This window comes from Hibiscus syriacus, unplaced genomic scaffold (genome assembly GCF_006381635.1).
Source record: "Hibiscus syriacus cultivar Baekdansim isolate YM2019G1 unplaced genomic scaffold, ASM638163v2 tig00113145_pilon, whole genome shotgun sequence".
NCBI lineage: Eukaryota > Viridiplantae > Streptophyta > Magnoliopsida > Malvales > Malvaceae > Hibiscus > Hibiscus syriacus.
The window spans coordinates 596056-668144 of NW_024063445.1; the positions used below are offsets into that span (position 1 = coordinate 596056).

The following is a 72089-nucleotide window of genomic DNA, read 5'->3' on the forward strand; positions in this document are numbered from 1 at the left end:
GAACCCTCTGACATTCCAAAAACAAGCTATCATTGAGCAGGAATAACCTCCCCCCAACATCACCTACAACAACTCCCACATACTCTTTCTTTTTACTTTTCATTTCATTCAAGAGGTCAGCAACTCCCATAGAAGCAGCTCGAGGTTTTCTAGTACCTTCCATACCAGTAGCAGCTACTAGAACCTCAAAACGATTGAATGAACCAACTAATTGCTTTTTGTCCTTACCCCTCCCATTTGTCTTCTTCTTCTGAGAAGAAGCCTGCAGAATAGGTAAGTCGACAACAGCAAAGAAGGAAGAGACACCTTTAGCAACATCAGCTAGGACAGCGCTAATGGCCTGAACTCCATCCACAAGGTCCTCAACCAGCTCCCCAACTTGGGAACTCACCCAGCTATCTAGCCCTACCTTGGCAGGGTGAACAGGCTCCTATAGAACCTCAATACCACCATCAACAGCACCTTCGGGCCTTTTATCCTCTTCTTTCTTTCTCCAGACCTGAACCACAGGAGGCTGGGACTTAAGCATCTCGGTACAAGATTTCTCACTATGCCCAAAAGTATTGCATCTTAGGCAGCAAGCACGCATCCAAGGAGCCACAACTCGAATCGATGTAGCCAACCCATCCTGCAATACAACATCAATATACTTAGGATGCTTATTTAATATGGGTTTGGAATAAAGAAAAAGAAAAGAAGACTCCGTAATGACAATAATGTCGAATTAGTAACGTAATTACAATAAACATAGGATTAAACACTGGCCAACGCCGTTTTAACATTATTGTATCATATATAATTCTTTAAAATATTGTTAGTTGAAGGTCAAGAATTCTAATTTTTACGTTTGTGAATGAAACAAATTGAGTTAAGAAGGTTATTCCAAAATGAGGTTTTGTAAAACCCGATCTAAAATAATTGATAAATAGATCGAATACCAGTAGTTAAACAAAATATATATATATTGGTTAGTGACACTGGATGTGGATATTATTTGCAATGGAAATAAGAAACAATGAGTTTTGGATCGCTTTCAAGTGTCGGTTGGATCTGCAATTCCCATGGAAGAACTAAAGTGGATGTGGTGACCTATTGTTTTCTCTTTGTCCACGGAATACTTTCTTTTTCAGCTATTAAAGTAGAACACAAGCATCTAACTTAACACATGAATTACACCAAGGATTCTCCATGTCTTTAAAAATCAAAATATAACCTCAATAATCTTCAAAACTTTAGAGCTCATGTGTTGTTTACCTTCTTCAAATTTCCTCTAGGAATTACATTCTCACTGTTAGTTTTCCGCTTATCCAGCGTAAAAATTTCTAGAATTCTTCAAAGTCTCCGAAATCTCATATCTTCCATAATTTCTCAAAATCTTCAGAACTTCTTATCCTTAGGATTTTTTAAAGTCTTTTAAATTTCATGTCTTTCGAACAACTAAAACCCCTTTGGCATGATCTTTTGTGGGCGCACGTGATATACAATATAATTAGGACAGCTTATCTATTTTACTTGTCAACCTACTAATAGCCATCAACATCGTAGAGGTTTAACACCAACCCTAAGGATCAGTATATAAGTCATCATATAATGCTAATGAAAGAGCTCTCTCTCTCCCTACATCTTTCTCTCAATGATTGTTCATCATCATCTTCAATCCGACTATTTTTTTATTTTATTTTATGAAATAATCGGGTACAGTTCTCCTCCCAAAATAAAAGAAGTGAACCATCAACAACCACCACAATCTCACTTTTTCCTTTCCATCAACATGTATGATCACGGGTTATAGATTGGAATGATTATCGGATTTTCTTAAAGGCGTCCCTTGCTGTCTTTGTTCAAACACAACAAAGTAAGCATAATAGACCCCTGGTAGATCAAGTGATAAAGAGTTGGATGATCTTTAAAAGTGAGGAGAACTGGCTTCCCCTATAGACGTTCGACTCGACTATATATATAATTGAGACCCGTTTTAGACAGAAAAAGAACATAGTACACATTATCAAATTTCGAACCCTACTAATGAGATTTTCGGGGTTAGGCAAATATTCGACTCGTCCTTGTTGAACAAACACCAAAGGGAAAAGGGAATGAAAGGTTCTCTTCAGTGCATAAAGCTGAATATTTCTATTAAAAACCAACAGAAATGCCAAGAAAGTGGAGATGATGGGCGAGTTAGACACCGCATGCATTTGGTTTCAATGCAAAAGCAGCTCTGTAAATGGAATGCCACATGTTTATCTCTTTCAGACACCACCTAGCATGTGTCTCTTTCAGGCTTTGAATCTTGGATAGATTGAAAAGGATATTTAGGGACTGAAAGGGTGACGTGCTTCTTTCACAAGCATTGACCATTCATTATTAGAGAAACCAGATGTCTTCCACATTTATGTTAGCTCACCCTCACCAGCTTTTAAACCTTTCGCTCTTATTTGCTATCAAAGGAAATAAAAATATCAAGGGAGACACAGTTTTATTGTTCTGAATTAAACACATGAAACCTATTTTAAGCTTTGTCCAATAGCGCATGTTACTCTTTGGCATCAAAGGTCATTCAAGCATTAAACATGACCAATTCACCCACGGTCCATGTTTACTCTTTGGCATCAAAGGTCACTAAACAGATCCAATTCACCTACATCCAATGTTACTCTTTGGTATCAAAGGTCAACCACTAATTCACCTACAACCCATGTTCTCATCAACTTTCTGCAATCCTAAATACCAACGAGTTCTACTTCAATATGGATCACAATTAGAGGGTTTTCCCCAGTATATTTCATTGTAGGATAAACCATGTCTTTGCCACATACTGGTACTGGCATTGCAGCAAAGTATTTGCGTTGATATCAAATCTTTAGTTGACACTTCGGCTCTGTTTGGTATGGCATGGATGATGAAAATTTTGTTCATTAAATGGTTATGATTCATAACCATTAGATTAACAGATTTTCCATCCTCTATACCATGCAGAACCTTAATCTTGGGTTCAAACCTTGGATAATCCCTTCTCCTTCCCTTCCTCTATAGTATAAATGCCTTGTTAACAGGCAGATGATACCACTTACTGTTATTATAGATAAAAAGAAAATGAGATTGTTTTGAGGCTATCTAAACAAACTATACTAGATCTAAAATCAGTCCCAACAAAGAGTGATAAATGAATACTTTTCAAGAAGAAAATGGTAGAACAGAAACTAAGGCCAATATGGATACTAAGAAAGTAATTTTAGATGCGAACAAAGTTAAGGAAAATGTCAGCAGAAAATATAAATAAATATAGAGGAGAAGAAAAAGATTAGTAATTAGATTGTAAATCGATATTTCCAAACTTTGTCATTGATTCATGCTGGTACAAGGATGTTAATAGGCGTTGCTTATAAAATGAATACGTAAACAAGATCCCCTGTATCGAACTTAACAACTGCTATGCACATTTAAGCATGCAGGCAAGCATTGCAATGAACATGAAACAGGTGAAGCATTTCTTATGATTCAGTATCATATGGCTTTTACCTTGAAGGCGATAAATCAGGATCCCCTTCCAGCATTACTCCCAAGCTGATTCAAACAAAAAGAGTACCATTCTTCATCATTTTTCTGACCACATTCTCTCAATTTATAAGGACAATCGCCTCATTCTATGTTGACAGCAGGTTGATCATAGTACACATTAACTGGCTGTTTCTCTCTTCAATACTTAAACAATCACTCATTCGGCTCTCCTCAAAATGTCCCATTTGCGCTAGAGATCTATGAGGTGTTGTACTAGGAACCAGGGGCGTGGCTGAGCAAACACATAGTGCGCAACGGCGCAGGACCTCAAAAAACAGGGTCCCAAAATAGAGTATATCTATCAGTTGTTGTCATTAAGAAGCAGAAAAATAGATATAGAGCAGTGGTTAGATCATTGGGCTCATGACTTTGTTGATTTTAAGTTTGAATCTCGTTAACAAATAAATTTATTTTTGGGAAAAACAAGTTCAAATTTGCACAAGGGCCCGAAAATAAAGTATATTATCAGTTTTTTAAGTTAATGAAATTAGTCATTTATTATTTCAGAAAAATAAGTTCGAGATCTAAGGGCCCCATTACAAAAATTTGCAGAGGGCCTCAAACGACCTAGCCATGGCCCTGCCAATAGCTGCATCATCCATTGCTCCGACGCTGTTATTTTCCAATCCGCTTTTTAGCCAAGCAAGGTTACTTATATCGGTGGCTATCGCAGCCAACTCATAGTCTGGAAAAGATGGAGTTTCTGAAAATTCCACGAATTCTGACCCCAGCAAAGACTTACTTTGACCATTTTGAGTTCCACAACATCCATGACCACATTGCAGAGGCACTAGACGATCGGTATGTCATAACGTCTCCTTTAGAGATTTGTTAGACTTACAAAATTTAATTCGGGGAAGACAATAAAATATAATTTTGAAAACAATTTGATTTTGGAGTCGCTACCAACCTTTAAATTAGGTAGGTTAGAAACCTTAAACATCATTTTAGTGAGTTCAGAAAAATCATTAAAAGACGAAAAAAAATGGTATACGTTTTACCAAAAATTCCTTTTTAAGCGTTCGGGAGTCGATTACGTGTGTGGAATGATGAGCACCCCACAATGCCCAAGTTTGGTACCTAAACAATTATATGATGTTTAAATATTAGGAATTACAAACTTGAAAACATATTAAATTATGATTCTTCTATTTATTTGAATTTATTTAAAAAGTGTCAATTTCAAAAAACAACTAAAATAATAAATGCAATGGGTCAAAAAGATTAAACAACCCAAAATATATTTTTATAGAATAAAGCTATTTATTTAACCCCAAAAATTATAATTATTTTTATAAGATAAATCACATCATTTTGTACGAACAATCTTTGAAAATAAATTTCCTTTATAGTTAGGAGACTTTTTCATGTATTCCTCTCACAAAATTACGTGTCCTTAATTATATAGATATTATAGTTTAAAAATAATAGTATTATATTGAATTTTAGGAATATTCATATAAAATAATGCCTTTATGTGCGAACAATCCTTGGGAATCCACTTCCTTTATAGCTAGGAGACTTTCCCATAGATCCCCCTCACAAAAAGAGATACCTTACATTTTCCTCATATCAAAATAAAATAAAACTAAATAATACAAAACGAGGTGAATAATAATCAGAATCAAAATGCAAAGTAAAGAAAACTATCGAATGCAAAACAAAACTTTTGTGCGAAAAATCCTCGAAAAGACACATTCCCTTGTAGTCGGGGATATCTTCATAGATTTCCCTCACAATAAAATTTTCTTATTTACATATATTAGAAAACAATGATGGTTTATATAAAAATAAGGTCTAAATATACACATAAATAAAGGACCAACATAAAACAACAACAACAACAAAACCCTATTCTCATATGCAATAGTGGAGGGGGAGATAGGATAGTAGGCTGCCCCCAACGCCAGGATTGAGAGCAACTTCCGTGAAAGACCTCCGACAGTCAGAAAATTAAAAATAAAGATAAAATGAAAAATGCATGTACAAATAAATAAATAAATAAATACATAGTTGAACAGTCTTCATAAGCAGTCTTCATATGCGCGTCTGTAATGGGAAGTAATCCCTGCATAAAAATCTTTACATATAGACAGAAACGTAAGACCTGACTAAATTTAAAAAGAGGAAACCTAAAGAGAAGGATACACAGAAGTCAATGATAGCAAGCTACGAGAAGGAATAAAGTCAAATTGGTTAAAACCTAAACTAAGGCAACACTACTTTGCTACCCTAGTTCTAAGCCTTCATAAATTCTAATGAAAGAAACGTATATAAAGTAGAAGTCATGGAAATTATTATAAAGACATTAAAACGAAGACAGAGATGTTACACCCTATGTCTGTGACCCGCACTACTCGGCTACCCTGGTCTTAAGTCTCCATACTTTCCTATCAGAGGTCATGTCCTCGGTAAGGTCTAAATCCTTCAAATCAGATCTCAAGAAGTCTTCCACTTCCGCCTTGGTCGTCCTCTTCTTCTGGAACCGTCGACTGTAATCGACTCTACCCTCCTGACCGCATCATACGGTTGTCGCCTAAGGACATGCCCAAACCATCGTATTCTTCCCTCCCTCAATTTTTCAGATACAGACACCACCCCCAAGGACATCGTAATAGTAGAGTTTGGTATCATGTCCAACAGAGTACTACCACAAGCCCATCAAAGCATTCTCATTTCTGCGGCCTCCATCCTCCTTACGTGATCCTTCTTGATTTCCCAACATTCTGATCCATACAACAGGGCTGGTCTTATTGTCATTCTATAAAATTTTCCCTTAAGTTTTATAGGCACCTTCTTGTCACACAAAACTCCAGTAGCAGCCCTCCACTTTAGCCATCTCGCCTTTATACGGTGTGTAACATCATCATCTACACCCCCATATTTATGTATCATAGACCCTAGGTGCTTGAAACATTCCTTTGAGGGGATAACGCGTCCTTCTATGCATATTTCTACATCTACAATGTTTTGGTTCCCACTTAAGTTTGAACATAAATACTCTGTCTTTTCAATATTGATCCTTAGACCTTTTTCTTCCAAAGAAGTCTTCCAGGCAGCCAGTCTACTAATAGGACAATGTCCTTAGCGAAAAGCATACACCATGGTACATCGTCTGGTGTCGCACAATAGATGCCGTCCATAATTATAAATATCATACATATAAGAGGGTAAATAAATAAAACTAAAACATAAATATAAATATCCCGCAAGCAAGATCGATTACTAAAATAAAATGAAATAATAAGTTAAGATGCCTAAATGCAAATACTGAAAACTAAGTGTTGGAAATAAAAAAGGTGTAACACCCCCAACCCGTACCCGACCCGGATACGAATCCAAGGTGTGACATTGACTTTTCAAAACTTTGACTCTTATAAAAATATGAAAATTTTAAACTTTCATTAAAATAATATTTGTTAATTTACAGAAGTTGGACCAAAATATTACAAAATCGAACAGAGCATTCGTAATTCACAACTTTTTTACATGGCAACACACTAGATACAATAAAATACATACTTTACAAATTACTTCTGATCTGATTTGTTAGTAGGGTATACTGTCCTTGTAACTCCTAATTTTGATCTCCTTATTTCTTAATACCTACGTGTAAACCACTTAAACGCTAAGTCACAAACTTAGTGAGGCATAATAGAATATGTACAATGAATTCATGAAACATGCCCTACTATCATTCCATCATGACATTACAGTTGCATGTAACTATTATACTATAACATATATGATCATGCCATGCACAGATAAAATCTGAATTCTTATAAAAGTTTTAATTCAATTTATATTTAGATGCCCATGTACATTATTGAGAACAAGAGGTACGTGAGTACACTAAGGTTGTGCACAAATGCTGTCACCACAGCTCGAATAAATTCCCATTAGGGGAACTTAAAATTTGTCCTGAAGGACCACTTATAACCCTCGACTCTTGGCATGCCAATTATACCTACAGCTCTCATATCATATAACATGGGCTTAATTATGACTACATGTTACATTTTCAAATCACTTCTATCATTCTCATATAAACACATCACATGCACATATATGATCCTTTATCTTTTCATACATAACTTAGAATTATCCTCTTATGGTCACATTCATGACTTAATATATCCTATTAAAGCATGTATGAATTATGCATGTACTCACTATAACCATAATATATATGCATGCACATGAATATGAAATCATGAACTCAACTATAGGAAATAGACTTATCACAAGTCTTATTTCCATACAACAATATCTAGGGTATGAACTATCCTTAGCCTTGCTTAATCCCAAATCCACTTCTATAATTCTATCTCTTAGGATCAATCCTGACTCTGCAGTCATTCCGAAACTTGTTTGTGCTCAATATCTACATGAATATAATCTAATAAATATTAGGATTTAAAATACTCGAAAAGGATTCTTACTACTTTAAACTAGATAAGATAATAATATCCCAAATACTTCTATTATTGGGTACTAATACTGTAATGTCCCAAATACTGATTAAGGAACTACATTAAAATGATTCAAAAATATGAGGATTTATTCTATTAAATAATGAAAGATGAGAATGATTAAGATTAATGGTTATGGTCAAATTGTGACTATAGATTAGTAAGAGGGTATTTTGGTCCTTTATAAGAAAGAGAATTTGAAGTATATTTTAAATTGGAATTAAAGATAAGGGAAAAGACGATTAGGTTGGATAAAAGTATCTTTCTCTTTTCTTTCTCTTTTTCCCGTAAACAAGTTTCTCCTAAGCCTAAAGGTAAGTTTTCAATTTATTGGTTTATTCCTTCAAATATTGTTGGTTATTGAAGCTTTATATATGATGGAAACTTAAGGAAAGTTTAGATGAGATTAAAACTAAGTTATCAATGAGATATTAGAGATTGAAGAAAATGGGTTTTTGAATGATATGTTGAAATAGGAGGGTTTATGAATGATTATTAGTAAAATTGACTTGTCAAATAAGTAAAAGAAAGATTAGAAGCCTAAAATGAGTTTAACAAAAACTTGGAAATTTTGGTATGATCCTAAGAATCAGTTGTATTTGAGAGATTCTAGATGTTATAAGTATCTAAATGAAGGAAAGTTAGTAGGGTTAAGTACAAAAGTGATACATAGCATTGTTAGGGGTAAATGAGAGGAAAATTAGCCATAGTTGAGTAAATTTTGGGTTAAAAACAGGATAAACTAGGAAGGGGTATCAGTACTGCTAAGAACAGTACCGATACTATAGGCAAAAATTAAGCTGAATTATACAAGGAGTATCGATACTGATTCAATCAGTATCATCACCAATAAGGTAATATCGATACCATGGTGAGGGTATCGATACTAGGTAACATCGAATCTAATTTTTGTATTGATACCGGAAGGGGGTATCGGTACCCTAGCACACTAGTATCGATACCATGGTGAGGGTATCGATACCAAGGCATATCGAAGCTAATTTTGGTATCGATACCTGAAGGGGATATCGATATCATAGTACGGTAGTATTGATACCATGGTATAGGTATCGATACTGAAGGGCCAGAAATCTTAAGTTGGGCTGATATGGTTGTAAAAAGGTTAATAATAAGTATTTTGATTAATGTTTAAGTTATAATTGTTAGGAAATACACTAACAATTGATATTATGCATGTATTTAATGAACGTGGGATAGATCGAAATCAAGTTCCCGAGTCGAGTAAAGTGAAAGGCAAGGGCCAAGTTCCGAAGTAATTATCTCCCATTTTGGATATATAAGCAAGGCGAGACAGGTTAGTGCATTTAAATTGTGTTACTATATGTTGCGCCAATTATATATGTATGATTTTTAAGATGTATGTGATGATTACCTAATAGGCACTAAATGTGCCTTTCACGGAATTCATCCTATGTGGATGAATAACCTTTTCGGCACTAAGTGTGCATTTTACGGAATTCATCCTATGTGGATGAATAACCGTTTCGGCACTAAGTGTGCATTTCACAGAATTTATCATATGTGGATGAATAACCATTCCGACACTAAGTGTGTATTTCATGGAATTCATCCTATATGGATGAATAACCGTTTCAACACTAAGTGTGCATTTCACGGAATTCATCCTATGTGGATAAATAATTCTTCCGGCACTACGTGTGCATTTCACGGAATTCATCCTATGTGGATGAATAACCGTTTCGACACTAAGCGTGCATTTCACGAAATTCATCCTATGTGGATAAATAATCGTTTTGACACTAAGTGTGCAAAGCACGAAATTCATAATTTCTTTATGAATGACGTATGGGAACTACAGATGCAATATATAGAAATAGTAATGAATGGAAATAATGAATTGATAATCAATCAATAATGGATAATGATATATTTATGGATTTCGTTATACTATTTATATTTGTCACACTAAGTAATACTTAACGTGTGTTTATTTCACGCGTAGGTTGAACACAGCTGAGTAAGGAGATCATTGGACATCTAGACCGAGTCACCTCAACAGTAACCGTATGACATACCTATCTACTTTTGTTATAATTTAGTTGGCATGTAATAGGGTTTAGTAAAACACTCTGAATAGTAATTAGATTAAACTATTATAAAATGATGATATATTTGAACATCTCATTTTGTTCGCCAATTTAAATTAATGTGTGTTTTTTTTAATGAATTAAATGTTTTTTTATGAAACAAAAATTTTATGGGATTTTGAATTAGGAACAATAACATTAGTGATATGACATCTATACCTCGTATATGTATGGGTATACGGGAGATGGGTGTTACATTTATTGGTATCAGAGCTAGGTTTAGCCGATTCTCGACAGAAAATGAGTGTAGTTTGATATAAAAATAGTTTACATGTCACTAAGATGTCAATGTTACTGATAGGGTATTGAATGATTATGAAAGATGTTTCTCCTTACTAACTTAAGTATGATTCTTATGAATGATGTGATATATGTAGGATTCTACTAATTCAAGAAGAGCGATTGGTTGAGAGAGTAGAGAATTATCGGGTAGTGAAAGCTATGAAGAGAATAGCAAACATCCGATTCCGTCTGACAACGCTAGCACACTGGCACCTCAGGGTATGTATATTCCGAAGTTTGGAACTTTCATGCAAGCTCTCAACGCTATCTTGACATGGTTCCAACCTCCATCGCCTCGCCTGCTCTTCCAGTACCGCGAATGCTAATTCCAAAGGAGTTATGAAGTTTAGGAGCTCTATAGTTCAGGGGAGAATAGAGTGAAGGTCCAATGGATGTCGATTTGTGGTTAAATTATGTTAAGGTGATGTTGGAAAGTTTGCAATGCTCCGATCATGAAAATTTGGATGGAGCAGTATCATTACTCTGAGGTTCAACTCAGGTATGGTGGACAAATACGACGATCTATGCGTTACCCGAGCAAGTGAATTAGCAGTTCTTTCAAAAGGAGTTCAAGAATAAGTATATCGGGGAGCAGTTTATGACGGCAATGTTATTGAAGTTTCTTAGCTTGAAACAAGGTGATCGAGCGGTACATGAGTATGAATAAAATAAGCTCAGTCGGTATGCTACAGAAGTTGTTCCTAATGATAAAGCTCATCGAGATTGGTTTATAGAGGGTCTGAGGCCTAAACTGAAAGAGATGATGTTAGCATTAAATTTTTCAAGTATACAAGAAGTGATTAATAGAGGGAAGGTGATTGAAAGAGCTCAAGAGGAGACTATAGCTGCAGAATAGAGTATATAGATGAAAAAGAGTGGGATGTCTTCATCTACAGATTTTGCTAAGAGAGGCAAGGGATTCGGTTCCCGATATAATGATAGAACGGAGGCTGTTGTAGCTGCACAGAAGTCTAAGCAATCCCATTCTTTTGCTGCGAGATCGGGTAGAGATTTTGGAGAAAAAATAACCCAAGTTACACAAGTGGTAAATTTCACTTGGGATTGTCTAGAGTGCTCTCTGGCGCTTGCTTTATTTGTGGAGGAATGGGTCATTATGCTAGGAGCTGTCCATAGAAATCTGGGGATAGATCAGTGCAATCTGAGAGATCTATAGCAGCACCTAGTAGAAGCAGAGGTAGAGGAAGATCAGGTGATCAATCTGAGGCTGGTCAAAGGCAAGAGACTCGAGGAGTGGCCCAAGTTTATATTATAAAGAACAATGAGGATCGAGATAACCCAGAGATTATAACAAGTACATTTTACCTTTTTGATGAGCCTATTTTTGTTCTAGTCGACCTAGGTTCTTCACATTCCTATATTAGTACTAAGATGATTAGAATAGAGGAATTCCTTTAGAACCAATTGCTAGTGAAATGATAGCAATAAATCCTATGGGTCAAAGTGCAAGGGTGACTAGGGTGTGGAGAAAATGTCCAATTAAAATTAAAGGGATAGTGTTATTAGCAAACTTAATGGAGTTACCCTTTGATGAGTTCGAAATCATTTTGGACATGGATTGGTTGTATCCACATCGTGTATGGGTAGATTGTCACCGAAAATGACTATTCTTAAAGGATACAGGAGGCTCCGAGATTATAGTGCTTGGTTATAAAGCGATGTCACTATCTAATGTGATTTCAGCCATGACAGTAAAGAAAATGATGTCAAATGGATGTACTGCTTTTCTAGCCAACGTATTAGACACTCGAGTGTCAGAAATGAGATTGAAAGATATTCCCACAGTTAGGGAGTTTCCATAGGTTTTTCCTGAAGAGTTATCGAGTTTACCTCCAGATCGTGAGGTAGAGTTTATAATTGAAGTTTACCCAGGTACCGAACCTATTTCTATGGCTCCGTATAGAATGGATCCAATGGTGTTAAGAGAACTAAAAGCACAATTACAGGAGATGCTTGATAAAGGATTCATTCGACCCATCATTTCTCCTTGTGGAGTGCCTGTGCTATTTGTGAAAAAGAAGGACGAGTCTATACGGTTATGTATTAACTATCGTCAATTGAACAAGGTAACGATAAAGAACAAGTATCCTCTTCCGAGGATTGTGATCTGTTTGACCAGTTGAAAGGCGCAGTGGTGTTCTCTAAGATAGATCTGAGGTCGGGTATCATCAGTTAAGGATCGAAAAGGAGGATATTCCAAGATAACTTTTCAGACTCGGTATAAACACTATTAATTTATGGTAATGCCATTTGGATTAACAAATGCTCCTGCTGCATTTATGGATTTAATGAGCAGAGTTTTCCAACCATACTTAGATCAATTTGTGGTAGTGTTTATAGATGATACCAAGTCAAAGGAGGATCATGATGCTCATCTTTGAATGGTCCTTCAGATATTTCGTGACAATAAGTTATACACTAAATTGTCCAAATGTGAATTTTGGTTATCTGAGATTGCTTTTCTTGGTCACATAGTGTCGGCAGAGGGAATTAGAGTGAATCCTAAAAAGATTTAAGCCATAGTATATTGGCAATCCCCAAAGAACATTATAGAAGTTCGGAGTTTCTTGGGACTCACTGGTTATTATAGGAAATTTGTAAAGAACTTTTCAATGCTAGCTTTGCCTTTAACCAAACTGTTGCGAAAAGAGGTTCCCTTTGTTTGGACAGAAAAGTGTCAAAACCATTTTGAGATGTTAAAGATAATTGTAACTGAGGCTCCAGCTCTTATAGAACCTGAGTCGGGTAAAGAATATGTCGTGTATAGTGATGCATCCCATAATGAGTTGGGTTGTGTGTTGATGGAAGAAGGGAAAGTTGTGGCGTATGCCTCTAGATTATTGAAGAATCACGAACGAAATTACCTGACACATGATTTAGAATTGGCTGCAGTGGTTTTTGCTTTAAAACACTGGAACCATTATTTGTATGGTGAGCGTTGTCGTGTTTATACAGATCATAAAAGTTTAAAATATTTGCTGACTCAAAAAGAGTTGAGTTTAAGGCATAGAAGATGGATAGAGGTCTTAAAATATTATGATTTGATTATCGACTACCATCCGGGAAAAGCTAATGTGGTAGCGGATGCACTCAGTTGAAATATTTTTACAGCTTTAAGGGCTTTAGACGCACGTATGTCTATGTATGGAGATGGTTCTTTAATCATCGAATTAAATTAAAATCAATGTTGTTAGATCGAGTAAAAGAGCTGCAAGGTATAGATAATAAATGTTTGATGAAATTGGCGCAGGTTAAAAAAGAAGATATTAAAGATTTTGAAATAAGGGAATATGGATGCTTATATTACCGGGGAAGACTTTGCATTCCCGATGATGGTAATTTGAGGAGTGATATTCTTTACGAAGCCCATTATAGCCCTTGGATGATGCACCTAGGAGGAAATAAGATGTATCAGGATTTGAAAAGTCGTTACTGGTGGCCAGGCTTGAAAAGAGCTGTCACAAAGTTTGTTGCCAAACACGTTTGACATGTCAGCAAGTGAAAGCTGAACATCAGGTTCCATCTGGGTTGTTGCAACCAATATCCATTCCTGAGTGGAAGTGGGAGCGAGTCAAGATGGATTTTGTTTCGGGGCTACCGCTGACACTGGGCAGAAAGGACTCGATCTGGGTAATTGTAGACAGATTGACCAAGATAGCTCATTTCATTCCAGTTCGAGTAGACTACTCAATGAATAAGTACGCTGAGATGTATATAAAAGAGATAGTTAGACTGCATGGAGTACTGATATTGATAGTGTCCAATCGAGATCCAAGATTTACTTCAAGACTTTAGTACATCTTTTCATCCGCAGACAGATGGGCAGTCAGAGCGAGTTATTCAGATATTGGAGGATATGTTTAGGGCATGTGTGATTAAATTTATGGGATCATGGGAAAAGTATTTGTCGTTAGCGGAATTAGCATATAACAATAGTTATCAATCAAGTATTAAGATGGCCCCGTATAAAGCTCTGTATGGGAGAAAATATCGAACACCATTAAATTGGTTTGAATTAAAAAATTGGGATTTGGTTGGTCCATATTTAATGAAAGATATGGAGGACAAAGTAAAGATTATCCAGAACAATCTAAAGATAGCCTCAGACTGACAGTAGTCTTATGAGGGTTTGAAAAGAAAAGAAATAGAGTACCAGGAGGGAGACAAAGAATTTTTGAGAGTATCTCCTTGGAAAAAAAGTGTTACGTTTTGGGTGAAAAGGAATGTTGAGTCTGAGGTTCATTGGGCCATATGAGATATTAAAAAGGGTTGGACTCATAGCTTATCAGTTAGCTTTGCCTCCAGACATGGATAAGATCCACAATGTATTTCATGTATTGATGCTTAAGAGGTACATATCATATCCCTCACATATTATCATTACTGAAGAAATAGAGATCTGACCAGATTTGACTTATGAGGAAGGGCCAGTACGAATCTTGGCTAAGGAAACCAAGGAATTACGTATCAAACAGATTTCGTTGGTTAAAGTGCTTTGGCAGAATCATAAGGTGGAATACGCTACCTAGGAAAGAGAAGAGGATATGAAAAAGTAGTTTCCACATCTCTTTACTTCAGGTACTTCTTTATAATTCGGGGATGAATTTTTATTAAAAGGGAGAATTGTAATGCCCCAAATACTAATTTAGGGACAATATTGAAATGATTCAAAAATATGAGAATTTATTCTATTAATTAATGAAAGATGAGAATGATTAGGATGAATGGTTATGGTTAAATTGCGACTATGGATTAGTAAGAGGGCATTTTGGTCCTTCAAAAGAAAGAGAATTTGAAGTATATTTTAAATTAGTATTAAAGATAAATAAAAAGGGGATTAGGTTGGATAAAAGTCTCTTTCTCTCAAGTTTCTCCCAAGACTAAAGGTAAGTTTTCAATTTTGTGATTTATTCCTTCAAATTTTGTTGGTTATTGAATCTTTATATATTATGGAAGCTTAAGGAAGGGTTAGATGAGATTAAAACTAAGTTATGAATAAGATATTAGAGATTGAAGAAAATGGGGTTTTGAGTGATATGTTGAAATAGGAGGGTTTATGGATGATTATTGTAAAATTGACTTTTCAAAGAAGTAAAGGAAAGATTAGAAGCCTAAAATGAGTTTAAAAACAACTTGGAAATTTTGGTATGATTCTAAGAATCAAATGCATTTGAGAAATTCTAGATGCTATAAGTATCTAAATGAATGAAAGTTAGTAAGGTTAAGTAGAGAAGTGATACATAGCATTGTTAGAGGTAAATGAGAGGAAAATTTGCCAAAGTAAAGTAAATTTCGGGTTAAATACTAGAAAAATTGGGCAGGGTATCGGTAGTGCTAAGAACAGTACCGATACTATAGGCAAAGATTGGGCTGAATTATACAAGGAGTATCGATACTAATTCAATCAGTGTCGGTGCTGATTAGGTAGTATCAATACCATGGTTAGGGTATCGATTCCAGGTAACATCGAACCTAATTTTAGTATCGATACCAGAAGGGGGTATTGATACCCTAGCATAGTAGTATTGATACCATGGTGAGGGTATCAATACCAAGGCACATCGAAGCTAATTTTGGTATCGATAACGGAAGGGGTATCGATACCATAGTAGGGTAGTATCGATACCATGTTATAGGTATCAATACTGAAGGGCCAGAAATCTTAAGTTGGGCTGATATGGTTGTAAAAAGGCTAATAATAAGTATTTTGATTAATGTTTAAGTTATAATTGTTAGGAGGAAATACACTAACAATTGATATTATTCATGTATTTAATGAACGTGGGATAGATCGAAATCAAGCTCCCGAGTTGAGTAAATCGAAAGGCAAGGGCCAAGTTCTGGAGTAATTATCTCCCATTTTGGATATCTAAGCAAGGCGAGACAGGTCAGTGCATTTAAATCGTGTTACTATATATTGCCCCAATTATATATGTATGATTGTTTAAGATGTATGTGGTGATTACCTAATAGGCACTAAATGTGCATTTCACGAAATTCATCCTATGTGGATGAATAACCGTTTCGACACTAAGTGTGAATTTCTTGGAATTCATCATATGTGCATGAATAACTGTTTCAGCACTAAGTGTGCAATTCACGGAATTCATCCTATGTGGATGAATAACCGTTTCGGCACTAAGTGTGCATTTCACGAAATTCATCCTATGTTGATGAATAACCGTTTCGACACTAAGCGTTCTTTTTACAGAATTCATCCTATGTGGATGAATAACCGTTACGACACTAAGTGTGCATTTCACGGAATTCATCATATGTGGATGAATACCTGTTTCGACACTGAGTGTGCATTTCATGGAATTCATCCTATGTGGATGAATAACCGTTTAGGAACTAAGTGTGCTAATCACGTAATTCATAATTTGTTTATGAATTACTTATGGGCAATACGGGTGCAATATAAAGAAATAGTAATAAATGGAAATAACGAATTGATTATCAATTAATAAAGGATAATTATAGATTTATGGATTTCATTATACTATTTATATTTGTCTCACTAAGTAATACTTAACGTGTGTTTATTTCACGAGTAGGTTGAACAAAACAAAGTAAGAAGATCATTGGACATCTAAACTGAGTCACCTCATCAGTAACCGTATGGCATACCTGTCTACTTTTGTTATATTTTAGTTGATATGTAATAGGGTTTAGTAAAACACTCTAAATAGTAATTAGATTAAACCGTTGTAAAGTTAATGTATGATTTCTTTTTAATGAATTAAATGTTTTTTATGAAGCAAAAATTTTACGGGATTTTGAATTAGGAACAATAACATTAGTGATGTGACATCTATGCCTAGTACATTTATGGGTATACGGGAGATGGGTGTTACAAATACCCCCTCAAGGCACCGATATAGAAATTAGATTCGACATTTTTCGGTATCGATACCCTCTACCTGGTATTCATACTTCTATACTACGGTACCGATACCTACCCTAGGTATCGATACCAAAATTAGGTTCGATGTTTTCTGGCATCGATACACTTAATCTGGTATCGATACTACAATACTATGGTACCGATACCTAAACATTGGTATCGATACCTCATGAAGGCTTTTACCAAATTCAGACTTATGGTATCGATATTGTTCAACCAGTATCGATACCCCTATACCCAAAATCCTTATTTTTCTCGTGAAGTATCAGTTTTGGATGAAGCAGTACTGATACCCAAACCCATATTTTACATTTTAATCCCGAAAATTCACTCCTATCAACTTAAATACATCATATCTTAACTCCATTCATATTCCTAACTCAAATATACAAACTGAAATCCATTTGTACTCATCTAACACCTCTTTACCTTCAAAGTTCAATCCTCTACATCGAATTCAGGAATAATATCAAATTTTCCACATGTTCTAATTCCAATTCTAACACTTCATACTTATTAATTAAGTTGATGACAAGTCAATTCCAGACTCAAACTTTATTTACTAACCTTCTTCCAAGATTTCACTTATTCCCCTATTTTCTTTAATCTATCCTAATTTCCTTATCTTTTAATTTTAAGATAACTTAACCTTTCCTTAAGCTTAAGTATCAACTAAAGAACATAAATCAAGCTTAAATTCAATAAATAATTAACTAACATGCAAACTCACCTTTTCCCAATAGCTTTAACGTATTAAGGAAGAAGAAGAAGGAGAGAACTCAAGAACTTTAACTTTGCCTCCTTTCCATTCCACGTGGGTTAAATATAACCATTACCTAAATTAATTATTTTTCTTCACCAAATGACTACTTTTTCCTTCTATTACTCCTTCTTTGCAATTCAATCCTATACTAAATTTACGATATTAGTCCCTAAACTATTCAAATTATCTACTTTAGTCATCAAATTCTAAAATTTTATCATTTAGTCACTAACCAGTATTAAGGATGTTACAAATCTCCCCCTAAAGAAAATTCGCCCTCGAATTTTCATTTCTTAAAGAGATGGGGGTACTGATTCTTCATGTCCTCTTCACGCTCCCACGTTGCCTCCTCTGCCTTATGATTCTTCCATAAGACTTTAACCAATGGAATAGTATTGTTTCTTAGTTTCTTAACCTCGTGAGCTAAAATTTGAATCGTTTATTCCTCATATGTCAAATCAGGTTAAACCTCAATCTCTTCTGGTGCCACGATATTAGAAGGATTGGATCTATACGTCCGAAGCAATGAAACGTGAAAGACATCATGTATTTTCTCCATTTCAGGTGGCAAAGCTAATTGATATGCAACTAGTCCCACTCTCTTAACAATCTCATAGTGTCTAATGAACCTAGGACTAAGGTTCCCTTTCCTTCCAAACTTTAAGACCTTCTTCCAAGAAGACACCTTTAAAAATACTTTGTCTCCAACTTGAAACTCAATTTCTTTTCTCTTCAGATCTCCATATGACTTCTGTCTATCAGTTGCTGCTTTTAGATTGCTCTGAATCACTTGAACCTTTTCTTCCACTTCCTGAATCAACTCAGGACCAAGAACTTCTCGATCCCGAAGCTCATACTAATTCAAGGGTGTACGTCATCTCCTTCCATATAAAGCTTCACAGGGAGCCATTTTAATGCTTGACTGGTAACTATTGTTGTAAGCGAATTCAGCAAGTGACAAGTATTTTTCCCATGATCCTTTGAACTCTATTACACAGACTCTTAACATATCCTCCAGAATTTGGATAGTCAGCTCAAACTTTCCATCAGTCTGAGGATAAAATGTCGTACTAAAGTTCAGTCAAGTTCCTAATGCTCTATACAAAGTCTTCCAAAGCCACGATGTAAATCTAAGATCCCGATTAGAAACAATGGAAACATGCACACCATGTTATCGTATAATATCTCTGATAAACAATTCAACATATTTATGCATGGAGAAATTAGCTCGTACCGGAATGAAATGGGCTGACTTAGTCAATCTATCTACAATCACCCAGATTGAATCTCTTTTGTTCAGAGTTAAAGGTAACACTGTCACAAAATCCATCATTACATTCTCCCATTTCCATTGAGGAGTAGACATTGGTTGCAACAGTCCTGACGGAACCTGATGTTCAGCTTTGACTTACTGGCTAGTTAAACACTTTGATACAAATTCTATAATATTTCTCTTAATTCCAGGCCACCAATATTGATTCTTAAGGTCCATATACATTTTGTTTCCTCCAGGATGCATCGTCAATGGACTACAATGAGCTTCTGATAACAATTCATTCTTTAACTCATCATCATCCAGAATTACCAATCTCATTCGGTAATAGAGATTCCCATTAGACTTGATTCATAATCTTTTATCTCCTCATTCTTTACTTGTTACAACTTCTTCAAACACTTTTCATCTTTGTTTTGCAACTCCTTAATTCGATTTAGCCATGATGGCTTGAGAGTCAATTCTGCACATATCGCACCATCTCCATTTAATGAGAATCTGGCACTTAAAGCTCGTAAGGCTGCAAACGTCTTTCGACTTAAGGCATCCACTACTACATTGACTTTTCCCAGATGAAAATCAATCACCACATCATAATCCTTTAGAAATTTCACCCACCTCCTCTGTCTTAAATTCAACTCTTTATTAGTCATCAAATACTTCAAGCTCTAATGGTCCCTATATAAATAGCAACGTTCACCATACAAGTAGTGACGCCAAATCTTAAGAACGAACACTACTGTAGCCTTCTCCAGATTGTGTGTGAGTTAATTCTTCTCATGTGTTTTTAATTGTATTAAAGCATAAGCCACCACCTTGCCTTCTTGCATCAACATACATCCCAAACTATTACGGGACGCATCGCTATAAACCAATAAATTCTTGCCAGACTTAGGTTGGACTAATACTGGAGCTTCTATCAAAATTTTCTTTAACATTTCAAAACTTTCTTGCCACTCCAGAGTCCAAACAAATTTTACATCTTTCCTCATCAACCTAGATAAGGGTAAAGCTATCATTGAAAAGTTTTTAATGAATCTTTGATAATAATCGGCTAACCCTAGAAAACTTTTAACTTCTGACACATTCTTAGGAACTTCCCACTCCAAAATAGCTTTAATCTTTTGAGGATCCACTCGAATTCCTTCTGCAGAAATTACATGTCCAAGGAATGTCACTTTGTTTAACCATAATTCGTATTTAGATAATTTAGTATATAACTTCTTATCTCGAAAAATCTGTAAAGTTATCATTAAATACGTACTATTCTCTTCTTCTAACTTCGAATAAACTGATATATCATCAATAAATACCACTATGAACTAGTCCAAATAGGGTTGAAATATTTTCTTCATCAGGTCCAAGAAAGCAGTCGGTGCATTCGTAACTCCAAACGGCATCACAATAAATTTATAATGTCCATACCTCATTCTAAATGTCGTCTTTGGAATATCTTTCTCTTAAATATTCAATTGATGATATCCCGACCGCAAATCAATCTTGGAGAACACTGAAGCTCCCTTTAACTAATCAAACAAATCATCAATTCTAGGGAGGGGATACTTATTCTTGATAGTCACCTTATTGAGCTGCCTATATTCAATGCAGAGATGCATTAAACCATCTTTCTTCATAACAAACAAAACTGGAGCTCCCCAAGGTGATACACTTCGTCTAATAAACCCTTTCTTTAACAGTTCCTATAATTGAATCTTTAATTCATGCAATTCTTTTGGGGCCATTCGGTATGGTGCCATTACAATGGGAGCTGTTCCGGACATTATCTCAATATGAAATTCCATATTTCTATCCGGAGGTAAACCTAGAAACTCCGTAGGAAAAACATCGAGAAACGCTCTGACTATGACAATTTATTCAATCCATTTCTCCTTAGTTCTCACATCCAACACATTAGCAATGAACCCTTGACATCCCTGAAGCAGTAACTTATTTGCTGACATCATCGATATCACATTATCCAATGCATTCCATCCTTATCTAAATACAATAACTTTCACACCTTCCGAACTTAGCAACACTACCCTTTTCATTCTACAATCTACATTAGCATGATAGTGTTATAACCAGTCCGTTCCTAATATCACTTCTAATTCATCAAAGGGTAATTCAGTCAGATTAGCAACGAATTCAATTCCCTGAACCTGTATGGGACACCCCCGCCACACTATATTTACCCGAGCACTGTGCCCTAACGGATTAGTCACTATCACATCATTACTAGTAGCTTCTAACTAAATTTTCAATTCTCTCACCAATTTGTTACTAATGTAATAATAGATAGAACCTGAATCAATAAATACTAAAACACTCTTATCATATAATTGAAAAATACCTGCTATAATCTCCGGGTCATCTCGATCTTCATTGGTCTTGAGATTATACACTAGAGCAGTGGAGCGTATTTCCTATTGAGTAGAGGACTCTGGTCTTCCTCTACCTCTATATTTTCCCCTCTGAATCATAGAAGTAAACCTCTCCAGCTGTGGACTCCCCGACTATCATTGGACAATCTCGGATAAAATGTATGGTGTGTTAGAGTTTGCCCAAAGACCAATCATATGATGATTGTAATAATACTTTTATATACCGATTTTATTGAATAAAGGCATTGCCGCTATTATTTTTTGTTATATATATGTGTTTAACATAAACTGTAACATAATAAAGTCCATATAATGTCATAATTCTTATTATTAAAATATCCTTAGTCAAGTATTATTATGGGCATGGATAATAATAATACGCTTAAGACTAACATGTTATTGGTTGATGACAACAAGTTTTCATTGACATAGAGATGTCATAATTGATACATGATTATATTGTTAGAGAACAATTTATTAGATTGACCCACCATGAGCATATGTCATGGATTATTATGTGACAGTCATAACATTGCTCATGGTGATGACTATATGTATGATCCTCATACTTGAGATCAATACTATCCCAACATATATTGTTGTATGTTTTGATGCAGCTAAACAAGCTCTGTAACTGGTTGCTCTATAAAGACTGTTATTGAATATATCTCAACATATGTAGTGGGTGTGTATGATTAAGATATAATTTGTCCTTCTTGTATAATAGGAAATATATCACATGCCACTTGATTGAGTAAGACTAGAAATGCATGGCCATGCTCGAATAAGTTGATATAAGATATCATAAACTATTCGTTAATTAAAGTATACTCTAGATATCAAGAAACAATAGATGGGCTATACAAGTGTGACTATTCCAAGACTTGCGCCTATTCTATATATAAAGGACATAAGGATGTAATACATAAAAGAGTTAATCACCAAGATGATATGTCGAATCATATTTTCTTGTAACTTAGGTGACAATGATATATTGCTAGATGTCACTCATTGTATGTAATATTAGAATTATTCTAATAATTTCTGCTAATGTTACAAGAACATACAGGGTCACAGCCTAGGATTGAAATGAGCAAAGATGTACAATTTGTTGTACGATACTAAAATATATCTAGAGTTAAATAAGTATATGTTTTAATAATCCCAAATATTTAATTTCAATTGATTAAATATAGATTTAATTAATTTGAAATAATAAAATCCCTAATATGATTAGGGTAACTTGGATATAAAAGGATTATTAAATTCCAATTAATTAAATATAGATTTAATTAATTGAAATAATAAAAACCTTAATATGATTAGGGTAACTTGGATATAAAAGGGTGTATTAGGTCTAGCAGCCGTTTTAGAAAACACACACAAAACCTTCAGCCAATTTCTCTCAAAACGATTTTTTTGGGAAAATAAAATTGCTCTCAATCGGGTGAACTGAGTAGAGACCGAAACATAATTTCGTGGAGGCTTACTATTCAAATCGATCTACACCACTAGTATTAACTGCTGTCATTGTTGTTTTTCAAGGAACCCGCTGTAAGTATTTGTATATCTTCCTCCCGATTTCAGTTTTTCATACTTGGATCGCTGGTGAAACGGTCGAGTTTTGTTTCTGCTGCGCCATGGGGCGCGCCAACGGTCCCAACAGTCGCATGAGAGCCACTTGTACGATCTTAATTTGGGTTAAATTTTTGGTTGATGCAATATGTATGAGATGCATGTTCTAGTTTTATCGATTTTGGTAAATATGCTGATATCATTGTTTGAATCAATAACCGCAACGATTAATATGTTAATTTGTTAATATGTTTTTCAATCAATTTGTTACTGGATGATCTGTGGGATCTGTGGGAGTGTGATAGCAGATCGAGTTTGGAAGTGGAACAATGGTTGTTCCGATGCAGAAAACCTTCGGGATTGAAAATCCCAAAAGCACGATTCTGTTGATAATTGTTATCAAATCATGAATTTTTTCCATGGAAACAGAAGTACTATTTTTCAAAAAAATCCCATCGGCCGTCACGCGCTAGGGGCTCTACCCCTTGACCCTCATCAGCAATACAAATTGAAGGCCAATATTAATTTTTTTTGAACAAATGAATAAGAACGTCTATATATATATGATATGTTTGTTTTGCACGGTGTTTGACATGCATGGTTATAAACCTTGTTCACTTTATAATGGTTTAATTTGAAATACGGTCTACGAGCTGTGCCTTTCTATATCTCTTTTGTATTTATCTTCTCATCTTACTCCCTCGTATGTAAAACGAGTTTCTATTAAAATTGTAAACCTATGAAGATTTACAAGGAGAAGAAGAATGGCGAGAAGATGCCTAGAGAGTAGTCTTAGGCTTTATGGTTCTTGGTTCTCCCATTGGCTTGGGATGGGCCACCTTTGTCATTATTTTGGGCTATAGCCATTGCATCTTATTTATTGCTATATTTGTTATGTATGCAATGCATCAAATGATAAAATAAGAATAAATATTGATGAGATCAATAAGAGCCTATTATTAAAACGAACAATGATGAGATAATTACACAAATCCCTCTTTATAATCTAAGTTAACATAAATCTATCTTTGTTAAATGCGAAGAATAAGCAAGTGATATTCAGTGGTTGAAATATTGGTAATAACTTAGCTAGGTTATTCTAATAGGATTAGAAATCTAGAGGTTAAATATTTGGATAAGTCATGAGATGACTTGAACAAAAGTTGTTCACCAAAATGAGGAGTTACATGAGATGTAACTGGTCAAGTGTTACTTACCTAAATAATCACTATCCTAAAAGAAAAGTCAAAGCTGATTTAGGAAATTGATGTATTATGGATCCTCACCCACTAGAAAAATTTTCGTTGATTTTTTCCGAAATTAAAACAAAGAGGGTTTTTAATTTTGAATAAAATAGTGGGAGTAATTTGTAAATAAAGTCTTATTTATAAATTTTAATTTGGTAAATTTACTTACTTTAATATTTCCATTGTTGTAGATTTAATGGCAAACAACACTCTATCACTGCGATCACTCCTTGAGTAGGATAAACTTAATGGCATAAACTTCCTTGACTGGTTTCGTAATTTGAGAATTGTTCTCAAACAAGAAAGGAAGGAATATGTCATTGAGGAACTTGTTCTTGATGAACCGGTAGCTAATTCTTCAAAAACTGACAAAGACAAATTCAAGAAACATATGGATGATATGTTAGATGTTGGATGTCTAATGCTTGCCACCATGACTCCTGAGCTTTAGAAGCAACATGAGGACATGGTTGCATATGAGATGATTCAAAATCTCAAAGAAAAATATGAAGGGCAAGCACGTCAAGAGAGATATGAGACCTCTAAAGCTCTATTTCAATGCAAAATGGCATAGGGAACTCTTGTAGGAGCTCATGTCATCAAGATGATGGGCTACATCAAAACGTTGGAAAAGCTTAGATTTTCTCTCAAAGATGAATTGGCTACCGATGTTATCTTGTAATTGTTGCCAGATAGCTTTAGCCAATTTCTCCTTAATTTCAACATGGATAAAATTAACTAGACTTTACCACATTTACTTGGCATGTTACGAATTATTGAAAATCTAAGGGAAAAGGTTGGACCAAATCCCATTCTGATGGTCCACAAGAACAAAGGAAATGGAAATAAAAAGGTAGTGGCAAAGTATAAGGGAAATGGTAAGACCAAACCAAAAGGAAAAAATTCATTGAAACCCAAAGGGGGAGTTAGCAAATAAGAAAAATGTTTCCATTGCGATAAGACCAGACACTGGAAGAGAAACTGCCCTGTTTACCTTGAAGAGGTCAAGAAGGCAAAAGCAAACGGAACGTTTGTTTCAGGTATTTATGTTATTGATGTTAATTTGTCAACATCTACTTCTTGGTATTAGATACCGGTTGTGGTTCCCATATTTTTACTTCTGTACAGGGACTACAAAAGAGAAAGAATCTGGCTAAAGGAAACGTAGACCTATGAGTGGGAAATAGAGCAAGAGTTGATGCATTAACTATAGGGAAATATGCTTTATCTTTGCCTAGTGGACTTGATTTAAATTTAGAGGATTGTTATTATGTGCCTAGTTTGACTAAGAACATTATTTCTATTTCTTGTTTGGACAAGATTGGTTTTGAGATTATTATTAAGAATAATTGTTGTTATTTTTATCTCGATAGTGTTTTTTATGGTTCGACACAATTGGTTAATGGTCTCTAAATTTTGGATCAACAAAACACCATTTATAACATAAATACTAAGAGATCAAAACAAATGACTCGAATCAAACTTATCTTTGGCATTATCGTTTAGGCCATATAAGTGAGAAACACATATAAAAACTCCATAAAGATGGATTTTTAGATTCATTTATTTTCAAACAATATGATGTATGCGATTCTTGCTTGTTGGGAAAAATGACTAAAGCTCATTTTAATAGTAAAGGTGAGTGAGCAAGTGATTTATTGGGGTTAATACATAGTGATGTATTTGGACCAATGAATACACAAGCCAGAGGTGGATTTCATTACTTCATTACTTTTACTGATGACTTCAGTCGGTATGGGTATATTTATCTTATGCGCCATAAATCTGAAGCCCTTGAAAAGTTTAAGGAGTTTAAAAATGAAGTACAAAATCAACTAGGCAAGAGTATTAAGGCATTTTGATCAGATCGAGGTGGAGAATACTTAAGCATAGAGTTTGATAAACTCCTAAAAGAATATGGGATTGTCTCACAGCTTATACCACCTGGTACACCATAGTGGAATGGAGTTTCTGAAAGAATGAATTGAACACTGTTAGGCATGGTTCGATAGATGATGAGGCATAGTGATATTCTGACTTCTTTTTGGGGACATACACTTGAAACAACCACTTTCACACTAAATCATGTTCCATCTAAATCGGTTCAAAAGACACCATATGAGATATGGACTTGGAAACGTCCCAATATGTCTTTTATAAAGATTTAGGGTTGTGAAGCTTATGTAAAACATCATATGTCTACAAAGCTTGAACCTAAATCTCATAAGTGTATATTTGTTGGATATCCTAAAGAAACTAAGGGATACTATTTCTTCTACCCTAACAAGAACAAAGTGTTTGTTGCTCGAACATGAGTTTTTCTTGAAAGGGAATTTCTCTCAAAGAAAGAAAATGGTAAAAATATTGAACTTGGAGAAGTTCAAGAGAAACAGATAAATGAACCTGAAGTTGAGCATGTTTCACAAGTTATTGAAGAGCATTCAATAGATTTAGAAACACAATCACTGCGTAGATCCACAAGAGAACATCGTGCACTTGAGAGATTTGGATTTTTCATTACGACACATGGAGATGTTCTTCTTATGGATCAAGATGAGCCCAAGACTTATCAAGAGGCAGTGTCTTTCCCAAACTCTGAGAAATGGCTTGAAGCCATGAGATCTAAGATGGATTCCATGTCAGTAAACCAAGAATGGACTTTGGTTGAACCACCTAAAGTGGTCAAACCTATAGGGTGTAAATGGGTTTTCAAGAAGAAAACTGACATAGATGGTAATGTACAAACATACAAGGGGTGATTAGTCGCTAAAGGTTTTTGACAAGTTCATGGTGTAGACTATGACGAAACATTCTCCCCTGTAGTTATATTTAAGTCCATTCGGATCCTGCTCGCAATAGATGCATTCCATGATTATGAAATCTAGAAAATGGTCATTAAAACCTCCTTTCTTAATGAAAAACTTGAAGAGGATGTGTATATGACTCAACCAGAAGGTTTTTTCTTTCCAAGAAATACTGGAAAGGTTTGTAAGCTACAGAGGTATATTTATGGACTAAAGCAAGCTTCTCGAAGTTGGAATCTTCGTTTCAATGATGTAATCAAAGAGTTTGGTTTTATCAGAAATAAATATGAGCCTTGTGTTTATAAGAAGGCTAGCGGGAGCATGTTTCTTTCCTAATCTTGTATGTAGACGACATACTCATCATAGGAAATGATATACCTGCTTACAGTCTGTTAAGACTTGGTTAAGTAGTTGTTTTTCTATGAAAGATTTGGGTAAGGCAGTGTATATCTTAGGAGTTAAGATCTATAGAGATAGATCAAGACGACTTCTAGGTCTAAGTCAAAGTACATATATAGACAAAGTGCTGAAAAGGTTCAGTATGAAAGAATTCAAGAAAGGATTTTTTCCTATGAGACATGGCATTTCTCTTTCGAAAGAAACGTGTCCTTCAACTCCACAAGAAAGAGAACGGATGAATAAGATTCCTTATGCTTCAGCTATTGGTTCTATCATGTATGCCATGATATTTACTTGACTAGATGTATCGTATTCTTTAAGTATGACGAGTCGGTATCAAGAGAACCCTGGTGAAAATCATTGGGTTGCGGTTAAAAATATCCTTAAGTACTTAAGAAGAACTAAGGATAAATTTATTGTCTATGGAGGGGAGGAAGAGCTTTGTATAAAAGGTTATAATGATGCCAGCTTCTAAACTGACAAGAATGACTCGCGATCGTAATCGGGTTTTGTGTTTTGTCTTAATGGAGGTGCTGAGCTGGAAAAGTTTGAAGCAAGACACAGTAGCTGATTCTACAACAGAGGTTGAATACATTGCAGCCAGTGAAGCAACAAAGGAGGTTGTTTGGATCAAAAAGTTTATAATGGAATTAGCGGTTGTTCCCAACATATCAGATGCTGCAGAACTCTGTTGTGACAATAATGGAGCCATTGCACAAACAAAGGAACCCAGATCTCATCAACGATCCAAACATATCCTTAGGCGCTTTCATCTCATTCGAAAGATCATTGATCGAGGAGATGTGGAAATATGTAGACTACACACAGATGACAATATTGTTGATCCCTTGATGAAGCCTCTTACACAGCAGAGGCATGATCGTCACACTGAGTCATTCGGTATTAGATATGTGAGTGACTGGTCTTAGTGCTAGTGGGAGATTGTTAGAGTATGCCCAAACACCAATCATATGATGATTGTAATAATACTTTTATTTATCGATTTTATTGAATAAAGACATTGCCGCTATTATTTTTAGTTATATATATGTGTTTAACATAAACTGGAAGATAATAAAGTCCATATAATGACATAATTGTTATTATTAAAAGATCCCTAGTCAAGTATTATTATGGGCATGAACAATAATAATACGCTTAAGACTAATATGTTATTAATTGATGACAATGAGTTGTCATTGACATATAGATGACATAATTGATACATGATTATATTGTTAGAGAACAATGTATTGGATTGACTCAGCATGAGCATATGTCTTGGATTATTATGTGACAGTCATAACATTGCTCATGGTGATGACTATATGTATGATCCTCGGACTTGAAATCAATACTATCCCAACATATATTGTTGTATGTTTTGATGCAACTAAACAAGCTCTGTAACTGGTTGCTCTATAAAGACTGTTATGGAATATATCTCAATATATGTAGTGGGTGTGTATGATTAAGATAAGATTTGTCCTTCATACATAATAGGAAATATATCACATGCCACTTTATTGAGTAAGACTAGAAATGCATGTCCATGCTCAAATAAGTTGATATGAGACATCATAAACTATTCGTTAATTAAAGTCTACTCTAGATATTAAGAAACAATAGATGGGCTATACAAGTGTGACTATTCCAAGACTTGTTCCTATTCTATATATATAAAGGACATAAGGATGTAATACATAAAATAGTTAATCACCAAGATGATATGTCGAATCATATTTTCTTGTAACTTAAGTGACAATGATATATTACTAGATATCACTCATTGTATGTAATATTAGAACTGTTCTAATAATTACTGCTAACGTTAAAGAACCTACAGGGTCACACCCTAGGATTGAAACGAGCAAAGATGTATAATTTGTTGTACGATACTAAAATACATCTAGAGTTGATTAAGTATATGTTTTAATAATCTCGAATATTTAATTTCAATTGATTAAATATATATTTAATTAATTTGAAATAATAAAATCGCTAATATGATTAGGGTAACTTGGATATAAAAGGATTATTAAATTCTAATTAATTAAATATAGATTTAATTAATTGAAATAATAAAAACTCTAATATGATTAGGGTAACTTAGATATAAAAGGGTGTGTTAGGTCTAGCAGTTGTTTTAGAGAACACACACAAAACCTTCATCCATTTTCTCCTAAAATGGTTTTGGGGGAAAACAAAATTGCTCTCAATCGGGTGAGCTGAGTAGAGGCCGAGACATGATTTCGTGGAGGCTTACGATTTGAATTGATCTACACCACCAGTATTCACTACTGTCCTTGTTGTTTTTCAAGGAACCCACTATAAGTATTTGCATCTATTCCTCCCGGTTTCTGTTTTTCGTACTTGGATCACTGGTGAGACCGACAAGTTTTGTTTCCGCTACGCCATGGGGTGTGTGCCGATGTTCCCAACATGGTGTCCCCACATTTTAAACAAACCCCAGAAATCATTCTACAAAGTCCCGGGTGATTCCTTCCACAATGAGGACACTGTCTAACTTAACCCTGATTAGATCTCCCAGCTCCAGATCCCACATACTGAGTTTGTCTATCTCTCATCAGATTCGATCCTCTGGCGGATGATGTACCCGTTCTTTTATATGTTTGAGCTCTTTGATCTCCAAACCTTTCATTCTGAGATCTTTCAAGAGATTTGGCACGATTAAATACTTCTTGGAATGAAGATAGGTTCAACATAATCAATATCTCCTTCAATCGAGGACGCAAACCTTCCACGAACCATTCAGAATCATCTTTTCTGTTAGAATAAGCTCGGTAGCAAAGCGGCTCAACTTATTAAATTCACACTCATATTCATATACTGTGTGATTTCATTGCTTCAGATTCATAAACTCTTGCTTCATTTATCGGATGAATTGATCTCCTATGTACTTATTCTTGAATTACTTTAAAAACAAGGACCAAGTTACCTGATCACCAGTCATCCTCAATGTAACATTGGTCTACTAAATTCTCGCTTTCCCTCAGAGCAAGGAAACTACTCCATCCAGCTTCTCTGAGTCCCTCAAGCATGATTTTCACGTCATTGAACCAAAGGTCTGCAGCAACATGACCTTCTTCATCTTCACCTCTAAACTCTAGAGCTCCTAAACCCTTAAACTCCTTCGTAAAATTCATTCTCTGAGTTGAAGAGGCAGAAGATTGGAAACATGCCAAGACATCATTCAACGTCCTGAAGAACATATCTTGATCACCTACAGGAACTCCAGAAGGTGACTGTTTTTCACCTTGCCTGGCCAGGGCAGGTGAATTACTACTCTCAGCGAGCCTATCATCTCCCACTTCACCTCGAGAACTATCATGTCCAGACATCTAATAAGACATAACCATATCATTCTATTAGCAAAACAACATACTCACTATTCTATCAAATCAGAAGTTCTCACTATTTTGTTGGCATGTATACATTTAAAATCATTATAAACTTCATTTTAAGTCTAGAACCGGTTAAACCTAGCTTTGATACCATTAAATGCAATACCCCCAACCTGTACCCGACTCGAATACGAATCCGAGGTGTCACATTGACTTTTCAAAACTTTGACTCTTATAAAAATCATGAAAATATTAAACTTTCATTAAAATAACATTTGTTAATTTACACAAGTTAGACCAAAATATTACAAAATCGATCAGGGCATTCGTAATTTACAACTTGTTTACATGCCAACACACTAGATATAACAAAATACATACTTTGCAAATTACTTCTGATATGATCTGTTAGTAGGGTATGTTGTCATTGCAACTCCTAATTCTCATCTCTTTGTTTCTTAGCACTTACGTGTAAACCACTTACACACTAAGTCAAAGACTTAGTGAGGCATAATAAAATATGTTTAATGAATTCATGAGACATGTCCTACTATCATTCCATCATGACATTACAGTTGCATGTAACTATTAAACTATAACATATATGATCATGCCCTGTATAGATGAAATATGACTTCTTATAAAATTTTCAATTCAATTTATCTTTAGATGCCCATGTACATTATTGAGAACATGAGGTACGTGACTACACTGAGGTTGTGCATAAATGCTGTCACCACAGCTCGAATAAATTCCCACTAGGGGCACTTAAAATTTATCCCGCAGGACCACTTTGTCCCGAAGGACCACTATATCCCGAAGGACCACTTATAACCCTCGACTCTTGGAACGCCAATTATACCTACATCTCTCATATCATATAACATGGGCTTAATTATGAGTACATGTTACATTTTCAAATCACTTCTATCCTTATCATATAAACACATCACATGCACATAAATTAACTTATGGGAAATTCACACTTTGTCTTGCCAATATTAACTTATGGGAAATCACCAGAATAATGCAATTATTTGTTGTGATGATGGGCTAGACAATCATATATAGTAAGTTCCACTGTCTCTACTTCACCATTTTCATTCTTCATGCCTTTATCCCTCATAAATGTCCGCTTAATTTAATGATCTTGTCTTTTCTAGAACATATTGGTCTTAAAAAATGCCCCACCACTTATCATTTCTGGCTCCATCACTGATTCTATGATCGAGCTTTATGTCTGAGAGTCGTGTGTCAACCACCAAGATCAACTTCAGAGAGATTGTCTTGTTTGCAAATGTTTTTCTTCTTCCTTTATTTGTAAAATTTTGGAAAATATCAATTAAAAACATTTTGAAAAATGTTTAATCAAAAATTTTGAAAATATATTGCCCCTTAATTCAATTTCACAATTGAAGCAAATCGTAAACATGAGTTCATAGAATATTCAAAAAAATCAATTGTTCTTTAAATTTTCATAGTTATATTCCTTTGACAAGAGACAGGACTGATGGGTTAATTTCAGGTTGGCTTCATATTTTCTAAGGTTTCAGTCATCAAGATATCATCATTTGTTTATACCCATGTAAACTATGTGACATGCCCCTCTTTCTCGGCTTGGCATATTGAGTGGATAAAGTCAAAATAAAGCAACTAGCATATTCAATTGCTAATCTTTTTGGAACATTTTTATTTCAGTTCTCTAAAATCTTCAATTTGTTCAAGCTTTGTGGACTCCTCTAGCAAAGCTAGAGCAGAAATATCAGTCTAAAAATAAAATTCCCGAGTACTCGTGTGCAATTGATTCTAACAGGTGTTCTCCAACTCCCTTAGTCCATCTTCATCGAAACTCCTTATTTAGTAAATTTGATTTAAATTGCCATTGTTTGGCTAGCTAAATTCAACTTTATTGTACATATGTGTTTTAAAATTGCCTTTACTTGGCTACCTGAAGGATTCATGACGTCACAAAGTCTTTGACTTAACAATCACAGTGGAGCAAACACCGAATTGCCAAGTATTTGATCAATGTCATGGTTTGAAAGTAATATATTCATAAAGCCAGGGCTTTTGAGTTTCCTCTATAACCAATTGCTTTAGCGGAATAGCTCAACTTTATTGTATACATATATAATTATATTTTGGGTATTCATATTCAAATTTTTAAGCTTGTTAAGAAGAACCTGTTATAGTCCATGTGTTGTTGAAAGTCAGAAAATCTCATTGTTAGAGTTCAATTTCCAAGCAACTGACCCAAACTAGATTCACCTATATGACTATTTGATCTGTGAAGATCATGATCATCATTAAACAAAAGTAAAAACCAATTAGCTTTGCAATCTGATGTGTAAGATGCCCCATTTTGTTCACGCCCTTACATATATGATTGCCAAGCCCTTATTTGTCTCTTCAATTGAGGAGAAGGCTTAATTGGTCCCTGCAAGAGAAGGGTATGTATTCTGGTAAATTTTTTTGAGTAAGTATAAGGGTTCTTGTTTTACAAAGGTTCAATCTTATCACTTGCCTAGATGACATAACCTTAATTCTCAATGGAGGTTTTAATTCAAATGATATTAAAAGAACTACAAGATTAAAACTTGTTCAATTATTTAACCTTAGAAGGTAACATAAATTAAATCATTAAACGATTAAAAAATATTTAAACAGATATTAAAGACATAACAAAAAATTGAGTTCAAACAAAACAATGCTCTTAATACAAATGGTAGATGCAGTGACTTCTTAATCAACATCAGAATGCCCCATCATTATTCGAATGTCCATGCCCCTGAATCAATCAAATTATGGATCTTGCGCTACACTGCCTTACAATTCTCAATGGAATGCCCTGAACTTCCTATGCGATAGCTACATATGGCATCAATATCGTAGCCCTCAGGATATAATAACTCTTTTGGCCTTTGGGAAGCTTTTCATGTGAAATAGTTAGGTGCGGGGCATGTATCATCACACGTTCAGAGGTTTCCATGGATGAAAAAGCATGATTTTTACCTTTTTCCTTATTGAGCCCAACCAATTTCCCCATCTCACTGCATTCTCTGTAAATTCTCTTGCAATTCTTCCTTCAATTTTTTTAGATTTGTTTCCATTACGTCACATGATTAATGCCACTTCTATCGAATTCTCTGTGAATTGATCCTCGTGCTTTCATGAATGATGCATGTGAAAATGTTTAAATAAATGCAGTGCATAATGAAAATGAAAAAGGATCAATTTCCAAAAATAACCATTCTTAGAAAGAGTTCCATTCATCCAAAAGAGTTTTTATCATTACAAGAGAGATCAATCTACAAATTCAGTTTGGCCCTTTTATTTAGCTCAATGATCTTAGTCATGATCCCACCAACTTTCTCTCCATACTCAGAGGATAAACTAGAGCGAAGTAGAATGACCTTTGTCCTGTTACTAGCTCTTGTTCGAAAGGTTCTTTTTCAGGAAAGAGATAAATCATGTCCTCGCTTCTTGTAATGGTCTCCATGGTATGTGATTTCTGATTTACTCAAGTCACTCGTAACTGGAAAAAATTGACGCACTCTATACTGTCTGAGAACCATTAACGGAGCATAGTTGACTCCTCTCCATAATCTCAGCAATATGACGTAGTCGAGATCTCCACATCAAAATACAATAATGGTATATCCTATCCAAGAACACACTAAGCAATTCTCAGTCCTGTAAATTGCTGAAGGCTGACATCCATCTTCTTCTTGGCAATCCCTTTGGTCATTCCTTGCTAAGAAATTCTTTCAAGGGCGAAAACATGGTGGAGAAACTGTGATAAGACACTTTATCTTTTTTCTAGAAATGACTACGAATCCAAATGATGATTAGTTAAACGCAACCTAAGAATCGACCTCCCTCTAATCTACGATAATTATTTAATGATCGAAAGGACTCTGCCAAGACAACCGGTGTAGGATTTATACCTCTCTCCAATCTGTCAAAGAAATATGCTACAGCAGCCTCCACGTGGATCAAAGTCTTCAGAAATATCACCAGACCACATATAGCCATAGCAAAGGTGTCTAATCTCTTATCTTCATCTATGTGCTCGAGTATCACCTTCTTGAGACAATGCCACAGAAAACACTCACTTTCTGTCTTTTTTTGGATGTGCTCAAGTACCCAACTTTCACCTCTACCAGTAATCTTCACAAGTTTGATTTTGAAGGATTAGACTTTCAGAGGTTTGGAATAAATTCTATCCACCTAGAGGCTCTCGAAGTTGAATATAGTTGTATACTCTTCTATTGTTGGCGTCAAATTTTGTCTATTGAATGTGAAGCAGTTGTAAGTAGGACTACAGAATCAGACCAGAGCTTTAAGCAAAGGTTCCTCTATCTTTACATAAAGGAGGTAGGTTATGTCACCATATTTCTTGTGAAAGTTCTCCTTGGTAGCTACTCTCCCAAATCTCTATCAACTCTTGTAGATCATTCTACTTGAAATGGACATTGACATCTGTGGACATCTACGATACATAATCTCCAGGCAAACTGTCTCCTTTTACTTTTTGTGTTTTTTCATAGCAAACTAGGACATTCGGATTGGGTTCTTCCTTGTTATGAAAACTCTTTTCCATCTTAATGATCGCTCTTATACTCTGATATTACTTTGTTAATCAACACCTTTCTTTTATTTATGATGATCATGCAAATGCCAAATAATAAACAAATAAACACAGAAAATGTGTCAGTATAAAAGAATTCAAATATCAAGCAAATATTATTGAAAGATAATTATGACATCCCCCCACATGCTTTTCTACCTTATTATGTTAAATCCTACCCAAAACATGTTTTCTTCTCCCATGTTTTTTTTAAAAGTAAAACCTAACCACATGTTTTTCTAGTTCACATGCTTTATTCAGAAAATAAAATAATACGAGTAAAGAGAAGAGGTTTAGTGTATCTCCTTTGTGTACACTTACTAGAATGCCTAACAACAGACAAAGTTTTGGCTTGAATTTTATTGGGGAGGGTTACTAGGGCTCACTACATGTGGTATTGGGTTCTAAGAAAAAGGTACTCAAATTATCCATGTTGGTGCCTCCTTAGGCTACCAAACCCTTAATCCTGGCCCATTACAGGCTCGTGTGGATCGAGTTCAATTCGAGAGGATACATTCCCTTATTCCATGTGGAGAAACAATTTATCTCATGTATACATAAGGTATATGAACCCCAAAGGTTACTTGCTAAAACCCATGCAATTAAACAAATTATCTCACGTAAGCTAAACTTTCACCTTAACTTCAAAGGGACAAAGCTTGTAAGTGAGCTTATGATATGCAAATTCACTTGTTGTGTATGAGGAGAAACTCATAAACCTTTAAAACATGACAAAAAACAACTCTTTCATAAGTCTCAAAAATCTATTCAAATATGAAAGCCACTAAAGTCAAAAATCAATTAGTTGAGAGTAAAACCATACATGATATGTTGAAACTCAAAATAAACAAAAGGATCGTAAATTAATTACAATTTAAGTTTGTAATTCCCAAGAGTAAAAACAATGTATAATCGTTTATGGCCTGACTCTCTAAGTCCCTAGTGGAGTTGCCAAACTGTCATAACGTCTCCCTTGGGAATTCGTTAGACTTAAAAAATTTAATTAGGGGAAGACAATGAAATATAGTTTTGAAAACAATTTGATTTTGGAGTCACCACCAACCTTTAAGTTAGGTATGTTGGAAACCTTAAACATCATTTTAATGAGTTCAAAAAAATCATTAAAAGACAAAAAAATAGTACGCGTTTTACCAAAAATTCATTGTTAAGAGTTCGGGAGTCGATTACTTGAGGGGAAGGATGAGCAACCCACAATGCCGCCCAAGTTTGGTACCTAAACGATTATATGATGTTTAAATATTAGGAATTACAAACTTAAAAACATATTTAAATTGCAATTCTTCTATTTATTCGAATTTATTTAAAAAGTGTCAATTTTCAAAAACAACTAAAATAATAAATGCAACAGGTCAAAAAGATTAAAGAGCCCAAAATATATTTTTATAGAATAAAGCTATTTATTTAACCCCAAAAATTATAATTATTTTTATAAGAGAAATCACATCATTTTGTATGAACAATCTTTGAAAATACACTTCCTTTATAGTTAGGTGACTTTTTCATGGATTCCCCTCACAAAATGATGTTTCCTTAATTTTATAGATATTATAGTTTAAAAAATAATGGTATTATATTAAATTTTAGGATTATTCATATAAAAGAATGCATTTTTGTGCGAACAATCTTCGGGAATGCACTTCCTTTGTAGTTAAGAGACTTTCCCATAGATTCCCCTCACAAAAAGACATACCTCACATTTTCCTCATATCAAAACTAAATAAAACAAAACGAGGTGAAAATAATCAGAATCAAAATGTAAAGTAAAGAAAACTGTCGAATGCAAAACAAAACTTTTGTGCGAAAAATCCTTGAAAAGACACCTTCCCTTGTAGTTGGGAGATGTCTTCATAGATTTCTCTCACAATAAATTTTTCTTATTTAAATATATTAGAAAACAATGATGGTTTATATAAAAATAAGGTCTAAATATACTTATAAATAAAGGACCAACATACAAGCTTCGTAAACCAACCACCAAGGTTAAAAATACCATACAAATAAGAGGGTAAATAAATAAGACTGACAAATAAATATAAATATGCCACAGGCAAGATCAATGACTAAAATAAAATGAAAAGATAAGTTAAGAAGCCTAAATGCAAATACTTAAAACTAAGTGCTGGAAATAAAAAAAGGACTGAAATAAAATGCTGGAAAGTTAAAGGGCAGAAAAATAAAGTACTAAAATTTGAAGTGTTGAAAAATAAATAAATAAATAAATAAATAAATAAAATAACAGATATGAATTGCGTAAATTTAAAAGTTAAGGGGTTAGTTTTTGCAATAAAATACAGGGTTAGTAAGTTAGTAATAACAATAGAAATAAAAAGTTAATATGTTAATAAGAATAAATAAATAAAGGTTAGTATGTTAGTAGGTCAGTGGCTAAAATAAATAAAAAGAAGGTAAAGTGAAAAGATAAAAATAAATAAAACAGGGAATATAACATGTTAGTGACTAAATTAAAAGTAATGAAACTAAAGTGATGAAAATAAAATAAATAAAAAGCGAGGATTCGGGGACCTAAATGTTACAACACGATAATATTAGAGGGGGTTTAACATAATTTTATGCATGGATTTAGTGGCCAATTTATAAAAACACGCTAAATGTATAAGGGCTTAAGCGTGATTAAACGCACATGTTTGGTGACTAAAATGTGAAAACACAGCAAATAGGGAGGGCTTAAGTGTGATTTTACCATTTTCTTGCTTATAAATACCATCCTTTTAACTCTTTCGGGTAAAAACCCTAGCCTATTTTAGATAACAAAGTCCCCTCACATTTTTTTCTCTCTATTTCCCTTGTCGGTCGAAATAACAAAACCCCAAATAGACGCCGACCAAAAATTACTCCAACGAAGCTCCGAAATCCTCTTTCTTTAGACCCTAAACCAAAACTAAAACACCCAAAAAGAAACCTGAAAGCCCCCTAAAAAAACTTAGCCGAAAGCCCTAACTCTCCAAGCGTCGCCATGGATCGGTGGCTGTTTGCCTCTCGGCCACAACCACCGATGGTCGATCAACCCCAAACTAAACCCTAAAGCCTAAAAAATTCAACATTTCCTTGCTTTTTAAACGAATATACTAAAAAATTAATTAAAACCCCCTACATGACCGACTACTCGGCTTCCACAGTGGTTTACGACCCTAAAGGCCACACCTTTTTCAACGGTGGCTCATATTCCGGTGAGGAAGGCCTACTGCTAAGGTAAAAGATACTCTAAATTCATTAGACATTGGTTGTTATTTTGAATAGTAAAAAAATAGCCCAAAAATATAAAGAAAAATCACTCTTTTGTTGCTTTTGGTTGCATGACCGAGAGAGGAAAGAAGCGATTTGGGCAATCGGGTCCATGCATGAGGCCTGATTTGGTGACCGACGCGAATCTCACCGGGCGGTGACATCAGGCAACAGGCACGTGGGCTGACCGAGCTTACAGGCTGCGGCGCTGGTTCTAGGATTTAGAAACCCTTGCTCCTTTTCTCTTTTTTTCACGTGGGTTTCTGGCCATTGGGCCTTGGGTTTATTTTTGGGTCATTGGTAGCCTGGGCAAAATATAGGGTCTACACAATATAATCTCCTTCAAGCAATTTGCATATCTCAACATCTGGCTTTGTTGTATGAATAGAGGATCCTAGTAGTGGAACTCACCTTGAACATGGTGAAACAAATTCTGCTTTATCCATGTTATCATAAATATTAAAAGCACTGATACGGGCTACAGGTTGGAAAAGAGTAGGTGGCTCAATTGATTCATGGCTAGAATGGGTCCCTGTTGGTGCTTTACCCTTTGATTGATTATCTAACTTTTCCCAAGAGCATACATCTTTTACTTCAAGGTATCTGAATGATTTGTCCTCTGCACAACTCAGAGTTTATTCAGATGATGCTTTGTTTTTGCCCAAGCAAGCATCTTCCAACGTATTTCCAGATTCTGAGTTTATTCTACCAAGATCCATGTATCGATGCCGCATTGTGGAATTCCAATGATTTTTTATAGCAGTATCTGTTGTCCCGGGTTGAAGCCTTTCAATCACAGCCCATTTGCTCCCATGTACAACATGAGCTGAAAGTACCATCTGATCCTCCTCACATGCCGCAATAAAGATTATCAATTTGATTTATCAGAAAGAACTAAATGCATTCTTGTCAAAAAGTTAATGTTAATAAACTGAAACAAACCAACTAACCACAAAAATTCATAAATGTGTTTAAAGGGGAAAATGATGAAGTGAAAGTTACACACTAGTACTCATAGGTCATCACAGCCATATGACTGCAAGTAGAATGTTCATCGACTTAATACGTATTATTTCTGCTCGAATACCAAGTGTATGATTTGAAGATTGTTACTTTCTTACAAGTAATGACACTTACCCAAATTACAAACAGGTTCTCTAATGCTTGCCAAAATTATTGCCATTTCCAAACAACTAAACTCGTCTTGTCCCAATTTAAACAAGAAACATGTGATTTAAACTTTACATAGCTACTTTGTTTCGATTTCAACAATAACAAGAGAGTTCAGCATTGATACATTTTGTGGAAATGATATGATGGTTCACATAAAGCACAGTTTCATCTTAGGTGAAAACTGGTTTGATTCATCTTCGGTATAAAAGAATAACTTTTTTTTCCCTTGTGATACTCGGAAATAGTTTCATCTTAGGTAAAAATTGGATTGATTCGGTCCAAATATTTCGACTTCGGATCATTTTTATAAAACTTGCATATGTGGCATGTGCATTGTGCCGTAACTTCCGTTCCACACGACCTAAGAAAAAGAAGGGTCAATTACACTATTAATCACTCAACTATTTTTTATTCCTATTTTGGTCATTATATTTTACAAATTTTCAAGTTAATCACTCAACTTTTAACATTAGTTTTTTATCCCTCCACCGTTTATTCTCTAACATTATAAATTTGTAATGACATGGTTTTTCATTAAACTTTAATCCACATCTAAGCATCAATAAATATTTTATTAATAAGGTAAAGTACCTTTGTCTCGCTTTAGTACATAAACTTTCATTTGTTTTAAAATCATACCTGACATTTACTTTTTATTTCGTTTTGGTACCTCCCATTAAAAACTTAGAGGAACGGTTACAACATGACACTTTTTATGGGTAAGTTATATCATTCATCACTCAATTATCTTCTCACTCCTATTTTGATCACTGGAGTTTAATTTTTTAATTTAATTATTTAACTTTCAAATTACTCCTAATTTAATCACTCTAATTTTTTGATTTAATTTTTTTTTATTTTTTTATATATTAATAAAATAATAATAAAAATATCATGTCACACAAATTATTAATAAAATAATTAGAGTGATTAAAACATGAGCAATTTGAAAGCTTAGTAGTTAAATTGAAAATTTTAAACTTTAATGACCAAAAATGAGTGAGAAGATAATTAAGTGATGAATGATATAATTTACCCATAAAATGTCACGTGAAATAATTTTGTTATATTTTTAATAACGAGGTACCAAAACGAAATAAAAAGTAACCGTTAACTATGGTTTTAAAATAAATGAAAATTTAGGTATAAAAATCAGGACAATACTAGACGTATTTTTTACCCTTTATTAATATTATCTTTTATACTTTTTTTACTGTCTCGGTCGTCACCTCCACGCTGATTGATGAAGATACGATATTTGGGACATCTCTACGCGGCTTGGTATCATTTTATGGTGTAAAAATAAAATGAGAGGAGATGAACAATGGCACTAAATCTTTTGCTTCCCCGATGAGGAACAGCATGCAGCACCGATAGAGCTTTAGCCGTAAAATCTGTGTTGATATTTTCTTGATGTCTCCAGTCTGCATTCACCTTTACATCTAGTGCAGTCAAGAGAAATGGGTGCCGCAGTTGAGGATTGAAGTGGGTTAGGGCTTCCTTGAACAAAGTCAATCAATTGTGATTTGAGTTTTTAGCCTTCGTGCTGTCAACCATGTCAGAAGGGAGTTCCAATCTAATCCTTCTTACATAAAACTCGTCTTCAGATAGTACCTAGCCCTCAACATTCTTGTAACTAAAGATCTCCACAGTGATTAGAGCCACGACCGACGTAGCACGGAATGGATTTAAAAAAAGTGGCATGATAATTAATGAAAGCAAAAACAACCAAAATCTGCAGATTCTGTGTTTCCTTGACAATTAATATCAAATGCTCAGAAGAGACAAACTAGGGATCAAATTTCCATAAACATAGCTTCACTGTAATTCCATATAACAAAGTTCAAATATTTTTTTTTAACTGGGATTTACAAGGCACGCCGATATTAGTGCTTCTTTAAAAGAACAAAATCTCTCTGTTCTGAGAGTTGAAAGTGCAACATTTTACTTTGGACTCATAAAGATTTCAGAGTTGATACACTTTCTTGAATGTAGAAGATTTTTCAATTGAATTACTGTTAACTTACTTATGATACTTAATTTAATCAATTATTTTATTCCTATTTTGGTCATTATATTTTACAAATTTTCAAGTTAATCACTCAACTTTTAACATTAGTTTTTTATCCCTCCACCGTTTATTCTCTAACATTATAAATTTGTAATGACATGGTTTTTCATTAAACTTTAATCAACATCTAAGCATCAATAAATATTTTATTAATAAGGTAAAGTACCTTTGTCTCGCTTTAGTACATAAACTTTCATTTGTTTTAAAATCATACCTGACATTTACTTTTTATTTCGTTTTGGTACCTCCCATTAAAAACTTAGAGGAACGGTTACAACATGACACTTTTTATGGGTAAGTTATATCATTCATCACTCAATTATCTTCTCACTCCTATTTTGATCACTGGAGTTTAATTTTTTAATTTAATTATTTAACTTTCAAATTACTCCTAATTTAATCACTCTAATTTTTTGATTTTATTTTTTTTTAATTTTTTTATATATTAATAAAATAATAATAAAAATATCATGTCACACAAATTATTAATAAAATAATTAGAGTGATTAAAACATGAGCAATTTGAAAGCTTAGTAGTTAAATTGAAAATTTTAAACTTTAATGACCAAAAATGAGTGAGAAGATAATTAAGTGATGAATGATATAATTTACCCATAAAATGTCACGTGAAATAATTCTGTTATATTTTTAATAACGAGGTACCAAAACGAAATAAAAAGTAACCGTTAACTATGGTTTTAAAATAAATGAAAATTTAGGTATAAAAATCAGGACAATACTAGACGTATTTTTTACCCTTTATTAATATTATCATTTATACTTTTTTTACTGTCTCGGTCGTCACCTCCACGCTGATTGATGAAGATACGATATTTGGGACATCTCTACGCGGCTTGGTATCATTTTATGGTGTAAAAATAAAATGAGAGGAGATGAACAATGGCACTAAATCTTTTGCTTCCCCGATGAGGAACAGCATGCAGCACCGATAGAGCTTTAGCCGTAAAATCTGTGTTGATATTTTCTTGATGTCTCCAGTCTGCATTCACCTTTACATCTAGTGCAGTCAAGAGAAATGGGTGCCGCAGTTGAGGATTGAAGTGGGTTAGGGCTTCCTTGAACAAAGTCAATCAATTGTGATTTGAGTTTTTAGCCTTCGTGCTGTCAACCATGTCAGAAGGGAGTTCCAATCTAATCCTTCTTACATAAAACTCGTCTTCAGATAGTACCTAGCCCTCAACATTCTTGTAACTAAAGATCTCCACAGTGATTAGAGCCACGACCGACGTAGCACGGAATGGATTTAAAAAAAGTGGCATGATAATTAATGAAAGCAAAAACAACCAAAATCTGCAGATTCTGTGTTTCCTTGACAATTAATATCAAATGCTCAGAAGAGACAAACTAGGGATCAAATTTCCATAAACATAGCTTCACTGTAATTCCATATAACAAAGTTCAAATATTTTTTTTTAACTGGGATTTACAAGGCACGCCGATATTAGTGCTTCTTTAAAAGAACAAAATCTCTCTGTTCTGAGAGTTGAAAGTGCAACATTTTACTTTGGACTCATAAAGATTTCAGAGTTGATACACTTTCTTGAATGTAGAAGATTTTTCAATTGAATTACTGTTAACTTACTTATGATACTTAATTTAATCAATTATTTTTGATCATTTTTATATTTTTTAAATAAATAGCTAAAAATTATTAGTCTAAGAATTAAACTCATATTTAATAAAATATTATATATATATATATAACTAAAATTAAAAATTAAATTATGATTTTAAATACAGAGGGTCTTGAATATCTAATTTGGTATGAAATCTTGAGTTTAGCAAGGACATCATCTACTATCATATTAGTTTTTCGAGGAATTTATTGAACTTCTATTGTTCATCCTTTTAGAGGCGTTTACTTTTTGATTTTAAATGAGTTAATCGAACAAATTGAATTAATTCAGTTAAATAGATTTATCACTAAATTAATTAGACTTGAAAAATAATTATTTTTTTCTAATATTCGGTTGACGATTATTTTAGCTCAAAATCAATTAATTAATCAAAACTATTATATATATATTAAATGTATATTTCAAGATGAAATCTATTAGAATAAAGATCCAATTATTTTTTTATCATATTAGACTCGTTAAATTATCAAGACCTAATTCATTTTAGAGTAAAGAACACAAATGGTCCGTCGACTAATGGGGTAATGCTTTATTATGTCCATTAACTATTAAAAGTTACAAAATGATCATTCGACTATAAAGTGTTGCTTTGTTGAGTCCTTATCTATTAAAAGTTACAAAATGGTCACTCGATTATTCATTATATTCCAGACTCGTCATTTTCTATTAAAAAATTGATGTTTGTTTAAGCTGGATGTTAACATGATGAATAAGATATGATAGTCATTTGAGATTTTGGGATCACATTTTATCATATCACAAACAACAAGTTAACACTCAGCTCAGAATATCATCCGTTTTTATGAAAAAGGACAAGTTTGGAACATAATGAATAGTTGGGTGACCATTTTGTAACTTTTAATTATTAAAGGACTCAACAAAGCAACATTCCATAGTCGAAGGTCCATTTTATAACTTTTAATAGATGAAGAACTTAATAAAATAATATCCTATAGTCAAGTGACAATTTGTGTTCTTTACCCTAAATTTTAATTCAAATAAAATAATCTCTATCAAGTTAACTAAAAAATATATATATAAATTTGGTTGATTCGGTTGAACAAAGTTCTGTTTGATTAATATTTTAAAAATCAATTAATTCAATTCGATCAATTGTCGAATTAACCATTTGAACATCCTACGTCTTTCTCTTCATAACTTGTCAATTGCTCGAACCAATGAACAATATCCAGTGGTAGCATCTTCATCTTAAATCAATTTAATAGTCTCAAGACAATTAGATTAGAGAATGACTTTTTCATAACCATAATTTCATTCGCACGCAAGACTTTGATCACTGAATATATATATTTTATAATAGTCTTTTATCAGCACGAGTATGAAAAAATAAAGTCAAATTCATATGTGATTCATCATCTAATAATGTTAGGATTAAGAAGAGGTTGAATTGACAACCGAAAAACTGTAAAGGGGTTTAATTGATAAAATTGAATTTAGGGAGTAAGTAGAACAAAATGATAATACAATTTGGCACAAGGATTTAAAGTGGTTCTACTTATCAACCAAGTCTACATCCACTACCTTAGCTCCTCACTAAGGATTTTCTAACAAATTCACTAATTTGTTCTTTCTTTTTCAAGGACAAAGAGATAACCTTTACACTCCCTATCTTTTCAATTGACTAAGATAGAACCAAAAACCCTTTACAAAAAGGAAAGAAATGTAAACAAGAAAACCCTTACAAGGTAGGTGTTTACAAAATGAAGCTCACTAAAACACAATATTTACAAGATAAATGAAAATAATATTAGAAAACTATTTTCTTGTGTTTGGTTGCTTGGATAGGTGTTTCTAACCCTTCTTCAAGCGTCCTCAACTTGTATTTGTGTGTTGGAATGTTGTTGTGGCCGTTTTTAGACGTTGGAGGTGGTTTGGAGCCGTTGGGGATCAATTTTTGTGCAAAATAAAGCTACCCAGAACAAGGGGTATCAGTACTCCTAAAGGGAGTATCGGTACTACCTTTGTTTATATTTAAATCAACTAGTCGTTAATAGTTGTTGGGGCCTGATGGTATCGATACTACTATACAGAGTAGTATCGGTACCCCTTTGGGTATCGGTACCATTTTTGCATTCTGGAATTTGAGCAAAGCTGGTAGTATCTGATGTGATCCAATTCAGCATCATGTTTAACTTTGCATCTCCAACCTTTCAAGGGGAGAAACTTTCTAATTTTCTACACTATGATGCCTATTTCATATGCTATAACCTAGTTATATTTATATATTTATACTACATTATAGTTATAATGATAATAACTTATTCATTATTATGTGAATCATAAGTTATTATTATATAATGTAGTACACATCTTTATCTTATACACATTAATATAGTTCATGTACTTAACTTATTCTTTATGTTTTAAGTGTAGGTACAATCGGCTACAACTTGGGAGCTATCTTGGAGCTAAATGGTGAAAGGAACATCAAGAAAACTTATATGGGGATGTTTAGGAGAACATAAGGAATATTTGGTGTAAAGTTGTCCGGTGACCTGTGAGCTCATAGCTGGATTGAGCTAAAGATTTGAGCTACAAGATGACTTCAATTCAGCTGGGGAGCTGCACCATCATCATCACTACTTAGGACTCTTCAAATATTTCCTAAGTCAATTTTTGTGAAATCGTACCTTTTCATGAAGAGTTGCCAATTCAAGAGGTACATTTCCACAAGGAGTTGCCATAATGTTCATCATGTTACAACTCACCTATGGCCAGCTCACCTCCAGCTCATTCACCCTAGAACTAGCTCAAACATGAAAGGTTACCTTCCAACAATTGTGACCTTTCATGAATGTTGATGTCCATAAAGATGCCCTTTCATCAAGGTGCACGTTGGTGAAGAGATCACATCCATTGGAGGCCTAATGAAGAGACATGAGACAAGCACCATGTCTATTCGACCACCATCAACATGCTTTGTACATGAAGAAATTGGCGCCATGATGATCCAACACACCATTCGGCCTAGGAAGATGGCTTTGGCGCCAAGATGAACAAGAATATAAACATTCAACCAAGGAAGATGCATCTTCATCCTAGCTAAACCAACATGTCTTATTTGAAGGGGTAGTCAAACCATCACCATGCCAATGGACTTCTTCTTTCATTTAAAGCATTATGTATTTTCAATTAAAGTCATGTACTTGCCGAATCACTAGGTGACTATTCAACCAAGCCCTCTCATTTCCTATAATTGAGAGGCTTTCTTTCAGTTGTACTCATCTCATTTCATAATATAAATAACATTTGTGAGTTAAATATCTCTTCAAAGTTCTTTGAGAACTTTATCGATTAAGCAAGTATATTTCTTATACTTGTGGCGTCATTCCTTCACCTTAATTCCTAAATTCCTATATTTTATATCTAGTGGGTTGAAGACACCATTACCACCTCTCAGGCAAGTTTGTGAAGATCGGGGTTGTGCTCTCTAACATAGCTTCTACTTTGGCGTGTTTGAGATACACCATCATCACCATCTTCCATACAACATCAACACCATCAACCATCTTTCATCAAAACCACCAACATCTTAATTTATAATTCTGCAGCCAACTCTTTTCATCTCTTTTATTCCATTACTTATAGTACTTATCCTTTCTTATATCTTTTCTAATTCTATTTCTTTATTATCTTTGTTGTAGCCATACTTATAATTCAAGGGCATTACTACTTGTCATTCCTAGATCGGGACAACAATAAGGTTATCTATTCACTTCCATTGAAGAGTGTAGATGAGCCTACATCAAGCGAAATTCAGAGCATAGTTGGATTGACAACAAAAGTGTTATTGGCGTGTAACAACAAAAGCAAAAGGGAAAAAAGTTCAAAAAGGAAATCAAGACTCCTACAACAAACAAATGAGTACAAAAACAAAAAGAAAAATGAAAAAGGGAGAAAAAGAATTTCCAAACAAAAAAAAAAGGCAAAGCCAAGGAAAAATGCTTTACCATTACAAGTCAATTAAGGAGGCAAATCTACACTAGAGAAGATAACCTTATTGCCTCTTGTGAAAGGGTGCAGTAAGTGTTGTTTCCTGGGTTTTAAGTCACCTCTTCCTTTTTTTACTTTCATTTTCCTTGTCTTCAACCTTTTCTTTCTTTCCATTTCCTTGAATCCTTTCTTCTACCTTTCCATTTTTTTCTTTTCCTTTCTACCCTAACCTATTTTACAGTTGACGCACACAAGAAGAGAAATAACTTGTCTAATCTTGAGTTAGTTCTTCAAAGGACCTAACAAGAGAGATAGAGTGGAAAAAGGCATATTGAGTGAGTGAGATCAGAAGGGGAATTGTTAAAAGCCAAATCATATTCCCGAGAGTAAAAATGAGTGTTGAGTGGAGTGATCTTATATTTTCTTTGGAATGAAGCTTGTGAGGCTTTGTGAGTGTGCTGGTAAGGTTTACTTTATTTTATTTTGTTTACTAACCATGTCTCAAAGTCCTAGAGGAAGTACATGCCAACCAAACTTGCAAATGCAAGCATTGATTGGAGAAATGATGAGAATGTTTTGTGAAGAGTTTTATGCTCTTCATGATAAGATAGACCAACATCGAGATCAATCACAAGTTCGAAACAATGATACCCCTCGGAGATAACAACCTCTTCAAGAAGTTGATGTCCTAAACAATTATAATGGAGAAGAACCATCAATGTTACAAGGACCTAGGCGTGCCAATGTTGATGATAACATGAGTAACATCAAAATCAAGATTCCTCAATTCCAAGGGAAAACTGATCTTGAAGCCTATCTTGAATAAGAGAGCAAGGTGGAACATGTTTTTAGTTGCCACAACTATTCCGAACTAAAGAAAGTGAGATTGGCAGCCATGGAGTTCATAAATTATGCTTTGATATGGTGGGATCAATTTACTCTTACTAGAAGGAGGAATGGAGAAAGACCAATCTCAATATGGTCTTAAATGAAAGGTGTCATCCGTAAACGATTTATTCATGATCATTATCACCAGGACTTGTTTTAAAAATTGCATACTCATAAACAAGGTCAACGGAGTGTGGAGGATTACTATAAGGAGATGGAAGTGAAAATGATCCAAGTCAATATTGAGGAGGATCGTGAAGCAACCATGGCGAGATTTCTTGCCAGACTCAATCCAGAAATTCCCAACACCTTGGAGTTATACCATTACATTGAGGTAGATCAAATGGTGTAAATGAAAATGAAGATAGAAAAACAATAAGTAGAAGATCTACATCTCGTAATGCCATATCTACACCTTCAAGATGGAGTCCAAACAACTTGAAGAAATCTACTCATACTCCTAGTAAAGAGAAGGCTGAATCATCTAATGCTCAACCATTGAACAAGTATAATCGAGGAAAAGAAACCCCTGAACGATCAAGAGACATTCGATGCTTTAAATGTCTTGGGAGGGGGCATGTTTCTACACAATGTCCCAACCGAAATACCATGCTTCTACTTAGAAATGGTGACATTGAATCTAAACATGAAGAAGAAGAAGAAACACTAACAAAAGTCGAGGAAGAAGCGAAAATTGGGGCTCCCGTAGAAGGAGAAGCTTTAGTGGTTAAAAGAAGTCTGAGTACACCAATGCTCAACAAGAAAATATCTTTCATACATGATGCCATGTGAATAAAAAGCTATGTTTCATGATCATAGACGGTGGGAGTTGTACCAACGTAGCGAGTTCAATCATGATGGATAAGCTTGGATTAAAAACCTTGAAGCATCCAAGTCCCTATAAACTACAATGGGTCAATGAACGACGAGAACTTAACGTCAATAAATAGGTGATGGTTCCTTTTTCAATTGGACAATACAAGGATGAGGTTATGTGTGATGTCGTTCCTATGCATGCTAGCCATTTACTTCTTGGAAGACCATGGCAATATGATAAAAGGACTACCCATGATTATTTTATCAATCAATACTCGTTTAAACATGGAGGGAAGAAGATTATTCTTAAACCTTTGACGCTTAATCAAGTCCAAATTGATCAAATCAAGATAAATAAAAGTGTTGAGGCCATGAGGAAAGGAAAACCAACATCAAGCAAGGAGGAAACTAGTCAGAAAACAAGTACTTATACATCTAAGTGATTGTTACAAAAATGATTATTGTCAAGCTGCAAGATCAAAGAAGATTTTTTCAACCTTGAAAATGTAGAAAATTTCTTTGATTTGCAGGATGTTCCAAGTGACATAACTTGTCAAATTGGGAGGCTAAGGGACGTGACCTTCCAAGAGCCAAGAGATGCCATTCCAAGAGTCATAACCTTTCATGATTAAACGAATACATCTATTGGAGGACCAAGACACAAGATTTTTGGGATTCTAAGGGACATAAACGTTCAAAGCAAAATGTCTTCAACAGACATGAACTTTGAACATCCATCTAACAGGGAGTACATTTTAATTTTAATTATGTTTAATCAAATTTTTACTTATGATAGTTTTCTTTTTTTTTTCAGATTATTAATCTTCAAAGCATTCATTCAAAGAACATGAACCTTTTCATAAAAGAACCTGTTGAATCTAGAGGATGGAAGGATACTAGGAAAAAAACCTTTCGATTTGAGGACAAATCGATTAAAAGAAGTGGAGGATGATGTGATCCAATTCAACATCATGTTTAACTTTGCATCTCAAACCTTTCAAGGGGAGAAACTTTCTAATTTTCTACACTATGATGCCTATTTTATATGTGATAACCTAGTTATATTCATATATTTATACTACATCTATAGCTATAATGATAATAATTTATTCATTACTATGTGAAGCATAAGTTATTATTATATACTATAATACTCATCTTTATCTTATACACATTAATATAGTTCATGTACTTAACTTATTCTTTATGTTTTAAGTGTAGGTACATTCGACCACAACTTGGGAGCTATCTTGGAGCTAAATGGTGAAAGGAACAACAAGAAAACTTACATGGGGACATTTAGGAGAACATAAGGAACATTTGGTGAAAGGTTATCTGGTGACCTGTAAGCTCATAGCTGGATTGAGCTAAAGATTTGAGCTGCAAGATGACTTCAATTCAGTTGGAGAACTGCACCATCATTATCACCACTTAGGACACTTCAAATATGTCCTAAGTTAATTTTTATGAAATCGTATCTTTTCGCGAATAGTTACCAACTCAAGAGGTACCTTTCCACAAGGAGCTGCCATAATGTTCATCATGTTACAACTCACCTATGACCAGCTCACCTCCAGCTCATTCACCCTAGAACTAGCTTAAACATGAAAGGTTACCTTCCTACAATTGTGACCTTTCATGAATGTTGCTGTCTATAAAGATTCCCTTTCATCAAGGTGCAAATTGGTGAAGAGATTATATCCATTGTAGGCCTAAATCATGAAGAGACATTAGACAAGTACCATGCCTATTCAACCACTATCCATATGCTTTGCACATCAAGAAATTGGCTCCAAGATGAACCAACACAACACCATTCGGCCAAGGAATATGACTTTCGCGCCAAGATGAACAAGCATATCACCATTCGGCTAAGGGAGATGCTTCTTCATCCTAGCCGAACCAACATGTCTTATTTGAAGGGATAGCCAAACCATCACCATGCCAAGAGACTTCCCCTTTCATTTAAAGCATTATGTATTTTCAATTAAAGTCGTGTACTTGCCGAATCACTAGGTGACTATTCGGCCAAGCCCTCTCATTTCCTATAAATTGTGAGGCTTGCTTTCATTTGTACTCATCTCATTTCATAATATAAACAACCTTTGTGAGTTAAATCTCTCTTCAAAGTTCTTTGAGAACTTTATCGATTAAGCAAGTATATTTCTTATACTTGTGGCGTCATTCCTTCACCTTAATTCCTAAATTCCTATATTTTATATCTAGTGGGTTGAAGACACCATTACCACCCCTCAAGCAAGTTTGTGAAGACCAGGGTTATGCTCTCTAGCATAGCTTCTTCTTTGGCGTGTTTGAGATACACCATCATCATCATCTTCCATACAACATCAACACCATCTTCCATCAAGACCACCAATATCTTCATTTATAATTCTGCAACCAACTCTTTTCATCTCTTTTATTCCATTACTTATATTATTTATCCTTTCTTATATCATTTCTAATTTCATTTCTTTATTATCTTTGTTGCAGCCATTCTTATAATTTAAGGTTATTACTAGTTGTCATTCATAGATCGGGACAACAATAAGGCTATCTATTCACTTCTATTGAAGAGTGTAGATGAGCCTACATCAGTATCTATACTACCTAGTGATACATGCATCACAAGGTTCACATCAAAGGAAGAAGTAATAACTCTTCCAAATGATCCACTCGTCCAAGCTTTGGAAAAGAAGATCAGAACAGCAGCGCACTTGAGACGACTTTTTGAATGGAATCCTGATATTATTTGGTCGGCATGTCTTCTGTAGATACAACCGTCTGTCTCTTATCTTTCTAACGGTTCTTGAATCGCATCAATCCGATATCGGGAACTCAAGATATGGTCATTTTACTGAAGACGGTGCATGCAGGAAATCCTATACGGGATTAATAGGTTATTTTGTAAATATTACGAATTTTCAATATTTATATTGATTATTTGTAATATAATTTAATATAGGATGATTAATTATCTTTTAGGATTAGATTTATTATTTTATTAGGAATTAAGGTTGGGTTAAAATATTATCTTTAGTTATTATTATTTTATTAGGAATTAGAGTTAAGACATGTTTAGTTTATTATTATTTTATTCATTAGTTATTTAGGACCTTTAGAACTCAGCCCCTATATAAAGGAGGCTTCATTATACTTTGTAAATCAGATTTCTTTGATTAATAATACAACGAGAGTTCGTTTTTGCAAGTGCTGATTGCCTTGTGCCTTCGAAGCTTCTTCTCCTTTAGTTCTTTCAAGTTCTTGTGAGGGAGATTAATCTTCACACTCCAATTTGCCTTTTCATCACGACTAGGAGGGTTGGTTAGAGCCATTTATCGTGTTTGCCTTTTCATTGCGACTAGGAGGGCTCGATAGGACACTTATCCATCTATTATCCACAAATCCATTCGCACCATCAATCGTCTTTACCGTTCACCTTAATAAGGGAGATATTTTGATTTCTTTATTATCTTATTTCATCTTCCGTTTATTTATCTTTTGTTTATTTTATTCTAATCTTATTACCTTGATTCCAGCACATCAAAGAAACCCTAAAAGAACCCTAGCTATTACCGCCACCTTCTCTATTCATTCATCATTGTTCTTCATCGAGTCTAGAGCTTTCTAGGTTTGATTCTTTAATAAGAGTAACGCTCATTAACCCGCCACCGTTTCCCTATCAATTGGTATCAGATTTGGGCCGATTCTTGGAGAGAAACAGACAATCTTGCTTGTTCTTGCACACAAAACCGTCAAGGTACCCCAACGGAGCTAGTTCACAAACGATTCAGCGTTTCAGGTTCTTTTTATTTAATTTTAATTTAGATTTAAATCCTTCTTGTTAGTTTGCTATTTTTTTTTCAAAAAAACAAAAAAACAAAAAAGGCAAAAAAAAAAAAAAAAAGAGCCAAAAAGCCAAAATTTCAAAAAAAATTGCAAACGAATGTATTTAGGGCTGATTTTATCCATATATCATATTCATTCTAAGATTAAACCCAAGTCCAAATTTCACCCCAATTGGAGTTCATTGGAGCCTTCAAATACATCATTCAAGTTTCATTGGCAGATTCGGTTTAGAATCTTGTCGAATTTCTTGAAAATTTTACAGGAGGAATTTCGTGGTGAAAATTTCCAGATTGAAAATTCATATATTGAAGATCATTCAAACAAAAAATCAGAATTTTTGGAGATCAACAACACCTTCGAACAAAGCGATCAAGAAAAACAGATTGTTTGAGGACTCACCGTTCAACAGAGTCTACTGGATACTACTGAAGGTATTTGGTTCTGAAATTTTACAGGTGGTTTCTTGACGCATCAAAAGACATTCAAGAATTTTTCTAGAATTTTTTGACACCGGTAAACCCCTCAAAAACGTTGCTCAAATTGATCCAGCGTTTTCCAGGTTTCTGGGTTGGTTCTTTTTTTTCTTTGACTCTTAGTGCTTTAAGTTCTTTTGTTTTTCCTTGTTATTGTTCTTTTACATTATCTAACACATTATCTTCATTGTGTTAGTAGGACTAAAGAGTTTGCATACTTCTTCCTTCTTTGCATTCTCGTTCGCTTGGAGTCTAACCTTTGTTTGGCCTCTTAGAGCTTTTAGGTTTTTCTTATCGCCTTTGCTAGTAATCAAACTCCGATACGAACTGTGAAAGACTACTTGGTAAAGTGAGTTTTAAAGAGTACAAGATCGGCTTACTTGCCTCTCGTTGTGTTACTTTCTTGGAGTGACTTGTGAGGTTTCTTGCTTTGTTGAATTTATTTTATTTTTATTTTACTTTAAAATTTTCTTTTGAGTGTTATGATTTCAGAATGGGCGACACTAACAACAAGACACTTACGGCTATCTTAGCCACACTTGCCCGACTCACGACTCAAGTTGAAAGATTTGATGAAATCGTGAGAGAACGACAAGAACCACAACTGAATCTACCAAACCATAATCCAAGACCAAACAATGCTGAACTTTTGGTACCCGAGAAAGAACAACCACGTTTCCAAGCACCCAAACTCTTTACAAAACCAAAGTTCATGATCCCGTCTTTCAAAGGAGACAATGATCCAGACAGGTACATCGAATGGGAAGGAAAAGTTGATCTCATATTCGCATACCATGACTGCCCCCAAGCTAAACAAGTTCACCTGATCACCATACAATTTGAAGGATATGCTCGAACTTGGTGGATGCAAACAAGGAAAAAGATCCAGAACTTCCAAATTCCAAGAATCACTTCTTGGACCGACCTCAAACAAACCATGAGGAACCGATTCCTACCGACACATTATACACGAGAAGTTAAACAACGACTACACCGACTTCGACAAGGTAGAAGTTCAGTTGAAGATTACTACAAGGAGATGCAGTCCTTACTCAATAGGACTAACATAACCGAAAAAGAAGAGGTCACCGTGTCAAGATTCATCATCGGTTTAAACTCAAACATCATTGATCTTCTTGATCTACAAGGGTACAAAAACCTTGAAGACGCACTAAAGAAAGCAATGACAATCGAAGCACAAATCCAAAGGAGATCTAGATTCAGTGAACATTACCTAGGTACTTCATCCTCTTACCAAGGTAATCCTTCAAATCCTTCCTCATCTTCTACTCCAGCTTCTCTAAAAAAGCCAAGAGATGACAAACCTGACAAGGAGAAAGAACGACCAGCAAAGAATGACACACTTCCAGTCCCTAAAGATCAAATGATAATTTGTGAGGAGGTAGGGAAAGCAAAAAAAGAAAAAGTTGAGAAAGAGGCAAAAGCAAAAGAGGTCACTAGTTATAAAAGCCAAAAGAATAATGACCCATGGGAGGTGAGTGAACCTAAATGTGAGAAGAAAAGAGTGACTCAAAATCTATGTGTGAGCACAAAAGAATTGAGAGAGAACCTTATTTACAAACAACCTTGCATCCTTGTTCGCTTTAGGGAATCAATTGTTTCGATTTCTAACATTAACAAGGATTTGCCTAGTGTGTTTTCATCTCTTTTACAGGATTTTCGAGAAGTGTTAGGTGATCTACCTAATGAATTACCACTGAAAAGAGGAAAACAATGCCAAATCAATCTAATTCAAGGTTCCATCATACCTCGTCAAACATACAATCTCGAAGAAACCAAAGAGTTGGATTTGTTACAAAAAGGCTACATCCAGGAAAGCCTTAGTCGTGACGCCATCATAATGACGAAATATGATTTGAACAACTCTTCAGGCTTTATAGTTCATGCACAGAGAATCCATGTAAATGATGAGAAAGTAAAAGCAACACGAGACTGGACCACACCATCTTCCATCGCCAAGAGTTGTCGAATAGTGCTAGGTGACCCTCCTGACGGGTTACCACCTGAAAGCCCTAATCACTATGCCATACCAATGAAGAGTCACGATTTACGAGAGTCCAAAGGTAAGGCTCGTGAAGTTGTCATCCATACTAAACACAACTCCTTTAAGTGCGTAACATACCGAGGTAAGCAAAACACAGTAGACGATACACTACCACGAAGGTATACTTTTACCTATCAAACTCATACTTCTATTCCGAGAATTGAACATATCAAAGATGTATATCACGATAACTCGGATATTTCTGATATTTCTACCCATACATTTAAAAGTGCTTTTAACGAGCTTTATCTTGTATATGAGTTTCCTTGCCAACTAAACAGGTTATACAGTCCACAAATCTCCTCATGGGAATCATTAATTCATGAACCACACTTAGGAGACTTAAGGGATTACGTTAACAAACCAGTTGACATGGTTTTTAAACACTCATTCTCGCCACACACGAATAAAACCATGGAGAAATTATCTGAAATAATCATACAGAAAGCCAACAGTGACCGGCGCCATGTTGAAATTCAACCAAAACATCAGATTACAAGACTTGTATGCAAAAGAGGATTTCAAGACTACAAGAAATCAGTTCCTACAAAGAAGAAACCTCGACTAAAATGCATAAAGACACATCACATTGATCCTGGTAAATGTTTCACAAGTTTTTATTTCAACACATCTAATTCTCTTTCTTTTGGATTTTCAGATTCGAGGACGAATCCTTTTGAGGAGTGGGGGAATGATACATGCACCAGAGTCCATAATACATGCTTCTTTGGACTAATGTTTCTACTCGAACCTATTAGAAGAACAAAGTCTCGAAGATTCAAAGCATATCTATTCGGTAAGCATAATGTGAATGAATTATTAAACTATTCTAATGTTGCTCCCTTTAATGTTTCAGATTCGAGGTCGAATCTTTTTGAAGAAAGGGAGGATGATACATGCATCACAAGGTTCACATCAAAGGAAGAAGTAATAACTCTTCCAAATGATCCACTCGTCCAAGCTTTGGAAAAGAAGATCAGAACAGCAGCGCACTTGAGACGACTTTTTGAATGGGATCCTGATATTATTTGGTCGGCATGTCTTCTGGAGATACAACCGTCTGTCTCTTATCTTTCTAACGGTTCTTGAATCGCATCAATCCGATATCGGGAACTCAAGATATGGTCATTTTACTGAAGACGGTGCATGCAGGAAATCCTATACGGGATTAATAGGTTATTTTGTAAATATTACGAATTTTCAATATTTATATTGATTATTTGTAATATAATTTAATATAGGATGATTAATTATCTTTTAGGATTAGATTTATTATTTTATTAGGAATTAAGGTTGGGTTAAAATATTATCTTTAGTTATTATTATTTTATTAGGAATTAGAGTTAAGACATGTTTAGTTTATTATTATTTTATTCATTAGTTATTTAGGACCTTTAGAACTCAGCCCCTATATAAAGGAGGCTTCATTATACTTTGTAAATCAGATTTCTTTGATTAATAATACAACGAGAGTTCGTTTTTGCAAGTGCTGATTGCCTTGTGCCTTCGAAGCTTCTTCTCCTTGAGTTCTTTCAAGTTCTTGTGAGGGAGATTAATCTTCACACTCCAATTTGCCTTTTCATCACGACTAGGAGGGTTGGTTAGAGCCATTTATCGTGTTTGCCTTTTCATTGCGACTAGGAGGGCTCGATAGGACACTTATCCATCTATTATCCACAAATCCATTCGCACCATCAATCGTCTTTACCGTTCACCTTCATAAGGGAGATATTTTGATTTCTTTATTATCTTATTTCATCTTCCGTTTATTTATCTTTTGTTTATTTTATTCTAATCTTATTGCCTTGATTCCAGCACATCAAAGAAACCCTAAAAGAACCCTAGCTATTACCGCCACCTTCTCTATTCATTCATCATTGTTCTTCATCGAGTCTAGAGCTTTCTAAGTTTGATTCTTTAATAAGAGCAACGTTCATTAACCCCCACCGTTTCCCTATCACCTAGTGAGTATCAATATTTCCCTTACCTTTGGTATCGGTACTATATAAGCAGTATCGATAATGTTCTTGAGGTATCGATACTGTAAGAACAATATCGTTACTACTTGTACAAAAAAATTGTTTTGTGCTCAATTCCATGCTTTTAAGGGCTTTGAATTATTTTTGAAAACTTTGAACAAATTCAATTAAAGTCAAAAAACATTTGCCTTAAATTGTTATATCAAAATATAGTTCAACAACCTCTCCCTTTTTTGATATAACAAAACATTGAAAAATTATTTTTGGCAAAACTCCCCCTTAATAAAATGTTTAATGAAAAAGATAACAATTTTTGGAAAATATGTGAAAATGTACAGCTCCCCTTTTTCCCTTAAGAAATTAAAATTTTCAAATCCATACTTCTCCCCCTTTTTGTTAGATAAAAAAGAATTCAACTTTAAAGTTCAAAAACAACTTTGGAGAGTAAGTGATAAATTTTACATTAAAAACCATTTAAAAATCAAAGTTCCCCTTCAAAAAGTGCATTCCAAACAAAAATTGACTTAAAAAACTTGACACTTCAACAAAATTGAATTTAATCAAAGAGTAACAAACATGTTAGTAGCAATTGAAATTCATATATCCAAGCCTAAAATACTTTATTCAATACTAATAATTGAAATTAAGTATATATGCATAAAGCTTTCAAAAATGTTATGCATTTGAAGAATTTGATATCAATTGTTAGAGAGATATCTTTTGCATTTAAAACACATGCATAAACATTTAAATTTAGGTCAAAAATTTAAAATTTATTAAATCAAAGCATTTGAAAAGTTGATAACAATTGTTAGAGAGATATCATTTGCATTGAAAGTCAATTTTGACCAAAATTAATTATGATGAACTAAATATTATGGAAAATCATTAAAACTTTTAAATGTTCATCATAAAGTATTTTTCAACATACATGAGATTAAAAACAATGCATAATCATTTAAAATCAAAACTAATGTATGCTTAACCAAAATGAGCAACCAAATAATCAAAATTAAAAGCATTAAGCTTAGAAGTTACCCATTCCTTTTCATGTGTGACTAGAGTATCTCAATTTCTTCATCTTCATCATCATTGCTCCCACACACCTACAAGAGACATTTCTTTGGAGTTTGTTATCCAAATTGCTTTGGATCCTTGGTCGTTAGTCTCAATGCCCCTTGTTCCCTTAGTAACTGTCATAACCATTTTTTAAGGTGGAATAATCGTTTATTGTTTTGAAAAAAGTTATGACTTTAATTTGGAAAAATTGAGTGATTTTGAATTAATTTGTATGAAATTGGATAGAGTCACCATCAACCTTTGAGTCAGGTAGGTCGAATACCCAAAAACGTCTTTTAAAAAAACAATTTTAAGAAAAATCATTTTTAAGACAAAAACTGATCTGCATTTACCAAAGATTCTATTAAAACGGGTTCGGGAGTCGGTTACGCGTGGAGAAAGATTAGCACCCCACAGCGCCTAAAACTGGTACTATGTCGCTTACACGTTGTCGTAATGGTGGAATTTATAAGTCGAATATAAAGTTAAAAATCTTTATTAATTTACTTCAAATTAACTATTTAAAGAAAATCCTTTAACTCGATAAAAAATCTTGAAATTTGCAATCCTTCGTCGGGAAAGCTATTTCAACCATTTTCCATTGTTAAAGAATATTCTATCGTCGAATATGTAAAAGATGCATATCAAATATAATTTGCAAATTGACAGTTAAAAAAAATAAAATAAAATACATAACTTACATTGTTCGTTGTAAAATAAAAATGAATTAACAATTAAAATAAAATTGAATTATTTCAAGTTCCATTTAGTTCGAACGTCGTATTAGATTATACCACTTCAATCAAGTGATACTTTCTACGCCCGTTCTAAAAATACGAGTTCCTGAAATATTCGAATAAGAATAAATTCATAATAACTCATAAAATAACTTCAAGACGAATAAGATATATACACGAGTATAAAAGTATCAAATGTATGGCATAAATGAATATATATACATATATATATATATACATGTATATGTTGGATAAATAATAAAATCAAATATAAAAGCGATGGTAACACGTACATGCAATATAGTAAATAAATACATTTATTATAAAAAAATCATAATGTATAATATGGTTCACATATATATGCAAACATGTATTTATAAAATAAAGATAAAACTGGAAACATGGAATCATTTAAAAATATAATAAAAATAAGGGAAGTTAAGTTTACTCAAAAGGAATAAGTAAAACTAATATTAAATTAAAGAACTAAAAAGATCAAATAGTAATTATTAGAATAACCACCGAAAATATTAAACAATGAAAACAATACAATACCAGTACCATGAATATCAGTTGGGATTAAAATAAATTACCCCTTAAACATACTGGACTAAATAGTAATTAAACCATACATAAGCCAATGACTAAAATAATATATTTACAAATATAGTAACCAGAATCTAACTAAAATTGCCATGACTAATATTGAGGATCAAACTAATAATAAACCCATAATAGCATGCATGACTAAAATTGAAGAAAATAAAATGCCATGACTCTAATAAAATAAATAAACTGTATAAACAAGTGACTAAAATGGAATATATACGAATCCCAGAACCAAATTCGAAAACCAATAAAAATACACAACTCACTAACTTGGTGACTAAAGTGAAATAAATAAAAAATACCATGACTAAAGTTTAACATTAATAATAATGACAAAACAAGCAAGTACATGACCAAATTACAAATAGTTAAACATTATGGCTCAAAATAAAATAAATATAATTTTATTTAATGACTAAAACGTACATTTACAAAGGAGAAGGAACCAAAAGTGTCATTTACCCTTAACATGAAAATACGCAGAAGCCCCCTAGCCATACGACGTCGTTTTGCACTGATGATATAAGCCAAAAACTGGCTATTATTCTCCCCAAACCTTCATTTGCTTCTTTGATAATTGATAGAGGAGAGAGAGAGTTCAGAACTCTCTCAACTGGAGAGACCAAGGCCACGGTGGCCGGAGGCTTCCACGACGGAGCCACGATGGTCGGAGAGAACCAAACTCTTCAAACGAGCCCTCTCTTTACGCTTAACCCAAAACTCAAGTTGGTTTACCCTAAAAATCCTCCTAATGATCTAGATTTAGAAAGATCTAACGGTTACCTTTGAAGAAAAAGAACACAACGACCATAGGGCTTCCACGATTTCAAGCAAAGGTAAGGTTTTTTCTTTCGTTTGTTGTTTTTTTCTCTCGATTTTTCCCTGGTATTTTTTCTCTCGACTGGGTTCCCTTCTTTCTGCATTTTTCTCTGGTATTTTTTCTCTCGACTGGGTTCCCTCCTTCTCCTCGAATCCTCTGCGTATTTTAAGGCCCTCAAGTCCTTCTTCTCTCCTCTCTATCCTCTTGTGTTTTCCTTTTCTTTTTTCTTCCCTTCACCGAATCTTCTTGTCTCCTTCTTTTTTTCCCTTGCTTTTGGGTAAAATGTTGATAGGTTTAGGAGTATTATTGACTTTGGTGCAGATTTGGTTGATTTGTGTTTTTGACTTTGTTTCTCATTTGGTGCAGGCTCGTCGGTGGTTGTGGTTCAACGATGCGCGGCTCAGTATTGGCTTGATGGCTTGAACGACAGATGGAGGGTGAACAGGCTGGTGGCGATGGCTTTGGTTTATAATGGATTAGGGTTAGAAAACCCTAATCTGTCAAATGGGTCGATCCAGGTCACTGGGTCGGATCTGAATTCGGGTCCTTCTGGGTCAATTTCGGGTATTGGGTAGTATCTGCTGTTGGGTATTCTGTTAGTCCAACTGTTGGGTCTTTGGTCATGGGCCTTGTAATTGGGCTTTAAAGCATGCACAAATGTAATAATACTATTAATATAATAATAATAATAATAATAATATTTAAAAGCCCAAATAAAAACGGTGTCTATAGCTGCCCCTCTTTGCACATTCTTGTGTTAACAAGAATAGGGAAAAGACGAAAAAGACAACCAGTTTTTGTCTGGTTCTTTTTTTGGATTTGTTATTTGATTTGGGAGACGACACTGCTCATACGTGCTAAAGAGTTCTGGTTGTATAAGGGTGACAAGACTCCTACATAACTCGGTTCAGATAGAGATTTTGGCTAGTAATTCTTTTGAGAAGCTTCGTCTTGAGGAGAAATCTATCTCTGCTGAGCTTATCATCTTGGTGAAAGTATAGCAAAGCGTCTTGAGGCAGAAATCTCATGCTTTGTGGGTTCAAGAGGGTGATCAAAACTCTATTTTTTTCATTCTATGGTTCCAGTTCGCAATAATAAGCAGAGTATCAAAGTTTTTTTGGATGAACAGGGCATACTTTGGACTCTCATGAGTTAATTTCAGCTGAGGCTATGTCTTTTATTAAAAATATTTTGGGGAAAGTCAACTTGGGGGTAACGGGTGTTCGGTGGATACTCTTAAGGAGATCTTAGGTTGTTCTATAAAGGGTGAGGCTTTTAATGATTTGATTCATCTTGTGACACGTGATGAGATTAAACAGTCTATGTTTGAGTAGCACTCGGATAAGGCTCTGGGGCCGGATGGCTTCACCGTGGGTTTTTTATGGTTTTTTGGAATGTTATGGGGAATGATGTGGTTCGGGATTTTTTATATTTCTTTGAGCATTAAGAGATTTTATCTGCTTTAATGTAACTATAATAGTGTTGGTCCATAAAGTCCCTAAGCCAGATCATATGCATGATTTTCGACCTATATCTTACTATAATGTGATTTATAAGTTTATTTCTCGCATCATTGTTAGCAGGATGAAAGGGCTACTTCCAAGTTTGGTTTCTTTGGGCGAAAGTGCTTTTATTCCAAGGCCTAGTATTGTGGATAATACTCCTATAGCCCGGGAGCTTATGAAAGGCTATGGTCGTTCGTCACTCTCTCCTAGGTGTTCCATTAAAGTAGATTTATAAAAGGATTTTGACTTGTTGGATTAGGGTTTTATTTTAATGGTTTTTGAGGATTTGGGTTTTCCTATCGTGATGATTTGTTGGATTCGGAGCTATCTTATTACTGTGAGATTTTCTATTTTGATAAATTGTGGGTTATCGGGGGTGTTTTATGGGTGCTAAAGAGGTGCGACAAGGGGATCCCCTCTCGCTATATCTCTATGTGCTGGATATGAATGTGCTTTCAAGGATTCTTGATAGGGATGCTTCTATGGGAGTGTTTCATTTTCATCCTAAATGTCATAAGATTGATCTCACCAACTTGTGTTTTCCAGCTGATCTCTTTATCTTCTCTAAGGGTGATTGTGACTCTATTTTGGGGGTATAGAAGACTTCGGAGCTTTTCTATAAGTTCTCAGGCCTACGTTTGAACCTGGGTAAGTTATAGATTTTCTCTGCGAGTATTGGTGGTGATGTCTTGGCGTTAGTTTATGATGAGATTGGAATTAAAGAGAGCTCTTTGGTGTGATATATTTTGTTCCCCTTGTTTCTAAGATGCTTACTGTTAGGACTGTGCTACATTTATTAAAAGCATTGAGAGGCACCTTCAGATTTGGAAGGCTAGGCATCTTTCATATGCTGACATGTTGAAATTTATTCTGTCAATTATTTTTTATATTCAGAGTTTTTGGAGTAGGTAATTAGTTTTTCCTTGTGTTGTTCTTAACAAGATCAATTAACTTTGTGTTCAGTTCTTCTATAAATACGAGGGTAAGCCTTTGAGGGTTGCCCCTATTGGTTGGGCTAAGATTAGTTACCCAAATTTAGGGTTAAAGGATATTCAATGTTGGATTTAGGCTTACCTTATTAATCCTATTAGGTGTTTGCTTCTTAGGGAGGGTTTGCTTTGGATTGTTTGGGTTGATTAGTACATCTTGAAGAGGATCTCCTTCTGGAAGGTGGAGATCTCTTCTAGAAGCAGGTGGGTTTAGAGTAAGCTTCTCCAACTTTGATATGTTGTTCTGCTATCGAGGGGACTCTTGGAGGGGTCGTCTGGTTCGATTGCATCTATTTTGAATTATGTTCATGTATAGGGTGATAGGGTTGGCTGGGAGAAATTGGTTTGGCACTTTGGGTGTAACATCCTAATCTAATTCGACCAGAAGGTCATCGAATTTCAATGTCACATTAAACCACGTGAATGGCTAACCAATTTTTTAAACATTTTATGAACGTACCATCCATAAAATTTAATTACCAAACAAATATAAAATATAAGAGTTTAATACGGGGGAGGTCCCAACATAAGTCTCCAAAATATCATTAATTTAAAATACAAAGTTTATGACTCAAGATATAAATAAGGGTCTATGACAGCACATTCCCTCTAAAACTCTCGAAACGTACTCTAAATAAGTCGAGTCTGCAATATAAGTCTGGCGAAGAGCTCCTACACTGGCACCTACTAAAATGCGAACGGAAACACATTCCATACGTAGAGCTCACAAGCTCAGTGCCACAAAAAATAACCAAGTTGTACTACATGCATCCAATATATAAACATGATACAATATAGTTATGAGCAAATGCAAAACAAAAGAAAATAGTAAGTATCATGGTGTAGCTCGAGGTCACACAACATTGCAGAACATGCACCCCTCTTTACTTACAACCTTAAGGAAGACCTATGCCACCTAGCATCAGTGTCTCCTTAACATTCGGGTCAAGTCCGGGTCATAAAGCATCTACACTTACCCGACTAGTTTACTCCTCTAGAGTACTCGAGATGTGTCCGGATCACGAAGCATCGACACAACATCCAACTACCATTTAAAGTGCCCAAGAACTAGATTGGATATATATGGATATTTTATTCACATAATACTCACGTTGTTAAATGACTCAAGTGTCCTCAAGTATCGAACAAGACTAGTTTTTTGTCAAGTTATTTCATAGCGTTATTAGTTGAGTTTGATCATTATCATTAGTTTTTGGGTTTAGGGTTTAAGAAATTGGGTAAATCAAATATGGACCAAATTGAACTCATTCAAACATGCTGAGACCAAGACAACATTTCATAACACTTTAAACCTCTACTGAATGAGTTTCTATCTTTTCCCATCGGCAAAACAATGAAGGGATCGATCCTTTCTTTCAAGAGATTGATCATTTCTTTCAAGGGATCGATCCCTTTGAAAAGGGATTGATCCATTACACAACAAAGAGTTTGGGATCAATATTTTTTGGTAAGGGATCGATCCTTTCCCCTAAGGGATCGATCTTTATGGAAACATTACTAGTTCGTCAGGACATGCCTATTTGAGTCACCAATTTCCATACAATTATTTCTAAGGAAAAGATGAACGTTTTGGTGTTATAAAATGACTACATATCTTTAAAATACACAACAAAATCCTTCCATGCCTTAAACCCCATCCAAGTGCAAACAAAGGCTTATACACATAACATGCATCAAAGCTTAGCATTTTGATCTACAAGTAGTACGAGAAAGTTAGAAATATGTTACCTCACTCCTAAGAGTTGTAAAAACAACCTCAAAATCACCCAACCACTTCTTTCCCCTTACCTTTACCCTTGGAGCTTTCATCTTCTTCTCTCACTAGAACACATCAAAGAAGTGAGTTATAAACTCATTTAAGGATCTAAGAAGTTTGGAAATTGGGTTTTTAAGCTTTCAAAATGGATTTTGTGTAGGTTCTAGAACTCAAAACCCCACTCAACTCTCACTCAATCTTTAATGACCAAACTACCAAGTTGAGAGCTCAAAATGAAGATCTAGAGGAGAAGATTATCAACCTTACCTTTTAAATTTTGGACTAGGAGTGTAACCCAACAAATATCACCCCTTTTATTTCTTTCTAGCCAAAGAAAAAAGAAAAATGAAAGGAGAAGACAAGGAAAAATGGTGGAGAAAAAGATATGGAAGAACCTCTCCCAATTTTGTATAAGCCTTCTATCTTGAATTCACCAAGTAATTAAAGAAATTCAGCCTTTTTGACCAAGCTAGGTAAAATCGCACTCTTAGTCCTCCTTCCTTGAAGCTCATTATAAAAATATCCTTTTTAAGCTTAATTGAGCTCAAGCCCAATCCAAGCCAACCAAACAATTACCAAAAACTTTTAAATAACTTCCTTAGCCCAAATAAACTCATTTGGGTTTCACACAAAACTACAAACTCATAAATCGGGACGTTATAACTATCCCCTCCTTAAAAGAAATTTCATCCTCGAAATTTACCTGAGAAGAATAGATGTGAAATCTAGAGTTGTATTTCCTCTTCAGTCTCCCATGTAGCCTCTTCGAACCCATGGTTCCTCTACATAGCCTTTATCAAGGGAATATGATTGTTCCTCATGTCCTTGACCTCTCGATCTAAGATCCTTATCGATTCTTCCTCATCAGTCATACCTTGACAAACCTCAATCTACTCTACAGGAATAATGTGGGATGGGTCCAGATAATAAATCCTTAGTATCGATACATGAAAAATACGGAGTTAGTTTCCCTTTCCGGCCAAATCGCAGTACTCTTTTCCACGATGATACTTTAAGAAAAACCTTGTCACCAACCTCAAACTCTATATACTTTCACTTCAAGTTTGTATATGATCCTTTTCAGTTGAAGGCCTCCTTCAGTCATCCTCAAATCAGTCAAACCTTCTCTTCCGCCTCACAAATCAAATCATGTCCAACTAGCTTCCTATCACTTAGTTCTATCCAGCACAAGGGTGTCCTGCATTTCCTCTATTACAAGGCCTCATAAGGCGCCATTTGGATGCTTGACCGGTAGTTGTTATTATAGGCAAACTCAACCAATGGAAGATGGTCCTTGATCACGTATAAATAGTGTTGTGGAACGCAATCTTGTGCAAGTATACACAATCGATACAAGTAATATAGTAGTGAGTGAGTATCATCCCCACAGGGATTTGAGGGTCTTTTAAAAGATATATACAGCTAGGAATAGGTGTCATTAACTAATCCTAAGTATCTAAGTCTAATGATTTAAATAAGGAAAATATGAAGTGGCAAATGGTATGAACATATGGAAAAAGTTTGTCGAGGCAAGAAAAGTGTGAAGTGAAAAGATAAATTGTGTCATGGCAAGAAAAAATATGCAATAGTAAACAAATAAAAATTGTTAAGGTAAAATTGTCAAAACTCTGAAATAGATTGGTAACCTCACACAATCGGACTTCTAATGGAGCACTTGGGTTGGATTTGCTATGGCGAGAAATTATTCTATGGCTAGGATTATATAAGTACACTATGCATATGTTTCTTGACAGTAATTACTAAAGTGTTCCAAGTGTATCTCTAGTAAAGAACCTGATAAACTATTGCTACAACAATACTACTCAGCATGAACTGCAGCCCTTGGTTTGTCAAACCGTGGTTGCAGCAATGCCCTTCAGCGTAAACTGTAGTGCTAGCCTATCTACTCAAGCATTTATTCTTCTTAGTCAAATGAAACTTTCTCCTTATCTCTAAGGCATATTAGAACCTCACCATCCCAGATTAGTTCCCTTGTTCACATAGATCTAACCTAACTCTCTCGATATTAGATATCAAATCCTAGAAAAACGACAATCTTTCAAAAGCTCTTACAAAGACTAGGAGTATTTTGCAAAAGCACCAAACAATCTTTCAAAAGCTCTTATAGTGATAAGGCAAAAGATTAAAACAGTGAACAAAACAACATTTAACAAAAACATACTTAATCATCCATTAATCGTAAAATAAAATATCATCCAAGCATTTCCAACACCAAATAAAACAATTTATGGTGTAGCTAACATCAACCCAAAAAATATTCGTTAAGTACAAGCCCTGAAAAAAATAAATAAGAAATGAAGAACAAGGGGAAAAAAACTCACAGAATAGAGCTCTGTCGTGACGTCAGACCACCACCAAGACTACTATAGCACTCTCCCTCTTTCGAGTGCCTAGACATTGCTCTGACGAAGCCTGGCTATGAAGGGCCCCCATGACGGACGAGAGGGGAACGGTGGAAAAGTAGATGTCGCGGCCGCCTTTAACCAAGCTTTTTGGGAGGTGGTAGAGAGTCTCTCAAATGATGGACATCATGTTCTATTTTTAGTGGATAATTTTTAGAGCTTAGTTACCTTGAAATTCCCCAAATTACCCTTGAATTTATGCCCAATTCGTGAAAACAAGACAGCTAGCAGTGGTCCCAAATTAGCAATAAGGGTAGGGGTTCACGTGAGGTGCATTGGACCTTTGCCCTGGAATTTTATGTTTTGTACATCTGAATTGTAGGACCTTTGTAGTAGTCATCTCTATTTTAAAGTGCTATCTGCATGAAGCTGAATTGTAGTGGAATAGGATTTCTTCATTATGTTTATTCAACTTTTGAGCGAAACTCTTTATGTGTAATGTCGTGGCGAGAAATTTCTTGCTTCTTCGCCCCAAACTTATCTTCTAGATTATTTGGGTACCACTCCTTAGTGTAAGTGCATTGCATTGCTCCTTTCCATGAGAAATCACAACACTACACATTCCCCAATGGGAAGGTTATCCTATCTATTTTCCTTTATACGAGAAATGTCCCCTCCTCAACATTATCAAAAAGAGCAAATCGAATGTAAATTGAATATTAGTAATAGCGTAAAATAACTTACTATTTAAAGAAACATGTATTGCATCATTTGAATTAAAATAAAAATAAATTAATTATCATTTTTATAAAAATAAACTCAATTTATTTCAAGTTCACTTTTCGTTCAAATATCGTATTGAATCGCACTACTTCGCTCAAGCAGTGCTTTTCACACCCATTCTACGGTAAAGTGTTCTTGAAAGCATACGAGTAAAAAACATTTATAAAAATAGCAAACAACAATAGGATTTGGGCTAGGTAGGTCGAATACCTAAAAATGTACTTTAAAACAATTTTAAGAAAAATTATTTTAAGACAAAAAATGGTATGCATTATCAAAGATTCATTTTGAAGGATTCGGGAGTCGATTACACGTAGGGAAGGGTTAGCACCCCCACAACTCCCAAAAATTGGTACCTAATCGCTTGTATGTTGTCATGGTGGAAATTAAAAACAATCGAATCAATATTTAAAAGTGTGATCCTTTATTGAATATTAATTTATTTATTTTGAATTAATTATTAGAGAACACTCCTTAATTTGAGAAGAAATCACATGATTTGCACATCTCCCTATAGGAAGGCTATCCTATCTATTTTCCTTTATACGAGAAATGTCCCCTCCTCAACATTATCAAAAAGCACAAATCGAATGTAAATTGAATATTAGTAATAGCGTAAAATAACTTACTATTTAAAGAAACATGTATTGCATCATTTGAATTAAAATAAAAACAAATTAATTATCATTTTTTTAAAAATAAACTCAATTAATTTCTAGTTCACTTTTCATTCAAATATCATATCGAATCGCACTACTTCGCTCAAGTAGTGCTTTTCATGCCCATTCTAGGATAGAGTGTTCTTAAATGCATATGAGTAAAAAACATTTATAAAAATAGCAAACAACAATAGCATTTCATGAGAGGTTTTAAAAATATACATATGCGTAAAATGCACATAAATAAATAATAATAGAAATAAAAAAATTAATACACTTTAATATATATACATGGTAAAAATTAGAGGAAACAAAAACCACATTATTCAGAGATTAAACCATAAGAGAAACAAAATATTAAGGATGGAATATGCGATAAAACCATTAAACCTTAAATACTAAACCACAAGCAGTGACTAAATCAAAAAAAAAATTGAATCCTAAGGTCTAAAGTATAATCGTACTATTCATCTTCTAAGACAAGAATGAGGGACTAAAATGAACTAACAAAAATATACACTACCAAAGCATAAATGAATTGAAGTAAAATGTCCAAGTCATAAATATATGCAAAAATATACTATCAAAGAAACAATGATGAAAATAAAATGTAAAGATAATATGAGGCTCGAAATAAAGAGGAAAAAATATCATTTAATGACCAAAATGGAAGGCTTACAAACTACGAAGGACCAGGTGCACGAATATCCCCTAGCTAATAGAACACCGGATATGGGGCCTTAAAATTTTGTCGTTTCGCTTGGACTATAAATCCCTCTATTTTCTTTTTTTCTTTTTTTTCACTTCTCTCATTTGTAAAAAAGAAAACTTTTCAGTTTTCTCTGTATTTTCCAGAAGTCGATGAAAGGCCTCACCACCAATCGTCGTTTCTCGCTGTATCGACCGTGCCATCGGTGGCCATTGAACTCCAAAACAGACCATGGCGCTCGTTTTAGCCTTCAAAATGTGTTTCTGGCCTTAGTTTTGTCAAAAACCACCCTGACGTTGGCGAGTCGAGACTAAGACTTCTTGCCTTTTTTGCTTCCAATCTCACCGTCGGACCGTTACATCATTATCAATTTTAAGTATGTTGGTCTCCTCGTCAATATGAAGTTTTTAACCGTTCGGATGTTAGAAAGGAGGCTCTGGTCACGCGAGAAACACCAATGACCGAAAGTAAGGTTGAGTTTCTTTTACCTTCCCTTTTTTATACTGTTTTTTCCCTTTTAATATGATTTTTGGGGTTTTTATAACACATTACATCTGTCAAAAATCAAATGAATTTTACTTGCTAATTAGGTGACTTTGCTTTCTGATTTGGTTGTTGACGAGGAGAGGGGAGCCATCTCGTGGCAGTTAGTAGTCAGGGCATGGTGGGAAAGTTGTTGGCATGGACCAGGGATGGCTTGGGGTATGGGGTTGTTGTGAAGTTGGTGGTGGCAACACAAAAATGGTGATTACATCAACTACAACCCAAAAATAGGAAATATTTGATTATTGATGTCTCTTCCCATAGCAGTCAGAAGTTCACCAAAGAATGCACATTTCAAAAAACATTCATCTAATCCTATAATTACGAAGGACCTGGTGTGTAAATATCCCCTAGCTACCAGAACACACATGTATTGTGCCTTAAAATAGTGTCGTTTCGCTTGGACTATATATCCCTTTATTTTATTTTTCAAATTTTTTTTATTTTCACTTCTCTCTTTTGTAAAAAAAAACTCTTTCCCTTTTGTCTTTATTTTCCAAAAACCGATGAAAGACCACCCTGCCAGTCGTCGTTCACCACTTTATCGACCACTGTCATCGGTTTCATTTGAACTCCAAAGTAGACCATGACGCTTATCTCAGGCTTCATAACGTGGTTCTGGCCTTAGTTTCAACAAAAAATGATTTGACGTTGGCGAATCGAGGCCGAAACTTGTCAGCTTCCTTGCCTCTGATATCACTATCGGACCGTCAGATCATCAACATTCTAAAGTATGTTGGTCTCCTCGTCAATAGGCATTTTTTCACCGTTCGAATGTTGAAATCAGGCTCTGGTTGCTGGGAAACACCAATGACCGAAAGTAAGGTTGAGTTTTTTTTTCTTCCACTTTTTTATGTCCTTCTCTCCCTTATAATCTGATTTTTGGGGTTTCTATAACCCATTACATCTATTAAAAGCAAAATAATTTTTACTTACTTATTTGGTGACTTTGCTTACTGATTTGGTTGTTGATGAGGAGAGGGGAACCATCTCATGGCAGTTGGCAATCAGGGCATGGTGGGGATGTTGCTGGCATGGAGCAGGGATGGCTTGGGGTATGAGGTTGCTATAAAGTTTGTGGTGGCAACACAAAAATGGTTATTACAGGTGCCCCTCTTTGCTCATTTCTGTGGAATAGAAGTGGAGCAAAGATTTAAATAGCCATTTTGACCCAAACTGCGTGAATTCCTTAGCTACAAGTTCTTCTCATTATGAACCCTTCCTTTGGAAATGTTAATCCCTATTCTTCAGCTATTGATTTGAAATGAAATCTTCTTCTTCAACATGATAATGTGAAATGAAATTCTTTGCTAAACTCTTCAAATTACTATGAAATATTCGACATTTGGGTAAAAACAATTAAGTAAAAAGAAATTTGTTCCAACAGAAGTTATCTCAAGTGAGATGAAACTTTGTTTAAAGTGAAACAATTTCAAAATTTGTGTTTTAAGGGAAAACTATCTCAAGCGAGACAAAATTTGTTTTAAGTTAAACAATTTCAAAATTTATGTTTCGAGGGAAAACTGTCTCAAGCGAGAAG

The 72089-nt window shown here is 34.5% G+C and overlaps 1 pseudogene; it reads right to left on the reverse strand.

Annotated features, from left to right (window-relative positions):
* Positions 1–3643: 3643 nt before the first annotated feature.
* On the reverse strand, positions 3644–46677 carry LOC120185899 (annotated as a pseudogene).
* Between the last annotated feature and the right edge of the window lie 25412 nt (positions 46678–72089).